Consider the following 60948-nt stretch of genomic DNA (forward strand, 5'->3'; position numbering starts at 1 on the left):
CCCGGTCCTGCCACACCTGCACTCTTAGACCTATCACTATTAGGTTTAATACCACGATTATTGGGGACATTAGAACCCGAATCCTAAGTGTTAGAGGTCGGGATAGTCTTTAAGAAAGTTTTATTTAAATATTTCTTTTTTCCTCCTTTAGTTACTGTGACCCACTCAGTGTTATTATTTGGATTACTAATACTATTGTTACGTTGACTAAACGGGGGAGCCAGTTGCCTATTTTCTGTAATACGGATGTCTTTTCTACGCGCCCTCTGAGAAACATTTTCCTGTTGGTTTTAATATGATGGTTAGATCAAAACTAAGTTTCCCTAATTCTTTTCTCCCAAGAAACGACAATTAGCAGATCTCTCGGGCGTGAGATACTCTTGTTAGGTATGCTGAAAACATTGATAAAGTTTTTTGCGGAAGCGACATCGCAATTGTTAGTATGCTCCTTACAACTGTGGATCGATTTTTTCTAGCGTGTCACAAAACTTTACCAGTGTTTTCAGCATACCTAAACAAAAGTTTCTGACGCCCGAGAAATCTGCTAATTGTTGTTCCTTGGGAAAAAAATAGGGAAACTTACTTTGGGACTTTTTTGGTCCTTTGATATTTGTTTTCCTTATTTAAAGACAATTCTTTCGGAAGAGATTTTTATAAATAAATAAATATCCAAAAATAGTTCAAAAGTAAGTATTCCTATTTTTTCCTTATCATTTCCTATCATTATTTACATGCATGTCATGTGTACGTAAATGTTGTTTTATAATTATGAAATTGTAATTCTTATATACTTTGTGACATAGAACACACTGAAACTTATCATTGTCTAATTTTTTAATATATGCAAAAACTAATTTGAAATTTTGCATTTCCTCTGTTGGGTTCAATTTGTGTTTAATAGTTAAATGGCTAATTGTTTGATTTGTAAATTTGTAAATTAGGGACACTTTTTTAGTATCACAAAGTATGCATTTTAATTTAGACGAATTCTCTAATTTTTCAAAGCATCCCAACCATTTTTTTTCTTTTAGAGAAATTTCGTTATGGTATTTATTAAATGTTCACAGACGTGAGTATAATCCTTTTTTAATGTGAAAATTTCATTACACATTGTACACATAACATCTGAGTTATTTATAGCCTTATAGTACAGCCATTTTTCCAACTATGAACATTTCTATCCATAGTATTCTGTGAACAATAACAATACAATTAAAATCAGCTAATTTTTGTCATAAAATATTATTTTTAAATTAGATTAATATTCAGATCGAACCATTAATTAAAAAGTGTGTACAATGTTATATTTTTGATACAGTAGTAATCTGCAGATAATATACTATGAAAATATGTTATTAAAAAATTTTTGGCTCGTGTTAAAATATTAGGTATCATGAAATTATCGCCGCGGACCTTATACGGCGCGGCCTTTTTAAATTGTGAAATTAAATTTTTACTTTAATTATCTTGGAAACTCACATTACTATTTATTCTCTAATTTAATAGTATATTTTTGATTTCGACTTCTTTTTACTTTTTGTAATTATTGAAGACGCTTATAATATACACACACACACACACACACACACACAAATTAACAGTTATTTCGATTAAATGTATTATCAGACAAGTGCTAATTTTTTTACGACTTATATTATGACTTCTGCTTTTTTGATTCCTAATGTAAAACAACAATAATGTTATATCAAATAAATTAAAATTAAGACTAAAATGTTTAAAAACTATAATTCATATTATGAATAGTTAGAATTATAAATACTAAATTAGAATAATAAGTATTATTAAAATAATAATACTTTCGTGTAATAAAAATAAAAATGAGAGTAATCAATGCTTCAAATGATGTTACTAATATAAATAACGAAAAAACATTTACAATTACATTAACGCACAAAGAATATCAGGATTTATTAATTACAAAAGTGTATGGTAGACGAGTCTGCATCCGATTTAAAAGCAAAGAATGGGGAGATATAATAGCTCAAAAAATTTACAATGAAACAGAAATTCAATGCGGAATCAATTTTAAGAACCATTATTTATCAAAAAATGCTGATTACGGTAATATTGATGGTAACCATATTATTATACAGAATGCTTGGTATGTTATAACCCTGAATAACTATAACTACTTAAATTACATCCGCTTGACAACGCGCTGGCTGCGAAAAAACCGCATACGCAGCGAGTCACGCGCGAAATCAAAAAATTACAAAATGCAAGCGAAGCGAAGGAGACTTCGAATTTTCTTCGCTTGCATCCGGAACTTTGACTAAGAGGGCCTGTTACCAGGCACCCTTTCCGATCAAAAGACTCCAAAATCCGGCTCTAAAACCGAACAATAGACGCGCTCGCGGCAGTCGCAAATTAAGAACCGAATTAAATGTAACGCCGTCGCTAAGATAATAACATACGCGACCCGCCGAACGTTCTAACAAGTAACACTACTCAAGTGCCATTCGCCGATATTCTTGAAACTTTGTACACACGTAATACATCGAAAAACATTAAACACGTGTTTTTTTATTTTGGCTAACAAGGCGTTTTAAGGTCGGGTATAGTACCACTATCTTGCTTTCACTGGTCGGGTATATAGTACCACTATCTTGCCTTCACTGGCTGGTAGACCTTCCCATTGTCTGCGTGTTTTTGAGATCGCTAATGACGATTTTGACATTAGTTTAACGAGATTCAAAATGGCAAATACAAAATGGTGGACAAAATCGCAGAAGTTTCAAAAACTTTATTTAACGCCACTTGCGAAGTTTATTAGATACATGATTACGATTTTGGCAACAGTTATATCAATCTAGAGGTGGCGGATGAAAAATTCAATATGACGCATCCAAATGGCGGAAACTAAAGGCAATGGGAAGGTCTACCCAGCCAGTGAAGGCAAGATAGTGGTACTATACCCGACCAGTGAAGGCAAGATAGTGGTACTATACCCGACCTTAAAACGCTTTGTTAGCCAAAATAAAAAAACACGTGTTTAATGTTTTTCGATGTACTACGTGTGTGCAAAGTTTCAAGAATATCGGCGAATGGCACTTGAGTAGTGTTACTTGTAAGTTATACAAACGTCGCCGAACGACCGTAATCCTAAACCATTCAAGGATACGACGCGAGCGCGAGTACTCTAACTGAGATAAAAGTTAAATAAAAGTGTAAACAATTTAAATAAAAATCAAGTATATTTCTACGAAGATCTACAGTTTATTCATAATATATAAGATCCCGGACCGGACAACCCTGACATCTAGAGATCCCAATCTCAAATTCGACGCGACCCCTATGCCTTACCCGAGGCACACAACAGGTAATAATTATTTATATCGCCTTTCGTGTGCATTCCGAATATTAATTGATAATCAAGAGAACACACATGTACTTACAACAGTAATTAATTATAAAGGGCCACATTATATTAAAATATATCCTATCACAAGTCAGGACATTTCAGAATTGAAGAATCAAAACTTCGAATAAACGACCAAAAAAGAAAAAGGCACACAACTGATTTCAACAATATAAATTTAGATGAGTCTGAAAAATAAAATACAAATGTGAAATATAAATAAAAAATAAAATTATAAAACCAAAACAAAATGTACCCATCTTAAAAAATGGCAACAACCTTCAAAAAATAAAATTAGAAGACAAATCAGTAAAAGTAATAAATACATGCGCATTTGATAGTTTAGGTCAATCTCTTTTGATTGCGTATTATGACACGAAACATATTCGAACTTTTATGACAGATAAATGTGTTACGTCCAGACTCAAGGAAGGAAGAGTCGAAAGGAAGGACGTAACTACTTAAGTCGAACAATGCCAGGTAGTGCGTTAGTTCGACCCGAACGAACGTGTTTAGGCCCCAAATAGGTCAACGACCGCGAGGATCGCTCTTACGCTATTTAAAGGGCGTTCGCTCGATGGTCCCTTTTCGGCAAGAGAATTTAATCTCTTTTGCGCGGGATGGGACCTTAGTGCGATCTCTGGACGGAGGTAATGAGAGCGGGTTAATCAATTAATTAAACGCGAGTTCATAATAAAATTAAGTTTTATTCATATAAATAAAAACGGTGAAAAGACGGATACATAAGTAACAATTAACTCGCGAGCGGGATTTAATCTATAAATAGGTGTGTGTGTGTGTTTCGCGGGTGTTATAAGTACGGAGGTCATCAATCGGGACATGAAGGGGGGAGAGTTTATTGTCTAAATATATTATGGTCCCGATTGGTTATTACAATAATTTTTCATTTTAATAATTAGATAAAAATAAATTTTAGAGTGTACGTGAGAGTATGTGTGGGTGGGTTTATTTTTTTTCTTTTTTTTTTATTTATTTAATTTCGGAAATTTCAATAGTGGAGGGGGGAAGGAAAGCTTGAAGGATGTCGGCGGGGAATCCGATAGGATTGGGGTGGATAGGAGTAAACATGGGGATGAGGGTACCTGGGAGACTTCCTGCCATGATTCGCATGAACTGCTCTTCGTCTGGCTCCTCAGGACCGCAGGAATAAGTTCCTCGTGGGAGAGGGAGATCTAAGATGGGGAAAGTTTCGAGTAGCCATTTATAGCATTGGTTCTCGTGGGAGAAAGGAATTCGCCCGATGTATGCCTTTAAGAAGTTGAAGGCGTTAGTGTAATTAGTGCGAGATTCTTCCGCTTCTTGGCACGTGCAGCTTTCGCCACACTCTATGTCGGGGGTTGAGGGGGAAGGAGAGCGACTGAGACAGGGAGAGGGAAGGTGGTTCTGAGGTGCTGGAGATTGAATGCGCGATGGCTCTGGAGAGGAAACCGAAGGGTAATGGGGAGTGTTAGGGTTTCTATTCCCGCTGTGCTTATTAATTATGTTAATATGTTCGGTGATTAAGCGCTCTAACAAGTCTTGAGTTGGACTATCGTCCGGGAATGAGTCAGCCGTAGCCCGAGCCACTTCTCGCCTCAAGCGTCGATTCCGCCGATTTCGCGAGTGTTTTATAACCCTTTTTGAATGCTGCTGGGTTTTCACTAAATAATGACAATGATAAGAAGCGAGTCTTCGAGGGAGTTCATGGATATAATATTTGCTCAATATGTTTTTATAACTTCAATATTTATTTAATATATATATATATATATATATTATTGAAAAGTTTGCACTTCTATAATTCTGTTCGTTAGTATGGTGGGGGAAGTCAAGGAGGCTCACTCTGCAGTTACGCAGGGAACCCGCGAGATAAGGAGAGGTCGTGGGGCTCACTCTGCAGTTATGCAGGGAACCCGCGAGATAAGGAGAGGTAGTGGGGCTCACTCTGCAGTTACGCAGGGAACCCGCGAGATAAGGGGAGGTCGTGGGGCTCACTCTGCAGTTATGCAGGGAACCCGCGAGATAAGAAGAGGTAGTGGGGCTCACTCTGCAGTTATGCAAGGAACCCGCAAAATCAGGAGCTCGCACTGCAATTACGCAGGGAACCCGTGAGATCAGGAGCTCTCACTGCAATTATGCAGGGAACCCGACGGTGATAAGGAGAGCTTGAGGACGAGGGGGTTTAATGCGAACTTTTCTATAACGTCTGTTGGACATTAAATGATATTATTTGTCCAAGAACTCCTTTTAGTAGGGTGAGATAAAAAATAGACTTACTACTTGTAGTGAGCGTAGTATATTTCTTTTCGTCTGCTTCTGGTTCTGGTTCTGACTCTGGCTGGTCTTGTAGGTGATCAATCGCACTTATTACCACTCGCGAATTACGATTTTTGAGCTGTACGTGAATAGAACTTGTCGGTGCTTGTACGAACACGGTAAGTGTCGCTCCGCTGTGCGATTCGCGTTTATATTCAGTTTTTTGGTTCACGCCCTCCGTTCCGACCTCTTAACAAAATCCCGCGAATAGAAACTCGTAATTGCATTTTTTAGTATTTTTCCTTTCCCCTTCTATGGGGTGCGTTGCAAGGATCTACGAATCGGAAGTTTATTGCAGTCGTTTACGAATCGGAGTTCGCTTCCCAAAAACGGGGATGTCTCGAGATTTCGATATCGGCGGCGGTGTTTGTTGTTAGTTTTTCCTATATCGCGATATTTGGCGTTTGTTAGTGCCGCTTTTATCGGCGGGTTCTCGCTTTATTGTCCTCACGTGTGGCTTAGAGCTTGTTTGCTGAGAGGCGATGCGTGTGGCATCTTTTTAATCTTTATATTTTTCGCCGCTTCCTCGCGAGAATACCCGCAGGTGTGCTATCTTATTTTGCACACTTTCGTTTTCATTATTTGTTTTCCCCTAATCTTACTAGGGAAGGATTTGCTTTCGGCGCGTTCCCGCCATCGTTGTGTTTTCCCGATTTACAATGTTTGTCGGTTTCTCGCGAGAGTTTCCGCTGCGGTCCCGCTTCGCTTGGCACGTTTAATCCATTTTATCAATTCGTTGTTCTAGTTTTCCCCTCAAAGGTGGGCTCGCTTTCGGCCCGCTCTCGCCGTCGTTGTGTTTTCCCGTTTTGTGATTTTAACTTATTATTCGCGAGGGTGTCGGCAAGAATCCGCTTTCGCCTGGTCTTTTTTATTTACCGATTTTGTAATATTTATCGGTCGCTCACGATATCTGCAGCTGTCCGTTTCGCTGGGCACGTTTTCGTTTTATTATATACGTCCCGCTTAGATTATTATTATCTCTTTTCTTCCTTTTTATTTACCTAACAACAAACTTCGCCTTGGTCGTGGGAAAGAAAAGAATCGTGGAGTCCGCCGGACGTAACAAATGGAAAAGAAAAATATTTTATATTAGAAAAATTACAAAAAAACAACAAAATGCGAGCTGAGATTTTGTCCAGTTTATTTACCCCAAATGTTCAAGGCAAAATAAATAAAATTAATTATTGTTGTAGCGTTGGCTACATTACGAGTAAAACAATGATCGACTGCGCGAGCATTGAACAAGAAATATTCTGCTCAAATGGCTGTACAAAAAAACGTAATACTATAAATACAGTTAAATAAATTTATAATTTATATTTTATTTAGTTACTTAATTATTATATTAATTATATAATTTGTATATATATTTATTTAATTATTATATTAATTATATAATTAATATTTATTTATTTATTTAATATATATTTTTTTTAGGTCCGCTGATTTTTATCGAAACGTACAATATATAGATAGAAGAGAAAGATACTTCAGATTAAAAGACTTACCCACGCAATTAAAATTATTAATTGATAAGCAAATAAATACCTATATACTTTCTGAAGTAATTAATTATAAAGGGCCACATCAAATCAAATCTGACTCCGGACATTTTACAACATTATGTTTTCATTATGAAAACAAAACATGGATTGAATATGATGATTTAAGAAACAAAGAAAAAATAATACCTAATACTTTTAGGTCAGATCCCCAATTATTAATATATGTTTTAAATAAATTATAAAATTGAATGTTAAATTAATTATAATAATTAATTGAATGTTGAATTATAAAATTAAATGTTAATTAAATAAAAATTAATTTTCAATAATTTTGTGTCCAAAAACATATTATTTTGTTTTACTATAGGAAAATACCTCTATCTAGTAATTTTGTACGCTATTTTATGATTTTCCGGCATTGTTTAAACTTATTTTCCGCTAACTTATAAGACGTACTCCTCAGGTTCGTTGCACTCGTTCGCGGGAATGCATTAACGTTAATGATGATCGGGAATTGTTTGACGATTGTGCTTCAAAATGACGAGAAATAGCGATCGATCGAAATAGGCAATGGTGATTTCGAGCAGGAATTACATTCGAAGTGGAAAAAGACAGAATCGTTCAGACTCTCGTTTTCGATCATATTCGCGTTGAGACCGATTTAAAATCCGCTTAACAGTGATTTATTATGAGGGTATTATTATCAAAGTACTAAGAACCACAAACGATGTCATAGGTATGTACACGTGACAAAAGAGAAAGACATCAATTTTCAAACAATCTGCTAACAATTTAGACCTAGACAATAGTAGAAAATGGGAAGTCAATCTTTTTCATTGCGCGCGACAATCGGTTAACTCGGGTTCTAAAATAATTCGTCAATGTAATATTATGAGACACATAAGACAAAGATACAAGAGAATGATTGCTATTATTGGATATTATAAATACAGAGTATGGCTGGTATCTGGAATAAAGAAGGGATCAATGTTACTGGTGACCCACTCGTGATAATGCAATGTTTTAGGTACTTATTGTCAGCTTCTCTTTCAGGATGAACTTTACGGACATCAAACTCTCTCATCAACATCAAGATATAGCTTGTAGGTGAGTTTCATTTTCAAATTATGGAAATCTAATTTATTTAAATCTTTGATATTAGAAATTTAAATAACTTTACAAATATTTTAAACATGTTAAAATAATTTTTACCTATCTATATACACGAATCTTATAATTATTATAAACATTCTATTAAATATTTATAAAAATTCTATTAAAAATATTTCTATTTTATATTTTTTGAAATAGAATCTAGAATATTAAAATGCATATGCAACAATAATGTAAAGCACATCATCTATCGACACTGCAGTATTAGCAATTTTTCAACTCTTTGAGACTTTTCTGACTAATATTTAAATTATCTGATTCATTGATTCGTATGTTATTTCGTTCTTTTAATCTAAAAATTATAATAATAACAATATTATCTACAGAATTTAAAACACAATATGAGATGTATTTAAATTAGTAAATATCATTAAAGAAATAATTCTCTCGTTTTTTTGTAAATATCATAACATTATTATTATTATTAAGTCTCTTTATTGATCCCCTAAGGGTTACAATTCTGTACATTTTCTTTACCTTAATGCTAACTTAATGCTAACTTACACTCTATTTATTCTACTTATTCTTTACGCTTTTTATTTTGCTCTCTCTTCTGTCCCTACCTACATACATACACACTTCGCTATCCTACTCTAATTTATCCTATCTGGACCTCCGCTCCCGGTTCTTTACTGCATACTTTCTTTAATTTTCTCTTTTCCTACTTTCCTTTTTTAACCATCCTTCCTTATTTCCTCCCCCATTTCCTTCCTCTCTCCCCCCTCTCCCTCTCTCTCTCATTCTCATTCCTCTTCTCCTTCTACCACAATCTACCACAATCTCTCTTCTTCTCTTTCCTTCTTGTTTTTCTCTCATTCTCTCTACTTCTTTCATCCATTCTTCTCCCTCTCCTTCCTCTCCTAAAATTCTTTCTACTACCTCTTGCCATCCTCCTTTCTGTCTTTCTCCTTCCCAGCATTCTTCCCACACATGCTCCCATGTTTTCTCCCCCCTTCCACATATCCTACACTTTCTTTTCTCCTCTTCTTCCCAATATCTGCTCTCCCCCATTTCACATCCCAGCCTAAATCTTGCTACTCTTCTCCACCTTACTTCCGTCCATCCTTTTTTCAAATATTTTGGTAATCCCTCTTCCTTTATTCTCTTATACCATCTGTTGTATTTCGCTTCCTCAATCCTAATTCTTCTCTCCTCTTTCTGCGCCTCTATATCTCCTTTCAGCACTTCATCATATTCCTGCATCTCCTCTCTTTCCTCCCCTTCCCATTCTTTCATTTCCACTCCTTTCCCTCTAAGGAATTCTATCCTCTCTCTTTCCCATTCTGATACCTTCCCTTCCTTCCCCTCCCTTTTCCTTATTTCCTCCATACATCCCCTCGCTACTCACCTCCTTTCCTCTCATCCTCTTCTCAAAATTCCATGCCCTTCTTGCTGCCCTACCTCTCAGCTTATTCCTTTGCATTTCCTTCCTTATCATGTATCCTGGCGTTCTCCAATCAACTCCTAGCGTCCATCTTAAGAATTTTTCCTCCACCCTTTCTATTCCTTCTCTCTCTTTCCATCCCCATATTTCTGCTCCGTATCCTAACACCGTCCATACTAAGGTGTCGAATAACCATAATCTCCTTCCTATATCCTTTCCAAATTTTCTCTTTCCTATCCCCCACACCTATCTCATAGCTCCCATTGCCTTTCTTATTCTGTCCCTTATATGCTCCTCCTGCCTTCCATTTGCCTTGAATACATATCCTAAATATTTCATCTTGTTCACTTCCTCTATCACCTTTCCTTTCCATCTCCATTTTATTCTTTTCCTTCTTCCCCCTTTCCTTAATACCATCACCTTAAATTTCCCTACGTTTAATTCCAGATCTTTTCCTTCTAAATATCTTTCCATTCTCACTATCATTGCCCTCATCTCCTCTTCTTCCTCCGCCATTAGTACTATATCATCTGCATACGCTAACGTGTATATCTTCCTATCCCCTAACCTGACTCCTCCCCACCTTCCTTTTACCATCTCCTCCAAATCTGCTATCAGGATATTAAATAATGCTAGGCTCAATGGGCACCCCTGCCTGACTCCTCTGCTTTGCCAAAACTCTTCACTCAATTCCCTTCTTATCTTTATTCTGCTTTTCGTATCCCTTAACACCTCTTCAATCGTCTCTACCAATCCCTCTCTTATCCCTCTCTCTCTTAAGTTTCTATCAAAACTCTCCTATTTACTGAATCAAACGCCGCTTTTAAATCTATGAACAAACATACTAGCTTCCCTTTATTTCTGTTTATCTGCCTCTGTATTATGTAATTTAGTACGTATATGTTGTCCATTACTCCTTTGCCTTTCCTAAATCCTACTTGATTTTCCGGTATAATCCTTTTTCCCTCCACTTCTTCCCTTAACCTCTCTGCTAAAATCGCTGTATATATCTTGCATAATGTTACCCCTCTATACTCTTCCACTCTTTCTCCTTCTTCCTTTTTCACTATCGGTGCAATAATCCCTTCTTTCCATCCTTCCGGTCATCTTTCTCCTTTCCATACCTTCCTACATATTTCCCATACCCATCTTTCTATTCTCTCCCCTCCGTATTTCCACACTTCGTTCGGTATCTCGTCTATCCCTGTCGCCTTGTTCAGTTTTAGTTCCCTTATTACTTTTCTCACCTCCTCCCACCCTACCTCTACTTCCTGTCTTCTCCTCTGTCCTCCTTCCTGCCCCTTCATGACTCTTTCTTCTACCCTCCCCAGTAGCCCCATGAAATATTCCTTCCACTCTTCAATCTGTATTTCCTCACTAATCATTTTCCTTTTCCTTCTTTCTCTGTTTACTATTTCCCACACCTTACTTTCTGTTCTCGCTTCTCCTATCTCCCTTATCAGTCCCTCTCTTTCCTCCTTCTTTTTTCCTTCACATAATTCTTTATACTCCTTTCTCATTTTCCTGTACCCTTCTCCTTCCCCTCTTTCTTTCCTCCACCTTCTAAATTCCTGTCTTAGTTCTCTTTTCCTTTCCCTACATTGCTTATCCCACCATCCTCTATGTCTTTTCTCCCCGCTCCCCTCTTTCTCACCACTTTCATCCAAAACCTTTCTCACCTTTCTATTTATTCTTTCTACCTCTTTATTTACATTTATCCTTGTCTCCTCTAAATTTATTTCACTGCTTTCTATTCTGTTTCTAAATTCCTCCCTTCTTTCCTCATTCCAGCCCCCCCTCTTATTCCCCTTTCTAGGTTTCTCTTTCCTTTCATTCTTCATTTCCCTGATCCAGCAAATTACTGGATAATGATCCGAATCGGTTTCTTCTCCAATCTCTAATCTCCCTACCTTCTCTCTCATCCTTTCATTTCCTATTACATAATCAATTACCGTATTTCCTTTACCTCCTGCATACGTGTACTCTCCCTTTTCGTCCCCTTTCATATTATCATTTAATATGCTCCATCCCGCTTTCTCCAATACTTCTACTAATCTTCTCCCTTCTTTATTAATTTTCTTATCTTTCGAACTCCTATTCCTATCCTCTCCCTCTCCTTCCTCAATTTCCTCTATAGCTATCCTCCCCCCTGTTTCTCCTGTTCTCGCGTTAAAATCTACTCCTATTATAGTTCTTGTCCCGTCTTTCTCCTCTTCTTCCAGCCATTCTCTCATCTCCTGCACTTTCCTCTCCATGTCTCCGTTTACATATACTCCCACTACTCTCCATTTTTCTTTTCCCACCTTCATTTTCCCTGTCACTTCCCTCTTTTTTCCATTCCGCCTGCTTAATCTCTATGATCTTATCGAAAGATAAGGAAACCTTATTCCCATTATCATTCCCCCTATCGCTCTACCTTTCTTATTCCTCCTCGGCGCGTATTGTATCCCCCATTTATATCCTTTCGGCAGTTTCTCCTTCACCCTCTTCCATTCTTTTTTGTCTATCCACGTTTCTATGAATATCATTACCTCCCATTTTTCTATTCTTCTCTAAAAATCCCTATCCTTATTCTTTAATCCTGCTACATTCCAAAATGCGATCCCCCAGTGATTCCCATCCTTATTCTTTCTCTTACCTCTCTCCTTATCTCCTGCTTCCTCCTCCACCTCCCTCTCCTCTCCTCCTTCTTCTCTCTTCCTCCCCCTCCACTCCCCTCTCTATTCCCCCTTTTCTTTCTCCATTTCCGTCTCTCCCACCTTCCCTTTCCTTATTTCCCCTTTCTCATTTTTTAATTCCTCCTCCTCTTCGTCCCACCTCCACCATTCCCCGTCTATCCCCATGCCCTTTTTCCCTAACCATACTCTCCTCCCTTCTCTGCCCTCCCTTCTTGCTATCTCTCTCATTTTTCATCTGCCTCTTCTTTCCTCCCATGTTAAGTCTTCATCTATCCATTCCTCTCTACCTTTTATCCTCCTCTTTTTCTCCATCACCTGTCTCTTTTGCTCTGTGCTTTCCAGCTTAATTATTACTATACTTCTCCCCTCTTGTGTTGCCCTTACTTTCCTAATTTCTACGATCTCCGCTTCCACTCCTATCTCCCTCATTATTTTCTCCGCCTCTCCTTTTACATCCTCATTGTCCATTTTTATTCTTTTGATCACTATGTTTCTTTTCTTCTCTCTCTCTTTACCTTCCATCCTATTCTCTACCTTTTTTAATCTTTGTTCTATCCTACCTTTTCCCCCTGCTTTTTCACCGTTGTCCTCTCTCTCTTCTCTTTTTTTTCCTTTACCTCCCCTCTCCCCTCTCTCTATCACCCCTATCCTCTTTTCTAATTCTCCTATTTTTTCCGTCATCTCTCTTCTTTCTTTTTCCCACTTCCCTTCTCTCTCTCTACATTCTTTTTTCAATTTCTCCAACTCCTCTTTTATTTCCCTCCCTTGCCCTGCAATTATCTCCTTTATTTCTTTCATCTCCCCTTTGATTTCTTCCCCTATCATCTTTACTCCTATCATCCAGTCTTTTTTCAGTTCCTCCCTTAATTTCTTCCCCCATTCCCCTATCATCTCTTCTCTCTTCCCTTCTTTCTCCAGTGATCCCCCAACTCTTTTCGCGACTGCCTCCTCTTCTTTCCTTATACTCTCGTTCTCTCTTTACCTCTTAAATAAATCGGCTATATCTCCTGCACTACCCCTTCTCTCCTTCTCTTGATCCTTTATTGGTTTCACTCCTGACGCCATCTCACTCTCTGTCTCTCTGTACGCCTATCACTTCTCACTTTCTATTCTATGCCCAACTCTCGTGGCGCCTTCTATAAGACCCTAGCCTCACTACTCTATCCTTCTCCCTTCTACTCTCTCAACTGTCTATGCTTACCTGCTCCTTTCTTTCCGTTACTTTCCTAACCTTGGTTCCTATCCTTAACTAAGACTTCCACTTTACACCCTTTCTCTCCTATTCTCTCAGCTCTCCCCACTTTCCCTGTTACCCACCTCCTCTCTCTCTCTCTCTCACTCGCCTCTCACTCCGAATTCACACTCTTTCTCTCCCAAGACTCCTCTTACTGTCACTCACATCTGTCACACGCCCGTTACAGTCTAAACCGGAAACGAAAGTCCATATCATAACATAATACAATAAACTAGGTTAAAGATTTTATTGACCAACACTGACTAAGACTAATTCTTATATTATAAGACCTTATTTGGGAATAATCTCAATTCGAGATTTATTTCCCGACTCCCCTCTCACCCCCCTATAAAATTATAGGCGAGAAAAATATAGATCCGAAAGTCGCTGAATCGGGAATCGAACCCGAGACCTTTCGCTTGCCGGGCGACTGCTCTCATAATACAATAAATATAAATTCCGATTTTCTTATTTTAATATCTTTTCGGTGATATGCTGAATATAGTAGTACGACATCTCTATATATCTTTATGAAGGCAAAGAGATTTATTGAAAGTAAAATATATTATTTTACATTAAAAAGCCTCATTAAAGTTGTAACGGTCGCTTTTCGCGAGCTCGAAATAACTCGGTCGGGATCAGGGCTCGTGAACGGATGAGACAACGAACGTGGTATTTAATATAATAGATGCAGTTTATTTAATATATGTGTCAGTATTTACAAGTGTCCGTGTTTGTGTGTGTAACGCCTGTCATTAAAGACCTCGGCGCATGATACGGGTCTTTAATTTGTCGCGGCGCGTGTGCGTATAGGCTAGGTGAGAGTGTGTGTGTCGGTGTAGGCTCGCGGCGCGGATCGTGTTGACGCGACGGCTAGGCGCGGGGTCGGCGCGGCGCGACGGGGCGGCCGGTGTTGCCGTCTGCGAGGGTCTCGGTACGTGTATAAACACACGTCGGCGCGAGCGGCCGCTCTCTTCGATATATCGAAGAGAGCGCAATGTGACGGCGCGCGTATTAGTCGGCCGCTTTGTCTGCAGGATTACGCGGACCATGATCTGTTTAATGACGCGACAGCTCGGCGTGTCACGGCCGTCCGTATGGGGTGCGGAGGTAGGAACGCACTGACGGTCGAGAAACCTCGACGAGGGCGGCGGAGCTCCACCGCGCCGTCAGCGCGCTTTTTGCGGGGCGCGGTCGGAACCCCGGACTCCCGAGAATATCTCGGGTGAGACAGAGGACACTCTACCTCGAAGTCGGGGGAACGGTGGAAGCGGAAGCCGGACGTTCGGAGCACGGAGATTATCTCCGCAGAGGCAGCGTACTCGTCTACCTCGGTCTCTTATTCCGGGCGGAAGAATTCTCCGGTACGGCGGAGTTGGAACGGTATCTGAGAGCTCTCTTATCACAAGCTCTCCTTTTTATACGGGATCGGATGCGGGATCGAAGGATAAGGAGTGGGGCATCGACGATCAGCTCTTTCCGGCGCGGGTCGGGCGTCCGCGTAGCCAGGACCATTTTCGTACCGATAACCGTGTTTAACGGTTTAGCGTTAAAAATGGGCGCTCGGCGCCTGCTGCCCTGCCCGGCCGGTGTTCGCCGGGCGCAGCCTTCCGACGGGGGGACGGTCGGGAACGATGCGGGGGGGCGTCGTTACAAAGTCTTAGTTTTTTTATATACTTGGCATTGCATCGCCACTGCATTGGTTGACATTTCAGCGCATAAATTAAACCTACAGTTTGTAAGATAGTGGCGGAAACGATAACGTACAGCACCCAGTGACGTGGAGCCCACGGGATGACAAACGTGTAATCTGCTCGCGACAATCCGATTGCGATTAATCTACCCTTTCGTCATTTGCGATGCGTTCCGCCTTCTCATTCGATATCCGCGGAGTATCGAACGTCCAAGTATGATTCGGGAGAACGCATCTATGCCCACACACGTGTCCACCGCGTGTCCGGTGCTCATGGCGGGTTTATATGCAGGTACCCCTAAATGAACAAGCGCATATGGGTCGCTGCCAGTGACAGGGAAATACTGCTGCTGCTGCTGCTCTGCTGCTAACTATTGCCTTTTACTCTAAGTTATAGCGGCATGGATCCAATGCCACGCTGGCTCTGCGCCGGCCTTTTAACTTTGACGAATGTGCGCTGCGTCGCATACGTGTCGAAGATTTTTACAAAATCGGTGACAATAACTCTCGATCATAATTAACGAACAGAGATTTGCAACAGGATTTATGCACCTTTGAAGCTTCTGACAGCGCAAGTTTTAGGATGCAAATAAATTTAGATTTTAAAGCCAACAAGTTTATTCAAAAAATATTAAAGAGAAGATCTCTCAACTATATGCTTTTTACATTATTTTTTATTGCTTAAAATATTAAATAGTCTTAGCTCTCTTAGTTTATATAAAAAATATTAATTTATTAGTTTTTTTTAAACTGTGAGAAAACAGAAAATATAAATAAATGTTAAATTATATATAATATGTAATTATATATAATATATACTCTTTAATCTATATATAACAAAATTAAATTAATTGCAAATTGCCCACAAAAAATTGTCAAAATTAGTCAAGTTTTAATTCTTTATTTACAAAATGTATTAAAAATTTAAAGTACATTTTACTTCGTATTTGATAGAATGGAGAACTCTTTCAAGAATCTTTAACGTCAATGATCAATGAAAAGTAAACACTCGCTTCAATGTAGGTCGGCGATGACCTCTTCAACTCATTTATTCGCGTCCGTCCTTCTTTTTTTATCATCACTCAACTACTTTGGTAAAGTCACCGATAACATTCGCATCGATTCGGCTTTTCTACTTGGCATCGCCTGATCCACTGGACTCGTAGAATATCTTTTTAATTTAAACTTACAATTAGTGGCGAGTTTCGCGTAATAAGGAAAATATTATCAGATCGCTTCTGCCGAGCGGTCAAATTATCGTTATGACGGGGACGTGACGTGAAAGGGAGAGATGCACTCTCTATCCGATATATATAATTTACGCTATTGCAATTACGAAATTATTTTTGCAACCAAATCTAATATCAATATTGAAATAATCGACCAAACTAGCACAAATTTTTTACTTTATTAAAAGTTACGACGTTTCGACCATATGGTTGTGGTCCTTTTCAAGTACACTAAAATAATACAATTGAAAATTAAACTTATAAATCTAAACGGCTTAAAGATAGTAATATGCATAGAAAAAGAGTACATACAAATTTTCGGCCAATGGGTTCCCCCCTATCACCTATCTTCGCTGATATGGTAATGGATGATCTTGAGACACAATGTTTAGAGTCGTTAAGTTTCACGGTACCTATATATTATAGATATGTAGACGATATATTTGCCATTATACCGCGTAAAAAATTGAGTGAGATATTAGTGACTTTCAATAATTACCACCAACGCCTGAAGTTCACGTATGAAATTGAGGTTGATTCGTCCATTAATTTTCTAAATACAACGATCACTCGCGTGGATAATATACTTATTACTAATTGGTACAGGAAACCTACTTCGTCTGGAAGATATATTAACTTTTTCTCTAACCATCCTCTAAAATATAAGATCAATACTATTTATAATCTTGTAGATCATGCAATTTTATTATCACATGATAGATTCCACTGTAGTAATATTGATTTAGTGTACGATATTTTACTTAACAATTGTTTCCCTAAACACATTATTAAACGACACATACAAAAAAGAATTAATTTTTTAAAAAATCGCAATCACAATAACGATATAGATTTGAACCAAGGGAAATTCGATAGGACGTCCTTTTTGTCACTCCCATATGTTAAAGATACGAGTCAAGATTTATGTCGAGTTTTACGTGGAGTTGGTTTGAACGTCGTTTATAAAATTAATAAAAAATTAAATATGTTAATAAAACGCGGCAAAGACAATTTACATAAAGATGACCGAACGAATGTGGTATACAAATTAGACTGTAAAGATTGTAATGCATCATATATTGGACAAACTAAAAGACATTTAAGGACTCGTACGAATGAACATTTTAAAAATATTAAATTACATGTAACAAATCACTCTGTTATAAGTAAACACAAAATAAAATATGGACATGAATTTGATTGGACTAAACTCAATATATTACATAATGAGAAACATGTGCGTAAAAGAGAAATTGCTGAAATGTTCTACATCAAAAAATTTAAGAATACAATTAATCTTCAAAAGGACACTGAGAGCTTAAATAATATTTATGATAAAATAATAAAGGTCGTGTAATAAGTTTTCTAATATTGTTAGTTATTGACAAGGTTTCTTACTGACTTAACGTTCTCGCCTTTAATATTGACAACATGTGTGAGCGAATCTTTTGAACATGCTTATCTATTATTCACATTTATAACGTATGTACTCTTTTTCTATGCATATTACTATCTTTAAGCCGTTTAGATTTATAAGTTTAATTTTCAATTGTATTATTTTAGTGTACTTGAAAAGGACCACAACCATATGGTCGAAACGTCGTAACTTTTAATAAAGTAAAAAGTTTGTGCTAGTTTGGTCGATTATTTCAATATTGATCCTTTGATTAATTTACTAGCGATATTTAAAGAATTTATTGTTCAAATCTAATATGTCCAGTTAGGGGAGGAATGGTAAAAATATAAAATTTATACAAGGTTTAAGATTTTATTGACCAACACTGACTAAGACTAATTCTTATATTATAAGACTTAATTTGGGAATAATCTCAATTCGAGATTTATTTCCCGACTCCCCTCTAACCCCCCTGTAAAATTATAGGCGAGAAAAATATAGATCCGAAAGTCGCTGAATCGGGAATCGAACCCGAGACTATAAAATTTATACTATTATTTATAATATAATTAATATAAGCGCAAAACTCTGTTTACATGACAATACGTGAGATTATATGACATAAACATTTTATTTTACTAAATTTTTTCTTTTTCTTCTCTTCCGGAAGTGAAACCCCCCGCAGGGGGGCGGAATCCAGATTTACTCTTACATCGCCTCGCGGAGAGTGGAGGAGGCCTTGCGATCGTCGCGGAGCCGTATATAGTGCCCGACGGAAACCCAAATTGGGTACAAAGCACCGACGGCACCGCGGCGATCGTACGGAGGAACGTTACAGACTCCCCCCTAATTACAAAGCGCGACACAGGGGAGGGATTTGTAACGATAGAATGGGGGCCCATCGTCGTCGCGGGTATTTACGCGTCTCCGAACCGCAGCCCCAGGGAGTTCGAAGAACAGCTCAGCTCCCTGGATGATTGTATGAGAAGACACCATCCGAGGCCTATTATCGTCGCGGGGGACTTTAATGCTAAGTCGGAAGTATGGGGTTCCCCGCGAACGGATAGGAGAGGCAAGATGACGCTGGACTGGGCGGCGGAGCTGGGACTCTCAATAGTCAACGTGGGGAGGACCAGCACATGCGTCCGGACGCAGGGGGAGTCCATAGTCGATTTGACTTGGGCTAATCCCTCTGCCGAAGGGCGCATAAGGGAATGAAGGGTGGCGGCTGGCATGGAGAGTTTATCAGACCATCGTTACATAGAGTTCTCCGTGTCGGTTACCACCTAAGAAGTCGTAGAGCGCCGCTGAGTCCGGGAGGCGCAGCGACGACGATGGGCTGTCAAGAAGCTGGACGAGGACGCCTTCAGAGCAACACTGTTGGCGTCCTCACTGCTAAGAGAGAAGGAGGACGAGGAATGGGACCTATCCAGACACACGGCCTGGAACATGGACGCCATGGTACAGGCCTGTGAGGCATCCATGCCACTGATTGGGTCCCGGCCTCGCAAAGCTGCCTATTGGTAGACAGAGCAGATCGCTGAACTAAGGAGGTCCGCCTGTTAAGCCAGAAGGCGGATAAGAAGGGGAAATGGCGACGAAGAGGAAAAATGGAGAGCCTACAGAGTCGCCAGAGATGAACTCCGCTTGGAAATACGGAGGGAAAAGGCAAGGGCCTGGGATGGGATCCGCTCCAGTCCCTGGATGCGGATCCGTGGGGACGACCATACAAGATGGTTCTGAGAAGGTTAAAACAGGGGGCGTCCCCGCTGACCGAGTCTATGGATCCCCATCTCGTCGACACGCTGTTTCCTCGGGTGGAACAGCGTGGAGACCCAATTCCCAACCGGGAAATCACATGGACTGACGAGATGGAGGTTACGAGGGGGGAGTTGTTGGGCACCGTCAAAAAGATCAAAAGGGGGAAAGCCCCGGGACCGGACGGTGTCCACGGAAAACTCTGGGCCCTTGCCTATTCAGTGATGGAGAAGCTTATGAGGGCTATGTATAATAAATGCCTTCGCGAGGGAAAAGTCCCCCCAGAGTGGAAGAGGGCCAATTTGGTCCTCATTCCTAAGGAGGGAAAACCGCCGGACGAGCCTTCCGCATACAGGCCTATATGCCTGCTGGACGAGGCGGGGAAGATCTTGGAGAGGATTATTTCCGAACGCCTCGTCCATTACCTGACCCGGGAGAATCCCGATCTGCACGGCAGGCAATACGACTTCCGCGCTGAGCGATCGACCATCGACGCTGTGATGAGAGTTCGCTCGGACGCGGAGGCAGTGATGGAAGAGGGCGGGGTGGCGTTAATAGTGTCGTTGGACATATCCAACGTCTTCAACACCCTGCCCTGGAATCGGGTGGGAGAGGCCCTGGATCATCACAGAGTCCCCTCCTACCTGATAGCCGTGCTGCGGGACTACTTTCGGGAAAGGTATATAGAATACGTAAACCGAGAGGCCTGTGTGCGGGAGAAGAGAATGACGTGTGGGGTTCCACAGGGATCAGTACTGGGCCCACTGCTGTGGAACCTCACATACGATAACGTCGTCCGGACGGCCCTCCCCCCCGGCTGTAGCATGGTGTGCTACGCCGATGACACGCTCATCATAGCCGGGGGAAGCAACTGGGGCGACGCGAGAGCGGGAGCAAACCTCGCAGTGGACCGCGTCGTGCGCGCAATTCGGGGACTGGGACTAAAGGTGGCGCCCCAAAAAACAAGCCGTGTATATATACACGACGGATCTCACGGGGCGCCACCTAAGGACAACATACAGGTGGAGGAGACCCCTGTCCCAGTGGAGGCTCAGATCAAATATCTGGGCCTCCATTTGGATGACCGATGGACCTTCCGGGAACATTTCCGTCGATTGGCCCCCAGAGTGGAGAGGGCAGCAATGGCACTGAGCCGCCTGCTGCCCAACCTTGGGGGGCCCGATGGGAGGGTTGGCCGATTATATGCCGGCACCGTGCACGCCTGCTGATGTACGGTGCCCCCGTATGGGCGGAAAAAGTGATGGCCACCCGCAGTATTAAGGACAGTCTGCACCAGGTGCAAAAACGGGTGGCCGGAAGAATTTGTAGGGGGTACCGTACGGTTAGCTGGGCGGCAGCGGGCGTGCTGGCCAGCATCCCCCCAGTAGAACTCCTGGCGGAGATGTACGCTGAAGTTTATTGGCGTACATCCGAGCTAAGGAGGGATGGGGCGGTGCTGACCGATCGGAGCCGGCAGATACTGAGGATCCACGCTAGAAGGTCCCTCATTGGAAAGTGGGCCCGGAGCCTTGAAGATCCAAGGCTTCCGGGCCAGAGGACCTTGACGGCCACAAGAGTGGGACAGGGCCAGTGGGGGGGTCACTTTCCGGATGACTCAGGTGCTTACCGGACATGGCTGTTTTGGTAGATATCTGAGTCGAATAGGGAAGGAGCGCACGGCGCGGTGCGTGCACTGCGGGAGTGAGGAGGACTGCGCCGAGCACACGCTGGCGGAGTGCCTGTCGTGGCAGGAAGAGAAGCAGGGGTTGAAGACAGTGGTCGGCAGAGACTTGTCACTGCCGGGAATCGTGGGGAGGATGGTGGCCTCGGAAGAAGCATGGAAAGCCTTCTCCTCCTTCTGTGAAGCGGTGATGCTGCAGAAGGAGGAGAGGGAGAGAGAGAGAGAGGGACAGGGGAGGCGGGGAAGACCCGCTCTCACCCCCGAATTCCGGGAGGAGAGGGACGACCTGGCTGCCTGGGCGAAGAGGTCGCCGAGGTGGGAACCAGGGGAGGGTCGGGTCCCGTCCGGCCAGCCGGGCACCGCCTGGGGGGAGAAGTGTGCTCGCACATTTCTCCCCGGGTGCAGGGAGCCGGACTGGGGGTCCGGCGGTTTGCCCTCGACCAAGAGGCCGAGGTACGGACCGCCGCACGGCGAAGGTCCGACTCCCTGCTCCTTATGGGGGCAGAAGGGGAGGGGGCACGTCGAGGTAGCGCCTGACGTGTCCTCCTCCAAGAGGGACCGGTGACTGTGGAGAAGAGTCCATAGACACCGGTCCCGGGGGAATAGCAGGAGGCCAAACCTGTTCGGTGTTCCATCGCACGCTATCCCCCCCGAGGAGGAAGGAGGAGCGGGTTGGTCGGGCGCGGATCGCGGGGCTAGTGCCCGGGGTCAGCTACCGACCGGCCCCTTCTCCCGGCTGGGGTCTTTCTTCTGGGGAAGATCTCAGCGACTGCCCCCTTCGACCGCCAGCCGACCTCCAACTTTTAAGGGAGCGAGGAAGGCCCGGCCGAGGGGGGCTCGGGGGGACCACAGGAAACCAAGTCAAGAACTTGGCATCCATTACACGTGGTCCCCCCAGGAGGGCGATGCGGGTGGTGGGGCCCTCTTACCGGTTCGCCGCAAGGGCGCCGGGATGAGGGCACCACACCCGTAAGAAAGGTCTCCACCCTTCTGGAGGAGGCCTTTCGGTGAGGGTTCCCCGGATTGATGGCCGAATCCAAACTCCTTATAGGGAGTGGAAGGAGCCACAATTCGGGGAACGGGGGGCCGCTGCTCGAGTATCCCGCTCGAGCCGCCACCCCTCCGGAGTCGTGCTCCCTCCCCTTCCCTAAGGGATAGGGGATTCGGCATCCAGCCCCGGAGGCCCTCACCAGGGGGCCCCTCTCAGAAGAAGAAAGACCCTCTCTACAGCGTTTGCGCCCTTCCGCCGGTGCCTCTCGGCTTCCGGTGAGAGGGCGCTCCCGCCGCATCTATGTCTAAGAGGAGGGAGGCCGCGCCCCCCATGCGGCCGGGCAGTGCGCGACTACCACAGGCGCGCGACCCCTCCCTCCGGCCTCCCCGGTTGCGGCTCCCTCCGCTCCCTTGGGAGTTAGGATTTGACCGCAACCAGGGAGGTTGCCCATTTGGGGGCGCGACCGCGCCGGCCCCGCCTAAGCGAGATCGACGCACCCGCGCCCCCATTTCTCGTGAGGTCCTAGGGGGGGAGCGCCGGGACTTAAGCGTCCCCCCCCCCGAGGACCTTATCCCGCGTCCAAATTGGACGCGGGTATGTTCGGGACGCACCCCCCCCCCCCGATCCCCGCCACCACGAATGGGCAAGCCCATCGACGGCGGGAAAAGAGGGGGCCCGTCCCCATCCTTCATATCCGTCTCTTCCCTCTCCCTCCTTCTCCTTCTATTGGTGGCATGCCCCCCCCGATCCCCGCCGCCACAAATGGGCAAGCCCATCGACGGCGGGAAAAGAGGGGGCCCGTCCCCATCATCCATATCCGTCTCCTCGTCCCTTCCTCTTCTTCCTCTTCTTCCCTCTCGCTCCCTCCCCCTCTCCGCCCCTGCTTCTGCAGCATTACTGTGCTCATCATCGTTTTCTGTCAGCATTACTGTGCGCATCATCGTTTTCTGTCATTGCCCTCACTACTGGGCAATGACAGATCTCCTCCCACTGCGGCCACGAGTTCCTCTCTTTCTTCCGCCCAAGCACCACACTCCTCCAGTGTGTGCTGGGCGGTATCGCACCCGTGGCCGCAGTGCCAGCACCGCGTCGTGCGCTCCTTTCCTATCCGACCCAGGTACTCACCAAAGCATCCATGGCCCGTGAGCACCTGGGTCATATGGTAGGACACCCCATCTTTGGCCCTGTCCAGCCATTCTTCTAGACAGGGCCGTATGGCCCCGATGGTGCGCTGACCCGGCAGCCTCGGATCCATGAGGCTGTACTTCCACCTTTGGATCAGCGCCCGACGGGCGTGGACTCTCACCATACGCCGGAGGGGTTATTGGGACGCCCGCCCGCTGATATTCTCTTGTACGCTTGTACACATCTGCGTACATGCGGGCGAGCATCTCCACTGGGGGTACTTCTGCTAGCACCCCCACAGCCGTCCAGCTCACTGTCCGGTAACCCCGGCATATTCTGTTGGCCACCCGCTTTTGCAATTGCCTTAAGGCATTTTTTGCACCGCGGGCGGCCCCCAGACTCTCCTCCCATACAGGAGCATGGAATGAATTGTTCCGGCGTACAGTCGGCGAACACCTCCGCCCGGGCCCCCAAGGTTTGGCAGCAGGCGTTGCAGCGCCATTGCTGCCTTCTCCACCTTGGGGGTTATTTGGCGGAAGTGCTCGCGGAATGTCCACTTGCCATCGAGGTGGAGGCCCAAGTACTTCATATGGGTCCCCACCTCTATGGTGGTGTCCTCCACTGTGATGCGGGCTTCTGGTGGCGCCCCATGAGAGCCGTCGTGAAGAAAGACGGCCTCAGTTTTCTGGGGCGCCACCTTAAGCCCCATCTGACGAATGAGTCGCACGACGCGGTTCACCACAAAGTTGGCTCGAGCGATAGCGTCTTCCCACGAGTTCCCCTCAGCCATCACCAGTGTGTCATCGGCATAACACACCGCGTGACAGCCAGAGGGGAGGGCAGTCCGAAGAACGACGTCGTTTTCCAGGTTCCACATTAGGGGTCCTAACACTGACCCCTGTGGAACCCCGCACGACATACGACGTCTTTGTTCTTCGGCGTTTCTGTCTGTATAGGCCAATTGCCTGTCCCTGAAATAGTCCCTCAAAATCGACACCAGATACGGGGGAACCCTGTGATATTCCAGGGCCCCCCCGATCCGGTGCCATGGCAGGGTGTTGAAGGCGTTGGAAATGTCCAACGAAACTGCCAACAACACCCCGTCTTCCTCCGCAACGGCCCCCGCAATCGAGCGAACCCGCAGTATCGCGTCCACGGTGGATCGCCCGACGCGGAAGCCATATTGCCCATCGCTTAAATTGGGACCATTTCGGGACAAATGGTAGACGAGGCGGTCGACGATGATCCTTTCCAGGATCTTACCCGCCTCGTCTATTAGGCAAATTGGCCTATACGCCGAGGGCACATCCCTCGGTTTGCCCTCTTTGGGAAGGAGGACTATATGCGCCTCCTTCCACTCTCGTGGGAATGAGCCCATGCGGAAGCATTCGTTATACAACCTCCGCATGGGTTCTGCCAGACCCCGGTAGGCGAGAGCCCAGACTTTTCCATGTATGCCATCGGGACCTGGAGCTTTTCCGCTCTTGATCTTCCCGATGGCTTTCTGGAGCTCTCCTCCCGTGACCCCCATGGCCGCCTCGTCCCACATCCAGTCCCGCGCCGGAATCGGGTTTGTGTTTCCCTCCTCCAGCGAGAACAGGGTACTTACGACTTGGCCAATAAATTGGGGGTCTAAAGTTTCCGTTATGGGGGGCCCCCCACCTCTGAGTTTGTTTAAAACTATGCGGTAAGGGCGCCCCCACGGATCCTCGTCCAGGGAGGAGAGCAATTCCTCCCAGGCTCCCGCCTTGGCTTTCCTGATCAGGACGCGCAGGGTATCACGTCTTTCTTTGTACGCATCCCACGCGTCCTGATAACCCTCGGAGTCTATCCGCTCGAGCCTCTTCCTCCTTTGCACGTTTCTCCTTGCATGGTCGGAGGATCGCCTCGCTTCGGCGATTTTCTCCGACCACCAATATGCTTTTCGGGGGGGGCCTATTCTTTACCCTGGGCATGGCTGCATCACAAGTTTCATTTATGATCCTGAGCAGCCACGCCCTCTGTTTTTCTAGGTCCCCCCTAATTTCCCCTCCTTGAACCATCAGCGAAGCCTCAATTGCGGCCAGGAACGCGTCCTGGTCCATTTTCTTGAGGGCCCATCTGCGAGAGACAGCTTCTCTCAATCGGCGGCGCTCCACCACTTCTCGAGGGAAGGCATTGACGGAGAACTCTATATATCTGTGATCAGAGAGAGTTTCGACCTCCGTCAACACCCTCCACCCATGTAACAACTTTGCGGCAGGGCGGGTCGTCCAAGTAAGATCTACAATTGACTTGCTCTGCCGCCTTACACATGTGGCCTCGTTCCCCCTATTACAGGGTACGAGGCCAAACTGCGCCGCCCAATCCAATAGCTCGCGACCCCGCCAATCAGTGCGCGGGGAACCCCAAACGCCAGATTTTGCGTTGAAGTTCCCCGCGACCACTATCGGGGCGGGGCGGCGAGCCCTCAGCTGCCTCTCTAGGACGTGCAATCTCCCGCGGAAGTCTCCTTTGCTGAGACTCGGCGAGATGTACACGCCCACTACGACGACGGGCCCCCATTGGACCATGACGTAACCCTCCCCCGACTGTAAGAACTCCATCGGGGGAGAGTTTGACGCGTTCCTACGGGTAATCGCAGCCAGGCCGTCCGCGCTGCTTGCCCAATTATTTTCAGGCACGCGGTACGGCTCGGCTACGATCCCCAGGCCACAGTTCCTCTCCGCCATATTTTGGGCGAAGAGGTCTTGCTCCCCTGGCATGGTTGAGATTAGCCTGTAAAATTTTACAGGCCATCCTCGCCTGCTTTCTCATACTCGGGTCCCGCCACCTCCATGGTGGCGGGATCCTCATCCATTATATTCCTTCGGAGGCGCTGTCTTTTAGCGCCTCCTTCCGGGATCTTCTCCTCCTCCTCTCTTTTCCCCCCTTGTCCTTGGAGCCCTTTGTTCTTTGGGCTCCTCTGTCACGACATCGAGATCGATATAGGGGGGATTTCCTCTTGTTGTTGTTGGGGTTTCTTCCCCTTTCCTGTTTTCTTAACGGGCGATCCCGGCTTTGGGAGAGGGTGGTCCACTGCTTTGTTCAGCGGAACCCCCCTCCTCCCTTTTTGCACCGGTGTGCACGCCTTGCTGCCTGTCCTATGATTTGCAGGCAGCCCTCTGTCTGTGCACACCGGGCACTGGATTTCAGCCTCACAATTTCTGGCTGTATGGCCCTCTTTACCGCAGCGGTAGCATCTACCGCTGCGGTCTGTGTTGTTGGGGCACCGCGCTCGCACATGCCCCCCCCCCCCTCCAGGCATTTGTAGCACTGGAGGGGCCGCACCTCTAGCAATTCTGCGCGCGCGAGTGCCCATCTAATCTTTACCTGGGCCGTCTTCATAATTTGGTTCGCTGCCTTTAAGGGGCAGCAAACCCAAACTATTCCCATTCCACCTGGGGTTTTTCTAATTTCCCCCAGGTGGATCTCCTCCTCTTCACAGTTGCCGGCTGAGGCAACTGCTTCTACGACTTCGGGGGCTTGTATCGATTCATCAAGCCCCCGGAGCCTGAGTTCCGCCATCTTTGTTGGGCGCTGCACCCGGACTCCCTCTTTACCCGCGAGGGCCTTCTTCATCCCGAGGGCAAACTTATCGGCTTTTTCCTGACTGTTCGCCCCCGGGATTTCAAATATATAGGAGCCCGTTATGCCCCTTTTTTTGGCCCCCTCTATGCCCAGGCCCTTTACATCTACTTTTTGACGCGCCTCCCGGAGAGTTTTCTCGTATGTTCCGGGAGGGCACGTCACCGTAACGGCGGCCGTTCTCGATTCTCTTCTCTTCACAAGTGGCCGCTTTTGGTCTGCCGGCTTTAGGGTTGGGTTGGCAGCCTGCTTCTTATTAGGGGCTGTACTTTTAGCTGCCGCCTCTTTTACATCCGCCACTGTTGCCTTGCCCTTTTTGGCCTTTTTAGACACCACTTCCGTCCATGAAGTGGTGTCTTTCTGTGGTTCCTCCTTCTTTTTTGTGGCTTGGGGGTTTGGTTTGTGGGGCCCCTCCACTTTCTTCTCTTGTCTGTTCCCCTTGTTTTTCTTTTGGGGAAGCAGCTTTTCTTTTTCCTCCGTTTCTTTCGTTATCTCTTGTTTGGGGATTCTCGTTGTTGCCGGCAGTATTTTTACTGCCTTGTGCAACGTTTCGACATCCCTAATTACCGGTTTGGCTTTCATTACCGCTCTATTTTCCACTGGGGCCGTTTGTTTGGCCTTTATTGGCAGCACCTTCTGCAACTGCTGTTGTTGTTGCAGTGTTTGGTGCTGCTTTGCCTCCCTTTTTTCCTTCAGGGTTTGCCCATAGGTGGGAATCGGGCACCCGAGTCTCTTGTCGAGGTCCCTTACTACTATACCCTCTAGCATGGCAATTAATGCCATTTGTTTTACCTTCTCCTTATTCTCCTCTTCCTTGCTACCTTGTGGGATAGTATATTCCATGCCACCTCTGGAGACATGCAACATTCCCGCTTTGGTGGGGAAACGGTCCCTCTTTTCCTGCGTCAAGGGGGGAGGGGGATTTACTTTATCGAGGGTGGGGAGAGGCCGGAAGACCTCATCCTCCGAGATCTCCATCTCCTCCACCCCCAGTTCCTCCCTTACCCTTCCTGCAGTCCCCGAGATGTTCGGGATCTCCTCACCATGGGGTGAAGGTGAGATCCCCCTCATCTCAATATCCTCCGTTGGGGAGGCTCCCCTGCCGAAAGGCAGAAGAGGAGTTTCTCCAGCATCCTTTAGGGTTGATGGGATCTCCCCACCTTCGGGTGGAAGTGAGATTCCCTCAACCCACTCCTTTGTCCTTGTTCTTGCGCTTTTTTTTCTACGCTGAGCGGTCCTTTCACTTTCTCCTCTCTTTCCATCGGATGGAGTGTTTTTGTATTGGCCTTTCTTTTGGTGAGTTGTTCCAACTTCTGCGTGAGTTGTTGCTTTTCCCACATTAGTTGGTGAATTTGTTGGCGCAACTCTTCCAATTGCCTTTCCATGGGTACCTCTTTTGGATTCTGGGCCCTTATAGCCAGTGTCGTGGCCGCGGCACATATATCCGCGGCCGCCTCTTTAGCTTGTTTAATATAAGCGCCCTTCATCTGTTTGGACCAGACAGCTACCTTGTATATGTCCAGTGCCCTCTCTGACGCCACAGCCTCCAGATCTTGGATAGACGTCTCTTGATATTCCTCCCCCTTTTCCTGTATCATTTCGAGGAACTCTGCGTGATGACCTTCCTTGAGTAGGCTTATATCGGGGGTCCAGTACCTCCTTTTCGCAGCGTGCTTTCTCCTCTTTTTCTTCCCTGGCCTTTCTTTCCTTTAGTTTCCGGTATTCCCCGGTTTCTTCTGGACGGCCAGGTCCCCTATTTGATTCTATCAGAGGCAGAGGTAGTTCCTTCTCCTCCTCTTCCTTTCCCTCTTGATTCTGCCTTGCTGCATATGTGATTTTATGCCAAGGGCAGAAGCCTTTGTTATAGGGAACAGTTCCTGTGACAGGCCTCTCTCGTGTGCCTTCCCCTTCACTATGTTGGCTAGCCGTGTCCGTCTCGGTGTCCGCCTCTTCTTCTTCCTCGGGTTCTTTCAGCCCTCTCTTCTTGGAGATGATTATTTCCCTCTCCTTTGCCCGAGTCATTACCCTTGTCCGGCGTCTTTGCGCGGCTTCCTTCCTCAGGCTTCCTTTAGTCGACACCTTTGAGCAGGCTGAGGCTGAGGAGAGACTCTCCTCCGACGCTACTCTGCTCAGAAATATTGAGAACTCTTTGAGTTCTACTTGCCGATCTCCCTTCCAAAGATACTCCTCTTTCTTTACAGAGGTATGGGAGTCTTTCCTTCCCTGGACCTTTGGTCCTTCGCACTCCTTTCCTCCATTCCTTCCGTTGCGTTTAGTTTTGTGTTGGATCTCATTTCTTTTCTTCCCACTGTCCCGCTGCGGCTCCGTCCCCCAGGGTATACCCCCACTGGCCAAGGGGTGCCCCGAAACATGACCGGCCACACCCCAAGGCCGGGCCCCAAGTTCCCCCGGGGAGGGGACATATGTCATTGGCCGGGGAATACCGCACCCCGGCCTGACCCCGAGCCCCTTACTCCACCATGGGGGGTTTGACTCCCCCATGAGGTTTCAGGGGACCCCCGCCTCCGACAACGGGGTTACCGCAGCGGGTGGCGCCACCCGGGGGACCCCACGGACGCTTCGGACAGGGTCGCCGCTTTCCGGCCCTGCCCTACACGCCGTGGCGACTAGCCATCCCCCCACCGGTAATCACGTCCGGTGGAAGGGACCACACCTTCTCCTGACCGGTCGGTTCGGAAGGGGAGACGGCCAGGAGTACGAACTCTCGCCGCCGGGCCCCGCCTCGGAAATGTCCGAGCGGCCCCAGCGGCAGACTCTCGTGGCACCCTCCGGGCGATGCCCCTTGGGTAACCCCTCCGGGCAAAGCCCCTCGGGTAACCACGCGTGGCCTACTCCGCCGTCCCGGCCCGAGCTCAGAATATGTCCGAGTGTCCCGGGAACGGCAGCCCCAGGGACGCTGGGACGGGGACCCAGGCTACCCAGCCTGGAGACCCCCAACCAGCACCCTGGGGCTCTACTCTCGTCGCCGGGCCCCGCCTCGGAAACGTCCGAGCGGCCCCGGCGACTGACCGCGGTGACTCCCTCCGGGCAAGGCCCCTCGGGTAGTCACGGCTGGTCCCCTCCCCTTGCGGCCCCCGCCGCACAAAAGCCCCACCCCGAGACCCCGGGGGAAACACCCCCGGGAATAACCCCAGAAAATATCCCCCCCAGAGACATGGAATAGCACCCCGGCGGCCGAGGCCGCAGACTGCATGGCGGGAGGGCAAGCGCCGAAGCGCCGTGCAATGCCCTCTCTTAACGGTGCCATGCCACCGGGCGTTTGAATTCCGGGTCGCCATCCCTTACCACCTACGAGCCAAGACTCTGACGAGTCAAGGCTCTAACAGGGAAGTGGGCCCCGTCCCCCAAGACTAAGAAGATTCCCACAGTCCAGGAGAAACCCCCAGAAACCAGGGGGAGCCCCCAGAAACCGGGGGGCGAGTGTGCCTCATCATGAGGTACGGACCACTCTTAGCACCCTTCGCAGGGCTATCCCCTTGCGAAGGGTGAGCCCCCCCACCACGCCAAGGTGGTGGTCCACGGGGGGGTCCTAAAACTACCCTGGCGTAACATTTTTGTAAATAGTTCCGAAACTCGACGCATTTTGCAAAAATTTCCTGAGAGCGATTAAAATAACCCATCCAAAATCAGATGCAATCGTACGTAGAACAGAGATATCTTTTGCGATAATATTACGTAAAAAGGAAGCAATCCTCATAATCTTATAATCGGCCGAAACCATTTGAAAAAACTGGCACAGTGGCACTTTAAATTCGGAACCCCTTTCGTCTCAACAGTAATTTCTCAACAAAACAAACAAAAAAAACTTTACTAAACGCAGGCTGTAAAGAGTAGATTAGTATAGACAAGGGGAATTACAAATCACAAAGTAAATAAAACAATAAATGAAAGAGTTATCGGGAATTTCTCCAGGCTGTTCGTAACGGTGGCTAATACAAAGAAAATAAAATTCTCTCTTTCCTCTCCCATTATCTCCGTCACTTAGGTCAGTTCAATTATTTAATTGACTGAAATGAATAATTATTCATCGGGCTGAGGGCCCCACGTTGAGCGCCAAATTTGCGACGGTTTACTTTTATAACGCCGTGCAATTTCGTCGCCCTTTTATCTCGGTAACCACAGCCAAAGTAAAGCCAGAATAGTTTCTTGAGCGCCAGGTGCGGTCAGGCCACACCACACAAAACGGCACACTTAAGTAATCTGTTAAGAACGATGGCTCAACCTCGGTAGCTCAGTTCGCAAATAGGCAGAGGGGCGGGATTCTTTTATAAGACGACGTCGTGACCGGAGTTTCGGGGAGAAGGAGAGCGAGAGAGTTAATGACTCAAAACACAGTATATAAAAATTAATGTATATATTTCAGTCACAGCCACTTGCCTAATCAGTCTACAATGTCTATTTTCATTCACTTCGACAGAATAGTAGTTACTCAATATGCGTCGCTCCTGGCGAGAAAATAGACATATCATTTTACATCCCGACGCGGCAATACATAATTCGTTGGTACACGGAATTACGACACGACGCAGAAGATTATAAGAATAACATAGAATACTCGAAAACACAATAATCTATTCGGTAATTAATTTTCAACAACGACTTAACACTAACAATTAATCGTACAATAAATTAGACTGTCGACGCGGTACGGCGGTCCCCGGACAGAGAGGGGCGGCGGATACTTATTACTACGACGAATCTCGGTACGGGCGCCGTGCGCCGTGTCTCCTGCACAATCTCGTGTTTGGTAACTATAACTTTAGGCAGACTAAATACATTAAACCAATGACTCCCGTCTAATCGAGACACGGGTCCCCGGTTTCGCCTTTACTGGATAGTCGAAGTGGCGATCTTACAAAGAAAATGCGCTGCGATCCGTCGGTGTCCCTCGTGGTTCGCAAGTCGCCGTCCGGTCGAACAGTGAACGACGATGGGCCCGCGGCACGCCAGTAGCTTCCTGCTCGGGTCTTGCGCGCGGGGAGGGTTCCGTTAGCGCACGGTGCGATAGCCCACAGCCCGATAGCACACATAAAATTTAATATAATTCCCGATAACCCACATCCCTTTAGCACACAGCCCGATAGCACACAATGCAAAACGCGCATCATCCCGATAGCGCACAATGAAAAAGGCGCATTATCCCGATAGCGCACAATGCAAAAGGCGCATTGTTCCGATTGCACACATCCCGATAGCGCACGGTGCGATAGCCCACAGCCCGATAGCGCACGGTGCGATAGCCCACAGCCCGATAGCACACATCCCGATAGCGCACGGTGCGATAGCCCACAGCCCGATAGCGCACGGTGCAATAGCCCACAGCCCGATAGCGCACGGTGCGATAGCCCACAGCCCGATAGCCCACAACCCGATAGCACACAGGGGGTGGGGGTGGGTTGGTGGGGGGTGGTGAGGGTGGGTGGGGGTGTGGGGGAATGCTTCGGACCCGTGTGCTATCGGGATGTGTGCTATCGGGCTGTGGGCTATCGCCCCGTGCGCTATCGGGCTGTGGGCTATCGCACCGTGCGCTATCGGGATGTGTGCTATCGGGCTGTGGACTATCGCATCGTGCGCTATCGGGCTGTGGGCTATCGCACCGTGCGCTATCGGGCTGTGTGCTATCGGGATGTGTGTTATCGGAACAATACGCCTTTTGCATTGTGCACTATCGGGATAATGCGCCTTTTTCATTGTGCGCTATCGGGATGATGCGCCTTTTGCATTGTGTGCTATCGGGATGTGTGCTAAAGGGATGTGGGCTATCGGGAATTGTGTTCAATTTTTCGTGTGCTATCGGGTTGTGCGCTATCGCACCGTGCGCTAACGGATCCCGCTCTTGCGCGCGTAGGTCCTGATAGATAATCGATTCTTGACTCTTGATCGTTATCCCGGGTAATTCAAACTCTCGGTATCGTTTTTGTGTTGCTGATGCGGACTTGTATGTGGCCGTTCGCTTGCACGTCCCGGATGGCCGCCTCTTTTATGCTGTATAAGTACGGCCGGACTCGTCGCGAGGTGATCAGTGACCGACGTTCCCCGTGATTTCCTCGGGATGGTGGCTTCTGGAGCCTCACCGGAGTATCCATCCCTGTCTTGAGATGTCGGCGCCTTTTCTCTCCTCCATTCAGCTGCAGTTCTACGCTCTCCGAGGCTACAAATAGTTGTCCGGCAATAACGGGCCCTTACACCGTATCAATCGTATTATAATAATTGTAACGTCCTCTTTTACGTGGCGGATGGCGCGATAGCTTGGTCGGAGGATGGGTTCGTAAAAGGAACGGTAAGACACAACGCGGAGGGTTGGTGTAATTAACTCTGTTTATTAATGTTGGGTTTTATTTACAAGTGTTCATGCGTGTCTGTGGTGAGTATAGGTTGGCCGGTAATTAGTGTCGCTTTGCTATATCCGTAACGAGGTAGGTGTATCCGGGTGCGCGTTACAGCGGTATACGGGCGCGTCGGATACTTTTCAATTTTTATCGAATGCGCTCTGGTGCCTCTCCTCGTGGCGAGAGAGTTGTTTCCTGTCGGCGTGTCTTTAAGTTACCGAGGTGTACGCGTGACAATCTGTTCGCATGTTTGTGTATGTGTCGTTGTGCGTTTGAATTGGCGTCGGCGTGTGTTTATGTCGTCAAGCGTTCGCCGCGAATTATTGCCCTTGCGTTATACTTATTTACATTTTGATGCGTCAGCTGTTCGAGCGCTCGGTGTTTCTAAAGGCTGGTTTATTCGGGCCTTTATATTTCGCGACTTATAGATTATCGTGGTTGCGCGTCTAGGATCGCGGGGTGCGAGGACGACACCGATTACGGGAGAATCCCTCCCGTAGAAAGCGGGCACGCCCCACTTCCGGACCGTTTTCTATCGGAGTCGAGATAAGGGGGTGTGTCGAAATGCCGCAAACTCTCGGCGGAGGCTGAGTACGCCCGACCCCTCGTATTTTTCGGGTTTGTGACGGATTTGTATCTGGGATCTGTCTTGGAATCGGAGTGGCGACGGAATGTCCCTCGATATTCCGGGCTTGCCGTTTTATAAAACCGTATACGGCTTCGGCGGTGATTCGGCGTTTTCTGGGTGGATTCGGTCGTTGTCGAATTTCCGTGCGGACGCCGCGAACGGTTTTAACGGCGCGGTTCGAATTGCCGTACCGGGTAACGGGGCGCCTCGTTATATAATCTTACATGACCTGGCGTTTCCGCACGTGCCGCCTCTGCCCGGGCCATTCACTCTCCTTGCAGGGTCGTCGTCACTGGAGGTCGTTTCTTCCTGTACATCGGTAGCCGGTGGCCGCTCACTTCAACTTATTCCGTATCGCAAATAAATCTGAGTTACAGCTAAATGCGAGCCGACGATATGAGTCGCCGCTCGCCAACCAAATATCGCTTTCTCTCTCGGAGAGAGTGCTCCCCAATCCTCTCTCGATCGGGCTACTCCGCCCCTGTAACGGACGAAAAACGTCACGTCAGAATATATATATAATATATACAATATATATATACATATACTCGAGACTTAATGTTTAAATAAAATATTTATTTTTAATTTATCGTGCAAATTGTTTTATTAATTTAAAATAAATTTTAAGTTTAAATAAATAAATAAATATATACAGGGTGTCCGGTAATAGTCGCATCAACCGTCGTGTGCAGGTAGAGCTAGTTAAACCGAGTAGAAAAGTCCTCTACCATTTTGCGATATTCTCAATAATAAGAGAGAAATAAATTAAAGAAAATCAGCCAATTCGCGCGATGATAAGCGTGCGGCGAGAAGAGACAGCCCACTCGGCGGTCCAGAGTTAGCGCTACTCGTATGGAGTTACTGTCTTTTGTAAAGCGCTCCACCCCGCTTCATCGCGCGCTTAGCAACCGTGTAACATTATACTGTTTCTTTTCGCCGCATGCTTAGTAACGACATAAAACTGGGCTGTCTCTTCTCGCCGTCGTCACGCGAATTGGCCGATCTTTATTAATTAATATCTCTCTTATTATTGAGAATATCGCAAAATGGTAGAGGACTTTTCTACTCGGTTTAACTAGCTCTATCTGCACACGACGGTTGATGCGACTATTACCGGACACCCTGTATATACATACATATATACATATATGTTATATATACATATATATATATGTATATATATCATACATGCTACCAATATACATACAATTTATATATACTATACAATACTTTGATATACGAACGGTACGAAGTGTCACATAAAAGCACTCTCATATATTTTATAAAATTGCAGAGCGATCGTTTTTTATTAAAAAAAATTTTTTTTTATGGACCCGATGTCGCCGAAAATGTTGCGAAAGAATTCGGGGAATGCCGTTGCCACCGCAACAATTTGGACTGCTAGAGTCACCCCGCTCGCGTTGATGTTCCATAAAGTTCTGTAACCCGGAGCAGAGAAGGAGAGCAGGCCGACCAACTCTCTGCAAACTTCGGGTATATTGTTTTCGAAGGCGTCCGCACGCGTTTAATAGAATCGATGTTATGAAGTTTAGCTCGTTAGATTTTTTTGACAGAATATTGGCATATTCCCGCGGCAAAGATGTAGAACGATTATCAAGAGCTAATAAGATGGATGAAGAGAGAGAGAGAGAGGAGAGAGGGAAAGGGAGGGAAAAGGGGATGAGAGAGAATAGAATAAGAAAGAGGGAAAATATGTACGATGTAGAAGATGTACGTCGAGTGGTTACAAGGCTACGAAAGTTTCGCAGTTACTTGAGGATTCAGCTGTACCAGAGCCCAGTCTGTGGTCGTGAAGCAGAAACTGCGATCTCTCACCGAGAAAGTACAATATTGGATGCCTTTGCGATTTTCATCCGAGATATTTCCGCGCCGAGATATCCGCGTAGCCAGTAGGTAGTTTGGATTATTGCGCCCGAATAACAAAGTAAATGGATGCAAATCTTACTAATTATCAAACGGATGAATCTGACGATATACAACTTTTTGCGCACGCCCAGTCTCGAGATTGCATTTAGCTTTGCAGCAGGAGAATCTTGCACGCTCCTTTAATTACTACTATTACTTCGTTTCGCATTGCTGTGATTATATTCCGCAATAATCTCAGATATTTTATTAATTTTTTGAAAGTTAGAATTTTAAAAAGTTGAACGATAGTTTTTATACAGATAATAATTTGCCGCGTATTATTTCATAACGCGCGCATGAAAATTTCCACGATGTAAAATCTAGATGGTCTTTTTTTGTAACATTCCAGAATACAGTTTTTGATATTTTCTCGAAGACGACGGAGATATTTACGATTTGACACATTTGTAAAATAATTCATGTGCGAGACAGAGAGGGGAAACGGCACCACTGGTGCATCGCAATATGTGCGACTTTCAAAGATTCTCTCCCGAGTAATGATACTGCTTTTCGGTTTTAGGAATAGCGCGAAATCCGTTACAACGCTCCAGGAAGTCGTTTCCTATCGATATTTATGAGGCGATGAATCACGTAACCTACTGCCAAAATTGCAGCTGATGCATTTTCTGTTACTATTATAACATTTATTAGAAAAGCATATTCAGCACACGTTTCTTTACATATAATTTCTAGAGGCGAAATTATGAAAAAAAGTTATGTAAGGAAAAAAATTGCAAGAATTTTATTTATATCTCATTCTATTCTCTCCTTCTCTTCTTCTTTAATAATTTTTTTTTATATTTCACATTTCTAAATGCAGAAATCTTTTTATGCAATAGCTTCAGTTATGCTATGCTATATCAGCTATGAATTAATAAAATGTATTATATGTATAATTATGAGGCATTATTTATGGATTAAATTGCATTAATTTCACAAGGATATTATTACATATTTTATAACATTATCAATAAAGCATATTTTTCATATAATTTATGGAGATGTAAAAAAATTATGAAAAAAATTATGTAAGGAAAAAAAAATTTATTTGTATATATCTAATTCTACTCTTTCTTCGACTGTATCTTTTTAATAATTTATTTTTTATTTAATTTCGCATTTTTAAATGCAAAGATTTTTATAAGCAATATCTTAAGTTATGCTATAAATTAATAAAATGTATCATATTTAATTATGAAGCTATTGTGGATTTAATTGCATTAACTTCTGTTTAATTCAAAGTTCGCGAATGGTGATGGTGCGCGTCGTGGAGTGATTTGGAAAGTGATGGCGTGTATACAGGAACCACGAACACTTGTTTCCGATCGAACTGCAGTCTGTATTTTCACTATCGAATATAGAATGAACTCTTTTCACAATCGAATATAGAATGAACTCTTTACACAATCGAATATAGAATGAACTCTTTTCACAATCGAATATAGAATGAACTCTTTACACAATCGAATATAGAATGAACTCTTCCGCGGAGCACAATAGCAACGGCCGAAGTTAGGCGAACTATGCGTTTCTCTACAGAGGTATCGTGCGAATTTCGATCTAGTTTCGGTGCGGCCGTGACGCGAGCGCGTAAAGCGGCGGACGAAAAAGAGCTTGCGTTTCGGGGAACGTCAATTTATATCCTCGACCTTCCAGAAAGTTCCGCACAATGAGATCATCATTTCGAACGGTGAACAAAGCGTGGTACTTCTGAAAAGTCGGAGGGCAAAACTGTTTGTTTCCCTATTTGTTTGCTTTTAACGATTACAAATTAGAATTCTATAAAGAAAATGTTTATTGTATTGATTATAAATAAAAAAGATATGTCAAATCGAGAGAGACATTAAGGGCCAGTTTTTCAATAAGTTTAAACTTATTGTTAGATCGAAGTTTAAACTTTGCGCAGAACACGTGCACATAGTTTCAACTTCGATCTAATTTTAAACTATTATTAAATAACTGGCCTTAAGGGTCGGCGACCCAGGCAAACTCCGAATTGATGTTGGAGACCTCACGCGGTGACAACGCCAAACTCCGATTTCAGTGTTGCCACGCTGAGAAACGAACTCCCAGGTTCTATGTAGTGGTATGTATGTACACGTACACACACCATTGCATTGCTCACGCGGACGCACGGTAGAGAGACAAGGATCGATAATCACGTTATCCTTGTTCCTCTACCGTGCTGATCACGTGCTCATGCTACACGCGAGATACGGCCTGAAAATGCTTTCTGGCCTTCCGTAGCAGAAGGCAGTAACGTAGCAAGGCTAATAAGCACCCACGTTTTGTAAATTTTATATATGCTTATGCACATATGTGCGTATATTATATATAAATATATATATATATATATCACTAAAAATTATATGTATGTTTTATAATTGTCTAATGATAAATAATAACAGTAGCATAATTGAGAGTGAATTAGTATACAATATATGTTAGACACGGGTACTTTAGACTTGACAATTTATTGCTTATACTTTTTTATCGATACTTTATGTATAGTCAGCGCGATAGAGAGACAAGAATAAGAGAACGAATATAAATTATCATTAGCTTGTAGCAATCATAGATTGACGAATATGTTGATTATTCTTCATTTCTTTTCGATTATTGATGTTATTGTATAATTTGCTCCATAAATACTTATAACGTGAAAAAACTTATGTCGAGTAATGTATGATGGCTCAATGCAAGGATGTTCAGTGTATCACCCAGTAAACTAGAGTTCAAATCAATATCAATTTTTTATAATATATTGCAATATAGAAAAATTATAAAAAAAATATATTTCGACGATTAATTTAAACATTTTTTTGAAAATATTTTAATTATTTTACTACACACACTATATAAATGCAAAATAATTCAGAAAATAAATTTAAAAAATTAATAATAAAAATCAACATACCAGCTATTTGTGTGTGTGTGTGTGTGTGTGTGTGTGTGTGTGTGTGTAGCTGCAATTGATTTATTACTTGATTAATTTATTTACGGAATTATTTTGCATTTAATATATATAGTGTGTGTAGTTGTAAAATGATTAAAATATTTTCAATATAAAAATTTTGAAGTTTATCGCCTTAAAAAATATATTTCTATGATTTTTCTATATTCCAATATATTATAAAAAAAATTGATGTTGAGATATTTGAACTCAAGTTTTCTACGAGATTGAATATTCTTGCATTGAGCCATCATACGTTACTCGTAAGTTCTTACACGTTATAATAGTATTTATGTAGCAGAGAGAAAGAGATAAGAGAGAGATTATACAATATAACATCAATAATTGAAAAAAAAATCAAGAACGCTTGTCATATCTGTGTTTGTGTGTATATATATAAACTTATATATTATATATTTTATAAATAAGTTAAATATTATATGCAGACAATGTACAAGATGTTCAGTTTGTGCCATAAAGCTCAAGCTTCAATCAATAAAATACTCCAATGAATATATATAATCAACAATTATTTTTATATAATAATAAGTATTTGAATATATAAAAATATTTTAAAAAATTTGTTTAAGATTATTTTAAAAAGAATATTTAAAATATTTTTTTAATATTTAAAATATTCTTTTTCTCAATTAAAAAAAATATTTTTTAATATTTTTATATATTCAAATATACTATATACTATAATATAAAAATAATTGTTGATTATTATATTGGATTATTAATTGATTGAAGCTAGAGCTTTTAACATGGCAGTAGCGTTGTTTTTTTTTTTTTTTTTTTAACGTGGGGGAAACCTTCAAAAGGCACCCCGGTTTTCCGGGGTAGTGTGAGATTTTTACTCACTAAAACCCCCACTGTGCATACGTTACCTGCTGCAATATAATGGCGTTGATTCAGTGGTATGCCACGCCTCTTCATTGAAAGTGATCCGCCCTTCTCCAAATCTATCTGCAACAACAAGCAACTCTATGCTGCATACATAGATTAATATCAATATAATTATAATAAAATAAATTATTCATTATAAAATTTGCAAGGAAAACAATGTCAATTATATAATATTAAAATATCAATTACTTATAATAAAATCATAACTTTTTGCGCTTATCGGAAACACAACAATAGAAGCGCTACAACATATTGTTACATATTCTTATCCCGAAAATCGTTATATATAAATATTTAGTACAAAATATTGAAAAAAATATGTAATATAAATATAAAAATATAATATAAATAATAAGAAATGTAAAAGTATGATATATGCAATTTTTTCCAATGCAATCAAACTTCTATTAATTATATATTTGATTGAATTATTTTTGAGATCTTTTCTATTTTAAAGTTTTAAATGCAGTACGATTACTCATCTCATGGGATAAAGATATATAATAATATGTATACAATGTACAGTAAACAATAGCAAGCAATGTACATATAAACATACATTTAAATATCTAATATCTTTTCTATAATTTGAAGTTAATAAAAATTTAAATTTATGTAATTGCTATTGTTTCTGTACATATTTAATAAACAACACGAATAAATAATTCGAGTGGATCGCAATTTAAACTAAGTTAAATGATTGCGTCGCAAAGTGACCTCAACCATATTATGGGAAGTATACTGTATAAAATATTTCTTGTTATTTTACATGTAACTTTGTTTATTATGTGTTTCTATACTTGTAGCTTGTAATTTGTTTAATTTTCATCTACCTATTACTAAATGTTTTTGAAAATAGTACATTGCAAAACAAAACTTATCTGATATTAACACTTTGCGACGCAATCACCTCAGTTCAAATTGCGATCTAATTTGCAATGCACTATTTTCAAAACAAAAGTATAACATAAAATTTAATTGTCATAAATAAATTTAATATTACATATATAAAATATAGAATGGGCCCCTCCAACGCCCATTCCCGTGAGAATGCAACCAATATTCTTTTATCGTCTCTCCGAGATTTTTATGTTACTATATGTTCTATACAATGACGATTGTAGATAACTTCTACCATCTTATTTTATCATTGTTTATTTTTGCATAATGGCAGCAATAAAAGCTTACAAAGATGGGTTAAATAATGAAAAATATTAATTCGGAAAAGGCAATAATTTGTTGCTTTCTAGAATTTTAATTAAATGACGTCTCATGCATTTTACGTCACTGGAATATTTTTCATTACAAGGATTTCCTTTCAAGGCTACAGTTGTAGCGAAAGCCGCAGCATAAATTCCACAAGAGGTGCAATCCGGTTGTGTTTGCACTTCTTCGAAAATTATATCATATTCGTTTATCTTGGGATAACGAAGGCGAATATATTCTTTTTCTTTAGCATGCAATTTATCGTACGTAGTATCAGGTAAGCTGTCGTACACGTGAAGTTTGGTGCCATCAAAATAAATGCATCGCCAATGATCTGTGCAATTTCCGCCAATAATTTGTAAGCTTTTATTGCTACGACTAGCTTCACTTATGTGCGGGTATTCTAAATATAACACACTTTGTGTTTCAAAGCAAGAAGTCTCTCTTACAATGCGTAATAATAAATCTAACGATTCATCATTTAATTTACTATCTATGGGCAAAACATTATTCTTTACTAATTAAAGAGAAGGTATCACATCATCTAACATTTTTCTTAGTCTTTTTATGTCAGCCTCAGTTACATCTCGTTTTTCATTCGAGTAATCAGTTATAATGCAATCGTCATCTTGCTCTATTTCTGGAATAGCAACAGTGGTAGTAGTGCTTTCGATAACACTTTCCACTTTTATGTCATTTTTCCGAGCCGCTTGTGCTTCGATGACATATTGCGGTTCCCGAATAGGCATATTTCTTGCTACTCTACTATCTATTATTTCAGCAACCAAGCAGTCCTCGTAGAATCGTTTAAGCAGTGCTGACATTTTTGTTTCCCAAAATCTGTCATCACGCTCGACAATCGTGTACTTCAATCCAAAGGGTGTCCACACAGCAAAAATGCAATACTTTCTTTGCGTTATGTGGAGTTGTCCCTGCACTTGGAAGTAGTACGCGTGTCTTTGATTCATTCGAGTGTCATCCGTTTTATCAAATATTCTATAAATATGTGAAATCTTATTGAGCATTGCAGTGATAGGAGACACATGCCGCGCCGCATAAGGACATTTAATCTCAACGATAGTATCGTCTCCGACAATGCCGTCAGGCATCGCGGCAAGATATGGGATAGTTTCATCTATAAATATACCACAATTATTAATTTCTATCCCTAATTCCACCTGCAATTGCTCTCGTGCCATCATCTCTTTTTCTTTACCCCACTCAACAGCCGCGCCCGTCAATCGAGGAGGATAAAGAATTGCTTTCACAAGATTTTGGCACGAAGTTGTTTCTCTTCTGCTACAAACTTTTCCAAAGTTTGAAGCAGTGAGAAGATTTCGCCGTACATTGTGCCACTCCGGGTTTTCATGCTGACCCCGTGTAGCACACTCCAATACAGCATAATTACGTTGTTGCTCTAATAACATTTCATAATGATTAAGTCTCAGCTGTTCGTACATATTACCTTCGATATCTGGCCGTTCTACATTTGGTCCATAATTTTTATCAGCCGTTATTTTAGCGGAAAATTTAGATGTACGAACAGAGAGACCTAATTCTTTCGCCGCACGTGTTCGTTGAAGTTGGTTGGCATTTTTTTTTATATTTCTATTTTCAATGATTTCTGTTTGTTTCGGTGGTTTTTTATCCATCGCACGACAAACAGAACTCAAGACTTGCGAAGTATTACATTGCAATACGGCTGCTTTAACGCGTGTTTGATAAGAGCCTTTCATGGCATAATGAACGCGCTTGCCACCAATAAATTTACTTATAATTGTATTACAATTTTCAACAGAATTACTAGTAAATTTATATAGTAAGCTATCGGCATTTTCTATTATGCGTTTCATAGCATTTTGTACTTTTTGTAATAATCCTGCACGTCGTAATTGGGACACAAGATTTTCCTCGCCTTCTTTCTGTTGTCCATTACAGAAATATTGAAGCGAAGCACAATCTTTATGTTCACCAAATACATAGCTAGGTATATTATTTAAATCTTTAATTAATTCTGAAATTTTTGTTTGCCAACTAACTTTACGATTGCGACGAAAGTCGACAGCCTTTACAACAGCGTTTCGAATTTTCATAACGCTGCTATCAACGGCTTTCTTCAATTTTGAAATATTTCTACCACCGGTACTACTCGCTTCACGTATTTTATTACAAAGATTGCGGAGAAGATGATTCGTGCATTCAATCTTCTCCACAACAATATTAGGATACGGTGGAAAATCTCTCAATTTTTTTAATACATTACTATCACCGTCACCGATATATTGACTATAAATAAGGCCATGCATTTCTAAACTAAGTCGGAAGCCTTCGAGGATTATATCACTTTCCATACTGGTGGAGCTCTGATTACTTCCCCAATTTTTAAAACATGTATGCTCTTTTGCTACTACATTAATTTTAGCTGCTCTCGCGCAGACAGTACAATATTTATTACGGACACCAACAAATAACACTTTTTTAGAATGATATCCCGTAATAATAGCTGCTCCGGATGGAGAATCGTAACTACCAGTACGGTAGGATCTCTTCATCCACGAGCCGTCTGTTATCACGGGTATATGCGGAATGCCGTCTTTGACATCTCCTCTTTCGATTGCTAAACGTTTTTCCTCTTCGCCAGCCACGCGCATTTCTTTTTCCGCGGCGGCGGCGAAGGCTTCCGACATTTCATTATGATGTCTTATATATTTTTTATTATCCATGCATGGAATATCTACAGCAGCAAGAAGTTCTTCAAGCTGCTTATGACCAGTCCCTGTCAATATAGTACCGAATACGATATCACTATTGACATCCAATATTCTGTCATCTGTCGGTTCACTACAAAAGTCGAATGACCTGTTACACATTCGACATGTGACAGAAAAATTGCTTTTCAGACCGTCAGACTTCTTTTCGCGTAATACAAGATCAGCGAAACGACATTCGCCGAGCCAATGAGTGGATATTTTCTGCAAAAACATGCTCAAAATCAACGATACGTCGCCCATTAATCTCTTCAGAATATAAACGATATGCGTCGATATTCTCATCAGTATGCAAAACAAAATTTTCTATATCTTCGACATCTTCGACATTTTCGATGTCTTCAACATTTTCGACGTTTTCGATATTTTCAATGTTTTCAGTGTCTTTGATATCTTTGATATTGTTTTGCATACTTTCCGATTCCATGCATGAATTTGCAGAATTGTCAAGAAATGTAAACGACTGCGGTGACAACGCATCATTATCTGTCATAACATTTGCCTCATCTGTGTATGCGTACGGCTTGTTTATCGACAAACTAGTCAAATTTTCACAAAATTCACGAACATCTGATAATGATCCCACAGAAGCATCATCATCGAAAATATTTATATTTTTTTCAGATAATAGAGAAAATGTATCCATAGATAATGATTGCGATGTCGACATGTCATCACGACATGTTTACATTTCTTTTATCCTCGCATGCATATAATTGGTGTAATTTACCTGGAATTTCCATGAAATCCGATACGCATCCCAATGATCTTTTTCTGGAGTCCTCATCAATTCTTTCTTGATTCACAACAAAAGAATTGTCACAAAAATTTGTGTCACGCGCTTGTCGCATGTGACGCATTTCTTGTGATAAAGACACACGTTGTGCCGAAGCTGTTTTCATCTTATTAGTATATTTAGGCATAATGAATGTATATGCTCTCTAAATAATACTAATAATACTAATAATACTCTAATAAATATTCTAATAAATACTCTAATAACACAGAACACTCTGCACTGACACCAAAACAATACTCTATACTCTATATACTCTGTGCTACTGAAACCATATGGAAGCTTAGATCGCGTGATATAAACGATATAATTGCACTCGATAATCGATAGTACATGTTAGCATAATGGCGAACCGTGAACGTGGTAAGTAATTGTTCTCTTTATTTATATATGTATTTATATATGTATATGTATGTACGTATTATATATGTATATATACGTACATATTATACCCAAATATAAAAATATTGCACATTTTATATATTTATATATAAAGCATTCATTTATTCATTTATGGCGTAACATTATTTTTGTACACCATGATTTTTTCTAACCTGTAATAACCTCTATTTGACCTTTATATATTTATCGATGTATATACATGTATGTATATAAATACATGTGCAAATATTGTATGCATTATATATATAAAACATTTTTTGCAGCAATACCGCTACCGCCACCGGGACTACCCGTGCCGATTGAGCACGTGCCGGATGAGCACGGCCTACCGGTGCACGGCCTACCTGTGCACGGACTACCGGTGCACGGCCTACCGGTGCACGGCCTACCTGTGCACGGCCTACCTGTGCACGGACTACCGGTGCACGGCCTACCTGTGCACGGCCTACCGATGCACGGCCTACCGGTGCACGGCCTACCGCCCAGGCCGCCTGGGCCCGGATGCATTATTATAATGCCTAACGCACGACAACAAGCAATAAGTATATAATGGGTGCTTTCCAACAACGACACAGAGCGACACAGAGCGACACAGAATATCATTCTATCTTTGTTGTTCACTGGTATTGAAAGAAGATAGAACGATACTTTGTGTCGCACTGTGTCGTTGTTGGAAAGGACCCAATTTGTAGAAATATTATTTTATATACTAATATAATTAATATAATTAATTTAATATCTACTCGAATCGGTTTCATTAATTTTATACATATTAAAATGGCTAAAATAATAAAAATTAAAATAATAAAAATTAAAATAATAAAATTAAAATTATTTTATAAAATAATTATTTTTTTTATAGTTGCCTCAATCAGAGCGAAGAAGGCGGTATCGCCAACGCCGCCGCGAGCGACGGCTCCAACAGCCGCTGTCACCACCGCCACTGCAAGCACCACCGCCACCACAAGCACCACCACCACCGCCACCGCAAGCACCACCGCCACCACAAGCATCACCACCACCGCCACCGCAAGCACCACCGCTACCACAAGCACCACCAAGTTACCAAAGAGGTCAGAGAGGCCGGGGAAGAGGAAAAGGGAAAAAAGTTTTTATTTGGAATTTATATTAATATAAATTCCAAATCATATGCGTGCTCAAGCAATTAAATCTAATTTGGTATTGAAATGTGTCCTATTCGTTCATGCACCAACATTTGCAATATGACTTGCATTTGCTCTTTGCCTTTTTTCTTTAATTAAAAATTTAACGAATCTTAATCTTTAATTAAATATTTATAACAAATAACAGATCTTCTTAAGTATATCCACATATTATATACAAAAAACTTCTGTTGTAACTTAAAATATAAAATATTATATTACTATAAAAATTAAAAATAGTGAAGCCTATATCTTTATTTTACAATAAGATCTTCAATAAAGACATTCTCATTAAAAGTTTTAATAAATAAACTTCTACAATGTCCTTTGATTCTTATATTGAAATAGAGCTCCCTGCTTATTTAATATTCAGTAAATATATGGCGTATTTGATACATTATTTAAGATATTATATATTATTTAAGAATATCAGTCATGTTTTTTTATAAAGACTTTTATAGAGACCACATATATAAGATTGAGATTGTGTGACTACGTATTGAAACAGATAAGTTTAGATTCAAGTAAATCCTACATTTGAACTAAAGTAAGTCGTTTTTAATATTAGTCTCAGAGAAATGAGTATTTTATTGGCTGGTGCTAGGTTCTAGTGTACTTACATATGTTGTTTCAGCCTCGTTATTAGAAGCTATTACATTTTTCATGTTAGTTGGAATTAGCATAGACGCAGTGGCATTTCCATTACTTTCTAATTCTGATTTCTTCTTCAACTGTCCCACTATAGTTACATAATTAGCAGGCACTAAACCAACACTCTTATTGTCAGTGGCTATCCACCAACCTGGCATACTTTTTGATTGTAAGGATCGTGGCGCCAGCCATATTTTTTGACCAGTTCTGAGACTCAATTCTTCATTGGAAATAGCCGTGAAATCGTATATTGCAGTTGCTACGCATACAGGATCCTCACACTTGACCCATTCATTTGGATCATTGACTGTAAGTTTGTAAGTTGATATTATGTTTGTACATTTATAAAAAGATATTAAAACTAAGCACTAAAATATTAAAGTATATCTTAAAAATATCAGGAATTGTAAAGAAAAAAATTTTTTTAAATTGAATGTTTTAGAAAATATTATAAAAGGTATAAACTTTGATAAAAATGGTTTGATTTTTTTCAAATGCAAGAGTTTAATGATGAGGGAAACTATACATAAATTATTATTTTAAAAATATATCATATTCATTTTATAAATTTCATATATGTAGATATAATAGAAAAATATAATTACCTTTTATTTCAGTTTGCCTTATACTATTCAATATCTTGTGAATTAAATATGGAATAGCAACAAATATACCGAGAAACAGAATATTCATCCATGAAGAAATCCGTCCTTTCGACGTTGTGTGTTCTCCGTTCGTCGTTTGTACCATTGATTGCTGCCACAAATCTTCTGCTGTAACTTTCTGCGTATTTTGAAGAGTAAAGAAATAATTAATTATTAAATATAAATTTTTATTATTAACTGTTATATAGATTATGGGAAAACGTTATGTAAATTATAGAAGTTTCAGCTACAATAAACTCTCACCAAGCATAAATAAAATTTTTCTATAAATCCATTTCATAACTCGAATTAAAGCAAATGTGCTCAGCAATTGCCCAAATGTCGAACGTAATTTGCCAACATTATCTGCCACACTTAAAAATGCTCTGAAGGAACTTGTCAAGGCAAAATATGTTGAGTCCAATAACATTGTGATAGATGAAAATGTATGTAATACTGTTTCCACTACACGGAAAGTCGACCTCGTACTTTCTTCTGCGTACTGTTGAAATCTGTAGCATGTGAAACAAATTATTTATTAATTAAAGAATGTTGTTAGATAAATTTGGATATTTTTTTAAGCAAAAAATAAGACTCTATGTATTCGAAAAGAATATATTGACAAACTAGTTTATAATCAATAAATTAGATTTTATATATATGAATTATTTTTCTTCCTTTATTTTTATAATTTCAAGTCTTTCTTTGTAACAACTATAGCCACCTTTTTTATTTAAGATTGTAACCATAAATAAATAAACAATTGTGGAGCATGATGCCCCCAATTATCTAGAATTTTTGTTATCAAGAAATTCTTCATTTTCATTCATCTCTCTGGATTCTGATTTCTTCAAATCTAAATCTGGATATCCATCTTCGATATACTTGGAATCATGATCCATGTTATTGTCTTCTTTGTTTTCACATATGTCTATTAACCATCCTTGATTGCTATCAATTTCTCTAGAAACAGCAAGGAATTGCTCTTTTTTCTGGCTATCTATCTGGTCCTTTAAATATGAGTAAATCGTTGTCCTAATATAAGAGAAAATATATAATTAATATTGCACAATACGTATATAAAAAATATATCTTTCAACAAAATTAATTTCATATATGACCTTTCCTATTAATTGGGGTGAGTCCAGTTTTGAATCAAGATTATAAAAGGCACCGTGAATCTTTTTTAGAGCAATCCAATGACGTCGTTTCAAAGGAAGTAACACAAAACCTAGTTTATATTCAATTGGAACTAGTATAAAACCCTCAATGTTGTCTAGACAAAGACACTTAGGACTTTTATATATATATATAACTTTGTGCACAATTATTCAGAAATTATAATTATGAAATATTATAAATAAAATATTACACAATCATTATTGAATAAAATTATTTTTTGGCAAAATGTCATTTATATATATATATATATATATATATATATATATAAATAAATATACATATTTATTTACTTCATTTTATAAAATATTTTAAAAATAATAAAACTCAAATATATTTATCAATTATATTAGGTAATTTCTTTCCAAATTATATTTTGTAAATATTTCATCTAGATGATTCGCCATAACGCTACTGTTTTGCTGAAAAACTATTTAGAAATAAATTGTGCAAATATATATTCTTTTCTACATGTATTGTTTTATATATATATATAGATACATAATTGCAGCATTTCAAATTTCATTTAGATTTTGTCATAAAATGTTTTCCTATCGGGGTATATATTTCTAAAATAAAGAAATATAATAAATAATATAATTATAAATTATAGGTATACATATTTCTAAAAAGATTATTTCTCACTGTTAGTCATATTCGTGATACAAGAGAGACAAAGACAGAATGCGATAATCTCTCCTTGTCATTCTTGTCAGTATGTTACCACGAAAATTCCCCATGAGCTGCTCTTAGAGATCTAGTGAGATTCTTTCATATAAGATTTTGCATCGAAGAAGTCACGTAGCTTCGTGAAATTATTTTTTTATATATTCTTTATATAATAAAGCAGCCCGCCTAAGAGTCAGATTTTGCATTTGTGCTCTGAAAAATTTATAATAAATTAAATACGGACTCCTGGCTAACCCAACCTTACCCGTTGCTAGCTGCGTATTTCACCAAATTTATTATAAATTTTATTTTTACGTTTTTTCCAAAAATAGCTCTTTAGCGGGCTGCGGACAATTCTACTGATTAGAAATATCGTAAATTTAATCGGATTCATTCAGTATTTTGGCTAAAATCTTATATAAACGAATCCGTAGTTCCCGGCCGGCCGACAGGCGTCTCCACCGTGTCACCTGCCGACCCTTAAGAGAGATATTAAAAAACAAGTTCCATTGAAAAAAAAAGATTAAAAAGGACTGAATAAAAATAGTTTCAATTCAATTAATTTAAATTTCAATTAAATTATAATCTTAAAATACTTACGATTTGATCTCCCAGCAATCCACACCAAACATTTACGGAATATCGGTATTAAAATGAACTTGACCTAGTGAGAAATGGATTTCCATGGCTCCAGTAATGATAATTGTGGGTATTAAACATTCTGTTTCTCATAAATGTACATTCATCAGTATACAAAATCCGACTTCCGTAATTAGGTCTCAAATTCATTTGATTTAAATAATATTCAGCAAAATTCACACGAAATGGATAATCTCGTGGAAGTAAATGTTGTACTTTTGTATAGTGATACGGGTGCTGCTCATTTTCTTTAAGCACTCTATAAACACTCATATGCGATATATTAAACTGACAAGCAACAGATCTTGTACTTAATATGGGATCATTGCGAAAGACAGCCATAACAACATCTTCCATCACAAGATTGCGTATTTGACGTGGACGACCTCCGTTTCTATTATTCGGTAAAACATTGCCAGTTTCTTGTAGTCGTCGAACAGCACCAGCTATTACATTTGGACTTGGATGATGTCGATTCGGGTATAAATTAGCATATTGCACTGCGGAAGGTGCAGCCTGTTCTCCGTTTATAAAATACAAACGAATCATTTCGTAATAATCTTGTGCGTAATAAACGGGCATGATGAGGATTATTAAATGGTCACTTATAAAAGATCGTTCACTTATAAAAGCATAACAATATAATTGAAAATTATAATATAATTGAAATGAATAATTGAAATGATCAGAAGATTTTGTTTATAAGAACCTTCGCGCTTGTGCTTTGTTTTCATACATACAATACATAAAGATGAACATACATACATACGTATCAAAACAAAGCACTAGCAAAGATTCTTTATAAATAACAAAAATATTAAAGAAAGAAAAAATATAAATCTGATCTTTTTTTTGAACATTTCAACTATTCGTTGTTACGTTATAAGACTATTTAATAATCTCATGCGCTTTTATTATACATAAGATTATTGCGATATGATTCGTTTATATTTTATAAGTGGAGAACAGGCTGCACCTGCGCTCTCTCTCTCTCTCTCTCTCTCTCTCTCTCTCTCTCTCTCTCTCTCTCTCTCTCTCTCTCTCTCTCTCTCTCTCTCTCTCTGCAGTAGAAAATGTTAATTTATATCCGAATTGACATCATCCAAATTTAAACGTAATAGTTGGTGCTGTTCGACGACTACGAGAAACTGGTAGCGTTTTACCGAATAATAGAGATGGAGGTACACAATCTTGTGATGGAAGATGCTATTATAATTGTCTTCCGCAATAATCCCACATTAAATACAAGATCTATTGCTCGTCAGTTTAATATATCGTATATGAATGTTTACTGAATGCTTAAAGAAAATGAGCAGCATTCGTATTATTATACAAAAGTACAACATTTAGTTCCATGATATTATCAGCCTCGCGTGATTTTCGCTGAATATTATTTAAATCTAGTAAAAACCAAATTATAGACGTCGAATTTTGTATTGTATGTCGATAAATGTACATTTACAAGAAACATTTTAGGAATGTTTAATATCCACATTCTCTTATCATTACTGCAGCCATTTGGAAATCTATTTCTTACTCGAGAGAGATCTTTTCAACATCGAATTCCGTAAATATTTGGTATGGATTGCCGAGAAATCAAATCGTAAGTAGGTATTCTGAAATAAAATTAAAATTTAATTGTAATTTAAATTAATTAAATTGAAACTATTTTTATTGTTTTCTTTTTAATCATTTCTCTAATGTAACTTTTTTTATTATCTTTCATCTGTCTATCGATTTGAATTATTTTTTTATTTAATCAATGCAATAAACATTTTCTCTCTAGAAAAATAATGTGTAATCGTTATATTACTGTTTACTTTTATTACTAGTACTGTTCTTATTGAATTATTTTTCCTATTAATATAAACTTATTGACAGGAAATCTAGATCGAACTTTTTATATTATCACGCTTGAACTCTCAAAAATAGTCTCGATTTCTTACAAAATGATCTGCCAGATTTGTTAGTTCCGGCAGAGAATAATTTAGAAGAGGTAACATTAAATAGATGAGCTACGATATTCATGCACGATGACGCACTTGCCCATTCTGCACGTAAGAATTATTTTTATTATAAAAATATTTATTTTTAATATGTATAATATATCTTTACTCTTATTTTATTATTATTATATTTATATTATTATTTATTTTTATTTTATTATTATACAAATGTTTATAATTATTATTTTATTGCGTAGTTTAATAGAATCTATCGAAATTGTGAAGATCGCTATCTCAGTTTCAATACTGTATTCTACTCTCAGGGCTTAATTTTTATATCATGTTCACACATCAAGACTAAAAATCTTAATAAAAGTAGTTATTACTACATACATATGTATTATAATGTTTTCATACACCAAGAAAGTTTTTTTTTGTTAAATATGTTAAAAATAAAACATACTTTGCGCTTAAAATAAATTTAATATTTAAGTCCAATTATCGGAACCACTTTTAATATTAATTTCAATGAATCTTATTCAAAAGTATCATCCGCCATTACTTCGATAAAAATTTTCCTCAAGGATGGGAAGGATTCAGTACTAGTCCGTGGCCTGCTCGATCTCCGCACTACAACTCATGTGACCTTTCTCTTCAAAGAAAAAGTATTTCTAAACACAAATATGGAGACAGCTAACGAGATGGAAAAATTAAATATTCCACACTGCCGAGAGTATCGAGAATAATCAAATTTTAAGAGCTACGCAAAACGTACAAAAAAGAGCAGAGACATGCTACATTCGCTTCGCCACACTTTGTCTCGCTACTCTCCGATCCCGCGCTCCCCACCTAGTAGGCGGCGCCTACGCTGCCTTCCGTTGTAGCCACGCGCTGATTGGCAAACTTTAACCATTTATAGCGTAAAAAATAAAGCTCAGATAAAAAAATGGCTCAGGACTTTTTGATTTAGTTTGTTGTCCTGCACCTGATAGTGTGCTTCGTATACGTTTGTTTAGTTACACCCTGTATAATGTATAATATATAATAAAATATATATATATATATAAAATAAAAATATATAACAATAATAATAATAATAATAATATAATAATAATAATCACTCACGTTAACGATGCGTGGAAATACAAAAGCATGTGCGGATTCGAGAAGTGTGAGAGAACAATTGCTTCGTTCGTTTCGCGACACTCGTTTTATATATTCGCTTTTTCCAGACTCGCTTCAGGAGGGATTCGAGTGCCACGAGGGCTCTCTCCAGCTGGCAAAGGACTGCGAATAAGAAAGAGAACTCGACTACCGTCGGGATCTCGCGGGAGTACGACGTCTCGGCATTGAATAGATCGATCTTGTTCGTAATGTCACATCGCAATAGGTTACCGATACCGGAAAAGGAACGCGCGGCGTGAAGCCGCGCGAGAGACTTACGGGGGAGCAGTGTGGCGATATGGGCCGGATTTTTCGCGCATGCGCGGCCAGTACGCTTTCAGTAAAGTATCTATTTTCAAGAAAGAAGGGTATCGTTAGTCACTCGCGCGAATGTTTTCTTTTTTAATTTTTGAGAATCGATAAAAAGTTATATATATATACCTATATATATATATAAAATTTTATATATAAGAATTTTTTCGATTTAAGTATACATATATTTAACCCACCTTACTGCTCGCTGTTGCTAGGCTCGTCAAAACTTTTGCGCCCATTTGGTAACTACATAATACGCCGTTGTTTCGGCTGCGCATGCGCGAAAAACCCGACCCATATCGCCACACTGCGGGGGAGACATGTACTTTGCGGGTGTATATAACGTGTTCTATAATTCTGAAGCCCTTGTCCTAAACCGCCCGCAAGTACGGTTCCGATATTTACGACGGGAATGGACGATGTTCGACCTATATTATACGTTCCACGGAATCTTCGAGAAAATCTTCATGAATCAACTCCGGAATATCACCCTTACGTTAATGAGCAAAATTGTAAAAATCAATTCTCGATTTATCTTTCTATAAAATTATTGATTATTATTATTATATATTATTATATTTTTTACGAGAAAATCGACGAATTAAAAAAAAATTAATTTTTTCTTCTTTAAGGGGATCCTAAAGCGTCTGTCTTACCGACCAAAACGGTTATATTTTTCTATATCGAGAACTTTTTATTGGTTTAATAGAATAGAATAATTTTTCTATATCGAGAACTTTTTATTGGTTTAATAGAATAAAAAAAGCTTTTCCAGGATTAAAGTGAATATAATAATCTAGGGCGAAGCGATCCGAATTTAATGTAAAAAGACAAAAAATTAAAAAATTCAAGTTTTTCTATTAGCTTCTCGTGACAGCTCACAACAATACTTACTTAATATAAAAGTTTTACAATTTGTACATTCGATATAAGAGAGCTTCGCCCTAAGGATTGCATGAAGGAGTATCAGTGAACTTGCAGAAATGAGTTTAGAAGTCTAATAAAAAAGATTTCGATATAGAAATATTTCATTTATATGTGTGTGTGTGTGTGTGCGAGATGAGGCTGAGGGATAAAACAGAGCAAAAAATTAGTTGCGTGATATCGCGATAGAGAGAGCTGTAATCGGTGTAGTTGACAAGGACAGACAATCATATTATTAAGTAACAATGTAGGCTCCCTGCATTGATAAATTACAAATTCAAAAGGAGGCTATATGGAGCCACGCGTAGAGTGTAGGTACGCAAATATTAAAAACAAACTTGTTGGAATAACAAAATTTATTGAATCTAAACGTTTCGGTCCTTTCTTTGGACCTTCTTCAGTAAATTTAATACAATAAATTATAATGGGGAATCTACATACTACCGCACGTATCGCAAAAGCCGTGAGCCCCCCCTATCGATATCCCATTAGATAGACAAAGTGACATAATATGAGGTACTCAAAAGTGGACTCTAATGACGAGTATAGTGAGGAATTTCCGAAAGGGGGGCTCACTCTTACTCACACACTCATCCATCGCACGTTCACACGACCGTACGCGGACGCGCCCGACGCACGAGTGAAGAAGATATTCGTTTTGATGCTATTTATAAGGCGCCCTACCACGGCTCATAGCCTGTTATCGAAGTCAATGTCAAACAATGTGTGGAATTTATTTCTCCTTCTCTCTCTCTCCCTCTCCCTCTCCCTCTCCACTCTCTCCCCCCCCCTCTCTCTCTCCCTTCTCCCCTCCGTCTCTCTCCCTCTATCCCTGTCCCCCCTTCCTCTCGCTTCCCCCCCCCTTTCTCTATCTCCCTCTCTCAAACATACGATGTATGGAGATTAATGTTACAAATGATTTATGACTCTCTAAAGGAATTCGATAACAACTAAACGAAGACCGTCTTTCAAGAAATTTGAGACATATTTGTCACAACAGATATATATGCTTGACTTAGACACTCTGTGTCTTCTTGTCGGTTTAGGCCATTTATCTGGCGCCTGATAAACAGCATCTCTGAAACAAGTCTCTATAATGTTGAAATTATGAAATTGATAGTAAAAGCTGTAGGTGAAAAGCTATGTCACATTTTGAATAGATCGTTAGGGGAAGGGATATTCCCTGATAAATGGAAAGAAACGACTGTAGTTCCCATACCAAAAGTGAGTAGAACGATCAAGATTGAAGAGTTTAGGCCAATAAATGAGTTACCTATCTATGAAAAAATTCTGGAGATAATAGTTCATGAACAATTAGTAGAATACTTGGAAAATAATGATTTGATCAAGGAGTGTCAATCAGGATTTAGAGCAAAGCACTCATGTGAAACGGCGTTACAATGGGTTATATCAAAGTGGAAAAAATCTATAGGCGAAGGAAAGATAATAGGAGTAGTTTTCGTTGATTTAAGAAGAGCTTTTGAGTTAGTGGATAGAAACATTTTGATACAAAAACTAATACGATATGGAATAAAAGGGACAGTACTTAAATGGTTTGATAGCTATTTGAAAAATAGAACTCAAAAAGTAAAGTTTAATGGAATTTTATCTGATCCTATCAGTGTGGAGTTAGGTGTTCCCCAGGGATCGGTCCTGGGACCGTTATTATTTTTGCTGTATATTAATGACATAATAGATATATTGAATGATAAATGTGTCATTAAACTGTTTGCCGATGACGCCTTGATCTATACAACAGGATACTCGAGTAGTGAAATCAATGAAAACCTTAATAATCAGATGGTTGAATTAAAAAAGTGGCTAAATAATAATAGATTAAAATTAAATGTAAACAAAACTAAAGTTATGTTAATAAGAGATAAAAGAAAAAAAGTAGTGGAAAATAATATAAAAATTAAATTGGAAAACAAAATACTTGAAGTAGTTAATGAATTAAAATACTTAGGAGTAATAATTGACAAAAACTTGAATTTTGCAGCACATGTAAATTATATTGGAAAAAAAGTAGGATCGAAAATAGGAGTCTTGCGTAGGATTGGTGCGGATTTGACACCGTATATGAGGTGTACAGTATATAAAGCAATTGTTGCTCCGATATTTGAGTATTGTGCGTCTGTATTGATGGGTGTAACAGATACCAATTTGCAATACTTACAAAAATGACAAAATAAAGATATGCGAATTATACTGCGATGCAATACAAGTGTGAGAATAATAGACATGCTTAATGCTCTAAGATTTATGTCAATTAGAGAAAGAATTGAGTATAATGTGTGTATGCTAGTATTTAAAATGGTGAATGGGCTGTGTCCAAATTATTTAGTAAATTGAAATTGAATTAGAATCAAATACGGAAACAGTACAAACGAGACAAAAAGGCAATATATATATCAATAAATGTAAAACAAATGAAGAACAGAAAATGTTATTACATGATGGATTCAAAATGTACAATAGATTACCAAAAAATGTAAAGGATGAACAAAGTCTATGTAGTTTTAAAAGAGCGTTGGTATCATGTATTAAAGGCGGAGAACGACAAGAAGTGCAAGTATGTTAGTATTGTACTAATTAGTCAGTCGATGATATATTGACATAGTAGGAGTGTACATTTAAATGCAGCTACTGGAGCTAATAAAGTTCAATCAATCAATCAATCAATCAATCAATCAATCAATCAATCAATCTCTCTCTCTCTCTCTCTCGCTCTCTCGCTCTCGCTCTCTCGCTCTCGCTCTCTCGCTCTCGCTCTCTCGCTCTCGCTCTCTCGCTCTCGCTCTCTCGCTCTCGCTCTCTCGCTCTCGCTCTCTCGCTCTCGCTCTCTCGCTCTCGCTCTCTCGCTCTCGCTCTCTCGCTCTCGCTCTCTCGCTCTCGCTCTCTCGCTCTCGCTCTCTCGCTCTCGCTCTCTCGCTCTCGCTCTCTCGCTCTCGCTCTCTCGCTCTCGCTCTCTCGCTCTCGCTCTCTCGCTCTCGCTCTCTCGCTCTCGCTCTCTCGCTCTCGCTCTCTCGCTCTCGCTCTCTCGCTCTCGCTCTCTCGCTCTCGCTCTCGCTCTCTCGCTCTCGCTCTCTCGCTCTCGCTCTCGCTCTCTCGCTCTCGCTCTCTCGCTCTCGCTCTCGCTCTCGCTCTCTCTCTCTCTCTCTCTCTCTCTCTCTCTCTCTCTCTCTCTCTCTCTCTCTCTCTCTCTCTCTCTCTCTCTCTCTCTCTCGCTCTCGCTCTCTCTCTCTCTCTCTCTCTCGCTCTCTCTCTCTTGCTCTCTCTCTCTCTCTCTCTCTCTCTCTCTCTCTCTCTCTCTCGCTCTCTCTCTCTCTCTCTCTCTCTCTCTCTCTCTCTCTCTCTCTCTCTCTCTCTCTCTCTCTCTCTCTCTCTCTCTCTCTCGCTCTAGCTCTCGTCCGTTTCACGACCAAGTCCCAAGTATTGGCTACTCTACACCAGATATTCCAAGTCTCATCCGACTCGCAGTTTTCCAAAGTCTTGTCCAAGTCGACCGAGTAATCGGAGATTTCCGAGTTGCCGCAGCACCGTCAGCCGTCCAAGAGCGACATTTCGATGATCCATGTACGAGTCGACGACGTTTCAAAGATTTCCTATCATACCGCATAGCCAAGTAAGAAGATTTTTCTAGTATTTGATGAAAATAAGAATAGTATTTCAAATTTGTATCTCGTCTAGTATGAGAGGCACAATGATCTTCTTTTGCGATCGAGTGTAGGTACCACCGAGGAGCCCGTAGGACCGTGGGAGTTTCGTCCCGATATATTTGTTGGAGAAAATATAATTAAATAAAGACGATAATACTTGGGAAATTTCAATCTCGAAAAGTACAGGTCTCACAGCTGTCTCCCTTGGCGACAAGGTAGGTGGTATTAAACCTCTTGTACCCTGCGAGTTTCATCCCTCCATCTCTGCGCATAAAAGTTGAATTAAATAAAAAGGAATAAATTTAGAAATTTAATATCTCGGAAGCTAGACGTCGCACAGCCATCTCCGTTGGCGAACAAGTAGGTACCGGGTTCAACTCCCTGTACCCTGCGAGTTTCGCTCTTCCGTCTTTGATGGAAAAATTGTTATTAAACAATAACGATGATACTTGTAAAATAAATATCTCGAAAACATTACATGGCACAGCCATCTCTCTTGGCGACAAAGTAGATACCGGGTTCAACTCCCTGTACCCTGCGAGTTTCGCTCTTCCGTCTTTGATGGAAAAATTGTTATTAAACAATAACGATGATACTTGTAAAATAAATATCTCGAAAACATTACATGGCACAGCCATCTCTCTTGGCGACAAAGTAGATACCGGGTTAAACTCCTTGTACTCTGCGAGTTTCGTCCCTCTATCTTTGATAGAAAAATTATAATTAAATAAAAAGAAAACAACTTTGAAAATTTATATCTCTGAAAGTATCGGTCGTACAGCGGTGGGGTTTCGCGTGATGCAAGGTACCATTGGCCCCTTCCAGTCTCCCGAGTTTCTATCCTCAATTATGCTAAATAAATTTAATAAAAACGAAAAATAAAAATAAATTTTTAAAATTTTTTTTTATTTTACGAACATGCACGCGCTCGCTAACGTGATCCAACGCGCCTATAACCACTAATCTGCGACGCACCGTTTTCGAGATATCGCAATTTTGAAAATCGACCAATCACGCGCGAGAAGCTGTCTACGAACGTAGACGGACCCCGTTGAAAAGAATCTTCCATCGCTAACCGTTTCCGAGATATCGCTATTTTTGAAAACCCACCAACCACGAGCGAGAAGCCTTCCCCGAGCCTAGATCGACCCCGCGATTCAAACTCGCGTATCTCGTACCGTTCCCGAGACGTGGCGTTTCCAAAATCTCGATTCTCTTACGATATTCGACGATTCACCCCCTCAGGAGGAAAGGGTATGCCGGTGAGGGGGGAGGTTGGTACCGTAGTAGAGAGAGCGTTCCTGAATATATAGAAAATCCCTCTTGTTCGAAAGCCGTATCTCGCTTAGTTAAAAAGTTACCAAAAAAAACCCTTCCCCCACCCTCCCTGACCCCAACGTGTTCGTAGATGGTACCGTTGGACAGAGCGCCCCTGGATAGAAGAAAAAGCCCTTTTGTTCGAAAGTCGTATCTCGCTCCGTTCAAAAGTTGCCAAAAAACAGCCCCTCGCCCCTCTACCTGACCGCTGTGGGTTCGGTGATGGACCTGTTGGATTAAGCGTCCCTGGATAGAAGAAAAAGCCCTCTTGTTCGAAAGTCGTATCTCGCTCCGTTCAAAAGTTTCCAAACCCCCCCCTTCACCCCCCCCATGTCGCCCCCGTGATCGGAGATGGACCCGTTGAATGGAGCGTCACTGGATCGAAGAAAAAGCCCTCTTGTTCGAAAGTATCTCGCTCCGTTCAAAAGTTGCCAAAAAATCCCCCCTCCACCCCCCACCCCACGTAGTCGAAGATGGACCCGTTGGATTAAGCGTCCCTGGATAGAAGAAAAAGCCCTCTTGTTCGAAAGCCGTATCTCGCTCCGTTCAAAAGTTGCCAAAAAACCCCCCACCCCCCTCTGCCTGACCCATGCGGGGTTGTGGATGGACCCGTTGGATTAAGTGTCCCTGGATCATGGACATAGGAATAAAGGGACGGAGTATAAACCTCTACTTTAGGCGAGGGGAGTGAAGCCGCTTCCGGGGAGCGGGGAACACGGTCACGTGGTACTTTGGTGCCGCATTGGTAATTGGTTCTAGCATAAATGCGCGAAATTTGAAAATGAGACATTTAGTTTGTTTATAAATGTGTGATAGAATATTTTGAGTAAAATAGAGAAACAAAGTGTTTTATTTATAAATCAGCATATTGAAATGTTAATGGTGTTAATGCATGTCATCGAGATGTCAGAATTAAATGATAAAAAAAAGTTAGAATCTATAGATATGAAAAATCTTTGTTTTTGTTTTAGTATTTAATTTTGCAATTAATTGCAATGAATTCAGTAAAATAAAACTATTTATAAATAGAAATAACTAGAAGAATATTTATGATTATTAAGATTTTTAAGATTAGAAAATTATTTTTTACTTTTCTGCATTTAACAATGTGATTTAACGGATTTTGCAACAGCATATAACTTGCCCATGGAAGTAAGTATTGGTTACAGTTTTATAATAAAATATTAAAAATTTTATTATAAAATGTTAATGTAAATACCTAAATATTGATAAATAATTCATTCTTTAATAAATTGTACAACTGTCAATATTTATTGCATAAAGGGATTAGGATGGTATTATTAATAACAAAATTATTTTTTATCAATTTTATTACATTTATTGACCTTTAAATAAAATTAGCTTATTAAATACATGTCGCATACTCATTGATGTATTAATAGCTTGTTGCGCAATATAATGTAATCTTATTTTTATATACTAAATATGCAGTTCGTTAAATTGACCAAAGCTGGCTTATTTTATTACGTAGAATAATTACAACGTTTCGATCACTGTTTGTGATCCTTTTCAAGTACACTGGAAAACACATTATAAAGTTAACTAATTAACAAGAACCAAATTTAATTATA

General features: G+C 41.2%; 2 protein-coding genes across 2 annotated transcripts; both read right to left on the bottom strand.

The window, feature by feature from the left end:
- Positions 1-25320: 25320 nt before the first annotated feature.
- On the bottom strand, positions 25321-26286 carry LOC145935618 (uncharacterized). Its single transcript, XM_083037104.1, has one exon. The coding sequence runs from the start codon at positions 26284-26286 to the stop codon at positions 25321-25323; it is 966 nt and encodes a 321-aa protein (XP_082893230.1).
- A 20550-nt stretch (positions 26287-46836) lies between these two features.
- Positions 46837-47601, bottom strand: LOC145935619 (peroxisomal membrane protein PEX13-like). Its single transcript, XM_083037105.1, has 2 exons — positions 47506-47601; positions 46837-47207 (listed from the first exon to the last, which is right to left on the bottom strand). Exons 1-2 carry the CDS (start codon positions 47591-47593, stop codon positions 46837-46839), a joined length of 459 nt encoding a protein of 152 aa, XP_082893231.1. The 5' UTR covers positions 47594-47601.
- Positions 47602-60948: the final 13347 nt, after the last annotated feature.

This window comes from Prenolepis imparis, unplaced genomic scaffold, assembly GCF_030444845.1.
Source record: "Prenolepis imparis isolate NDT839.2.m4 unplaced genomic scaffold, iyPreImpa1.0 SCAF_4, whole genome shotgun sequence".
NCBI lineage: Eukaryota > Metazoa > Arthropoda > Insecta > Hymenoptera > Formicidae > Prenolepis > Prenolepis imparis.

Excerpts from the sequence above, each read along its gene's own strand:
- LOC145935619 (XM_083037105.1), bottom strand. The coding sequence starts at position 47,593 with ATGAATATTCTGTTTCTCGGTATATTTGTTGCTATTCCATATTTAATT. Across the intron at positions 47,208-47,505 it reads AAGGCAAACTGAAATAAAAG|TCAATGATCCAAATGAATGG; the intron begins GTAATTATATTT and ends ACAAACTTACAG.
- LOC145935618 (XM_083037104.1), bottom strand. The coding sequence starts at position 26,286 with ATGCCAGGGGAGCAAGACCTCTTCGCCCAAAATATGGCGGAGAGGAAC.